The sequence below is a fragment of the Eumetopias jubatus genome, unplaced genomic scaffold, assembly GCF_037043125.1.
Source record: "Eumetopias jubatus isolate StellerSeaLion01/CBP00866 unplaced genomic scaffold, mEumJub1_p1.0 scaffold_12, whole genome shotgun sequence".
Lineage (NCBI taxonomy): Eukaryota > Metazoa > Chordata > Mammalia > Carnivora > Otariidae > Eumetopias > Eumetopias jubatus.
The window spans coordinates 95,369,320-95,441,408 of record NW_028274818.1 but is presented as its reverse complement, the minus strand read 5'-3'; the positions used below and the strand labels follow the sequence as shown (position 1 = coordinate 95,441,408).

The 72,089-nt window shown below is 38.7% G+C and overlaps 1 protein-coding gene and 1 pseudogene across 1 annotated transcript; one reads left to right on the top strand and one right to left on the bottom strand.

The window, feature by feature from the left end:
* Window positions 1-15,250: 15,250 nt before the first annotated feature.
* On the bottom strand, window positions 15,251-61,012 carry ZNF713 (zinc finger protein 713). Its single transcript, XM_028110268.2, has 4 exons — window positions 60,926-61,012; window positions 27,006-27,132; window positions 26,578-26,670; window positions 15,251-16,389 (listed from the first exon to the last, which is right to left on the bottom strand). Exons 1-4 carry the CDS (start codon window positions 61,010-61,012, stop codon window positions 15,323-15,325), a joined length of 1,374 nt encoding a protein of 457 aa, XP_027966069.1. The 3' UTR covers window positions 15,251-15,322.
* LOC114214536 (frataxin, mitochondrial pseudogene) lies at window positions 54,419-55,078 on the top strand (annotated as a pseudogene).
* Window positions 61,013-72,089: the final 11,077 nt, after the last annotated feature.

The window sequence follows — 72,089 nt, the reverse complement described above, 5'->3', positions numbered from 1 at the left end:
CTAATAAGGGGTTGTATGTGAAATTATGAAATACTGTGAAAGTAGGAGATTTTGATAGAATAAACAGTATATTCAAATATACCATTAAGGTCAGTTTAGGGATCAGCAAACTATAGCCTATAAGCTATATCTGGCCTACTGAATGCTTTAAAAAAATTAATTCCAGTATAATTGGTGTACAGTGTTATATTAGTTTCAGGTTTACAATATAGACCAAACAATTCTATACATTACTCAGTACTCTTAATCCCCATCACCTACTTCCTCCATCTCCCCACACACCTCCCCTCTGGCAAACACCGATTTGTTCTCTATATTTAAGATATCTACTGGATGTTTTTGAAAATAAAGTTTTACAGGAATACAAGCCTGCCCATTCATGAATGTATTTTCTATGGCTGCTTTAGTGCTACTGTGGGAGAGTTGAGTGATTGCAACAGAGAACTGTATGTCCCACAGAGCCTAAAATATTTATCATCTGCCCCTTTAGAGAAGGGGTTGCTGACATCTGGCTTACATCATCAAATTGTCTACTCACTTAATGACCACAGGCATTATGATGACAGCAAAACTTTAAAAAGATGCTGTTGTATTTGGTAGAATGAAGTTGTCTATGAATGCATGATTCTCCAAATAGCAGTGACTTAAAGGAGACAGAACTTTGTTTCTCTCATGTAAATTTACACAGTGCAAAGCTGGAATGGCAACCTTATGATCATCAGGAATTCTGTCTCCTTCTATATTGTTGATTTTCCATCCTCAATATATTGTTTCTACAGCATAAGCCAAGATGCACCTAACACATCTATATTCTAGTCAGTAGGAAGAGGGAAAGGGAAAAAGAGCATACTTTCCTTTAAGGACTCTTCTAGGAAATTAGTCACACTTCTACTTATACCTCGTTGGCCAAAACTCAGTCATGTGGCCACACGTAGCCACAAGGGTGGCTGAGAAATGTATTCTGAGAGGCTAAGTGCACAATTAAAAATCAGGGATTCTATTATTTTGGAAGGAAAGGAAAACAGATCTTAGGGAATGGACTAGTAATGTCTGCCACAGCTGTGAACCAGGCTGACTTTTGTCCTTTTAGTTACTCAAGGATCCAAGAGAGGACACTATATCTCAAATAAAGTTGTAATAATATTAACATACTTACACCTGTTGAACAAATGATTGTGTACCATAGGAATGCATCTGTGGTTCTGTTTCAGGAGTCCCACTGGGAACATAGCCAAGGATTTGAATCTACAGTGATTTCAGGGAGGCAGAATACATAGGACTTCATAACTGATTGTATGTGAGGTGGAGGGTGAGAGAAATCTAGGGTAACTCTCAGGTGTCTGCCTTCAGTGAGTTGGTGGACACTTGGGTATACTGGCATTTGAGAGATGAGAGAATGAGGAGGCTGTTCAGTGTGATTTACTTGTAAGGTTTTAAAAGTTCTTAAGGTTTATCACCCCTAGGTAATGCTCAATTTCTCTACCTTTTAGTCCAACTGAATATTTTAAACTTCATTTTACACATGGCTGTGTGGACCTCAGAGACAAATTGTTCTTGCCTTGAACTCCTTCCACATCACTCAGCCATCTCTCATCTCTTGGCAATTTCAACATGTGTGGCTCTGATAAAATACCAAAACATTTCCATTTCTGGACTTTCTAGGTTTCATCTTATTGAGATGGCATCATGCTCTAAATTATAGCATTGTAATTATGTAAAATGTAAATGTGTAGCTGCATATAATTGTGTAAGATGAAGTCTCACATTATTGTGATGTACAGGAAGAGAAGGGTGGTAGTCAGGGTGTCAGGGATCTTTTTAGCTGATTGGGCAATCATGTTATATTAAAAATATCATTATCATGAGGTGTATTCTTATGGGGTTTTGCTCTAACTTATAAATTATCAGTTTGATAAAATGATCAAGTTCTTCCTACATTAGATTACCATCTTTTTCATCTCCTAATTCTTTTTTATAAAGTTAAAGTTTGGGCCTTTTTTAAGGTTCAATGAATGTTGCTTTTTAAAATCAATTTTTTATTAAAAAATTCAAACCCACAGAAAAATTGTAACAGTACAATGAGCAACCGTACACCCTTCACTCAAATCCATGAACATTTCACTCAACTATTCATCAATTGTTAACATTTTGCATGCTTTTTTCTCTTGCTATTATATATTATACATAAACACACACAATCACTTGATATATATTTCTATATATACAGATATATACATGTGTGTGTGATATGTATATTTTGGAAACCATTTGAGAGTTTCTTGCAGACATCATTACACTTCAACCATAAATACTCCATTTTTCATGTGTCTGCATCCTCATATATCACCCAGTGAAATTGTAAAATTTCACATTGATATAATATTATGAGTCCATAGCCACAATTTCTTAATCATCCCAATAATGCTCTTTATAGATTTTATAAAAATTGATCCAGGATTTAACCAAGGATCATGCATTGAATTTAGTTGTTGTGTTTCTTTACTTTCCTTTAAGTCTTCTTTTTCTTTCATGACATTGATATTTAAAAAGAGTGTAAGCCAACTATTTTGCCAAATAATTTTCAGTTTGACTTTGCTTGATAGTTTCCTGATGTGTGAATTCAGGCTAATATTATTTGCAGGAACATTACATATGATGTGTCCTTCTCAGAACATTATTATCACGAGTCACATGATTTCAGTGTGTCCCGTTTTTTTTTGTACTTTAAAATTTTAATTAATTAATTAGAGTATAGTGACATACATTGTTACATTAGTTTCAGGTATAAAACACAATGATTCAGCAACTCCATACCTTATGCTGTGCTCACCACAAGTGTAGCTACCATCTGTCACCCTCCAACACTGTTACAGTACCATTGACTCTTTTCTGTATGCTGTACCATTTATTCATGTGACTTAGTCATTCCACAACTGGAAGCCAGTACCGCCCACTCCCCTTCACCCATTTGCCCATCCTTCCACCGTCGTCCCCTCTGGCAACCATCAGTTTGTTCTCTGTATTTCTAGGTCTGATTTCTGCTTTTTGTTTGCTTATTCATTTTTTTTTTTAGATTCCATTATAAGTGAAACCGGTTTTGATATTAATCTTTAGTTGAGGTAATATCTGCCAGATCTCTCCATTGTAATTAGCTTTGTAATTAATAATTAGTGATTAATATTAATACTTAATAATATTAATAATTAAAAGTAATAATTAGTCATTGCTGGGGAGATGCTTTTGAGATTGTGTTAATATACTGTTCTCCAAACAAATTTTCAGCCAACAGTTTTAGCATTCCTTCATGGTTCTTTTTTTTTTTTTTTAAGATTTTTATTTATTTCTTTGACAGAGAAAGACACAGTGAGAGAGGGAACACAAGCAGGTGGAGTGGGAGAGGGAGAAGCAGGCTTTTTTAAAAAAGATTTTATTTATTTATTTGACAGAGAGAGAGACAGCGAGAGAGGGAACACAAGCAGGGGGAGTGGGAGACGGAGAAGCAGGCTTCCTGCGGAGGAGGGAGCCCGATGTGGGGCTCAATCCAGGACCCTGGGATCATGACCTGAGCTGAAGGCAGATGCTTAATGACTGAGCCACCCATGTGCCCCTCATTCATGGTTCTTAATTATTACCATGGTGGTTATGAAATAGTAATTTTTCTATTTCTATTACATCTACTACATTTTTTAGTTAGCATGATTTTGTAAAAAAGAGCTTTCCCTTTTCCCCACATCACATTTAAACATTATTTTTTAATTGAGATGTAATCCACATACAGTGAGATGCATATATAGCTTAAGTGTTCAATCAGTTTTGATGAATACACGCACACAACTCAGACCACTATGAAGACAGAACATTTCCATAAGTTCCCTCATGCTCCTTCCTAGTCAAGCCATCTCCTCCAGAAGCAACCACTGATCTAATTTCTATCACTATACATTAACACTGCTTATTCTAGATCTTCATATAAATGGAATCATATGGTATCTTTTATTTTATTATTATTTTTTTAATTTAATTTAATTTTATTATGTTATGTTAATCACCATACAATACATCATTAGTTTTTGATGTGGTGATCCACGATCTGTTGTTTTTGTATAACACCCAGTGCTCCATGCAGTACGTGCCCTCCTTAATACCCATCACCGGGCTAACTCATCCCCCCTCCCCTCTCCCCTCTAAAACCCTGTTTGTTTCTCAGAGTCCATAGTCTCTCATGGTTCATCTCTCCCACCGAATTCCCCCCCTTCATTTTTCCCTTCTTTCTCCTATGTTCCACAAATAAGTGAAACTATATGATAATTGACTTTCTCTGCTTGACTTATTTCACTTAGCATAATCTCCTCCAGTCCCATCCATGTTGATGTAAAAGTTGGGTATTCGTCCCTTCTGATGGCTGAGTAATATTCCATTGTATATATGGACCACATCTTCTTTATCCATTCATCTGTTGAAGGGCGTCTCAGCTCTTTCCACAGTTTGGCTATTGCAGACATTGCTGCTATGAACATTGGGGGGCATATGGCCCTTCTTTTCACTACATCTGTGTCTTTGGGGTAAATACCCAGGAGTGCAATTGCTGGGTCATAGGGTAGCTCTATTTTTAATTTTTTGAGGCACCTCCACACTGTTTTCCAAAGTGGCTGTACCAACTTGCATTCCCACCAACAGTGTAAGAGGGTTCCCCTTTCTCCACAACCTCTCCAACATTTGTTGTTTCTTTCCCTGTCCATTTTTGCCATTCTAACTGGTGTAAGGTGATATCTCAATGTGGTTTTGATTTGAATTTCCCTGATGGCTAATGATGAACATTTTTTCATGTATCTGTTAGTCATTTGTATGTCTTCTTCGGAGAAGTGTCTGTTCATGTCTTCTGCCCATTTTTTGACTTGATTATTTGTTTTTTGGGTGTTGAGTTTGAGAAGTTCTTTATAGATCTTGGATACCAGCCCTTTATCTGTAGTACCATTTGCAAATATCTTCTCGATTCCGTGGGTTGCCTCTTTGTTTTGTTGATTGTTTCCTTTGCTGTGCAGAAGTTTTTATCTTGATGAAGTCCCAGAAGTTCATTTTTGCTTTAGTTTCACTAGTCTTTGGGGACATGTCTTGAAAGAAGTTGCTGTGCCGATGTTGAAGAGGTTACTGCCTATGTTCTCCTCTAGGATTTTGATGGATTCCTGTCTCACATTGGGGTCTTTCATCCATTTAGAGTTTATCTTTGTTTATGGTGTTAGAGAATGGTCTAGTTTCATTCTTCTGCATGTGGCTGTCCAATTTTTCCAGCACCATTTATTGAAGATGGTCTTTTTCCACTGCATATTTTTTCCTGCTTTGTCGAAGATTATTTGACCATAGAGTTGAGGGTCCATTTCTGGGCTCTCTATTCTGTTCCAGTGGTCTATATGTCTGTTTTTGTGCCAGTACCATGCTGTCTTGGTGATCACAGCTTTGTAATACAGCTTGAAATTGGGCAACTGATGCCCCCAGCTTTGTTTTTCTTTTTCAACATTTCCTTGGCGATTCGGGGTCTTTTCTGATTCCATACAAATTTGAGGATTGTTTGTTCCAGCACTTTGAAAAATGTCATTGGAATTTTGATCGGGATGGCATTGAAGGTATAGATTGCTCTGGGTAGCATAGACATTTCAACAATGTTTATTCTTCCGATCCATGAGCATGGAATGTTTTCCCATCTTTTTGTGTCTTCTTCAATTTCTTTCATGAGTGTTCTGTAGTTCCTAGAGTACAGATCCTTTACCTCTTTGGTTAGGTTTATTCCGAGGTATCTTATGGTTTTTGGTGCTATTGTAAATGGAATCGTTTCTCTAATTTCTCTTTCTACAGTTGCATTGTTAGTGTATAAGATAGTAACTGATTTCTGTGCATTGATTTTGTATCCTGCCACATTACTGAATTGCCGTATGAGTTCTAGTAATTTGGGGGTGGAGTCTTTTGTGTTTTCCACATAAAGTATCATGTCATCTGCGAAAAGAGAGAGTTTGACTTCTTCCTTGCCAATTTGAATACCTTTGATTTCTTTTTGTTGTCTAATTGCTGTCGCTAGGACTTCTAGTACTATGTTGAACAATAGTGGCAAGAGTGGGCATCCTTGATGTGTTCCTGATCTTAAGGGAAAGTCTCTCAGCTTTTCCCCATTGAGGATGATATTCGCTGTGGGTTTTTCATAGATGGATTTTATGAACTTGAGGAATGTTCCCTCTATCCCTATACTCTGAGAGTTTTAATCAGGAAAGGATGTTGTATTTTGTCAAATGCTTTTTCTGCATCAATTGGGAGGACCATATGGTTCTTTCTCTCCTATTAATGTGTTCTATCACATTGATTGATTTGCGAATGTTGAACCACCCTTGCATCCTGGGGATAAATCCCACTTGGTCGTGGTGGATGATCCTTTTAATGTATTGTTGGATCCTATTAGCGGGATTTTTTTGAGGACGTTGGAACCCATATTCACCAGGGATATTGGTTTGAAATTATCCTTTTTGATAGGGTCTTTGCCTGGTTTGGGGATTAAGGTAGTGCTGGCCTCACAGAATGAGTCTGGATGCTACCCTTCTGTTTCTATTTTTTGAAACAGCTTCAGGAGATTAGGTATTATTTCTTCTTTGAATGTTTGGTAGAATTCCCCGGGAAACCATCAGGCCCTGGACTCTTGTTTTTTGGGATGTTTTTGATCACTGCTTCAATCTTGTTACTGGTTATTGGCCTATTCAGGTTGTCAATTTCTTCCTGTTTCAGTCTTGGCAGTTTATAGGTTTCCAGGAAGGCCTCCATTTCTTCCAGGTTGCTTAATTTATTGGCATATAGTTGTTGATAATAATTTCTAATAATTGTTTCTATTTTTTTGGTGTTAGTCGTGATCTCTCCCCTTTCATTCATAATTTTACTAATTTGGGTCCTTTCTCTTTTCTTTTGGATAAGTCTGGCCAGCGGTTTATCAATCTTATTAATTCTTTGAAAGAACCAGCTTCTAGTTTCCTTCTAGTTTCGTTCATCTGATCTACTGTGTTTCTGGTTTCTAATTCATTGATCTCTGCTCTAATCTTAATTATTTCTCTTCTAATGCATGGTTTAGGCCTTATTTGTTGTTCTTTCTCCAGATCTTTAAGGTGTAAAGTTAATTTGTGTATTCGGGATTTTTCTATTTTTTTGAGTGAGGCTTAGATGGCTATGTATTTCCCCCTTAGGACCACCTTTGCAGTATCCCATAGGTTTTGGACTGATGTGTTTTCGTTCTCATTGGTTTCCATCAATTGTTGAAGTTCTTCTTTGATTTCCTGGTTGACCCAAACATTCTTGAGCAGAGTAGTCTTTAGCTTCCAAGTGTTTGAACTTCTGCCAAATTTTTTCTTGTGATTGAGTTCCAGTTTCAAAGCATTGTGGCCTGAGAATATGCAGGGAATAATCTCAATCTTTTGGTATCAGTTGAGACCGGATTTGTGACCCAGTATGTGGTCTATTCTGGAAAAAGTTCCCTGTGTGCTCAAGAAGAATGAGTATTCTGTTGTTTTAGGATGGAATGTTCTGTATATATCTTTGAGGTCCATCTGTTCCAGTGTGTCACTTAAAGCTCTTGTTTCATTGTTGATTTTCTGCTTAGATGATCTGTCTGTTGCTGAGAGTGGAGAATTGAGGTCTCCTACAATTAATGTATTGTTATCAATATGCCTCTTTATTTTGGTTAACAGTTGGCTTATATAGGTGGCTGCTTCCATGTTGGCAGCATAGATATTTACAATTGCTAGATCTTCTTGTTGGATAGACCCTTTAAGAATGATATAGTGTCCTTCTGTGTCTCTAACTATTGTCTTTAGTTTAAAATCTAATTTGTCTGATGTAAGAATTGCTACCCCAGCTTTCTTTCAAGGTCCGTTGGCGTGGAAGATGGATCTCTATCCCTTCACTTTCAGTCTGGATGTATCTTTAGGTTCAAAATGAGTCTCTTGTAGACAGCATATGGATGGGTCCTGTCTTTTTATCCAATCTGCAACCCTGTGCCGTTTTATGGGAGCATTTAGGCCATTCACGTTGAGAGTGATTATTGAAAGATATGAATTTTTTGTCATCATGTTGCCTGTAAAGTCCTTGTTTCTATAGATTGTCTCTGTAAATTTCTGTTGTATGTCACTCTTGGGGTCTTTCTCCTTTTATAGAGCCCCCCTTTATATTTCTTGCAGGGCCGGCTTAGTGGTCACATATTCTTTCAGTTTCTGCCAGTCTTGGAAGCTCTGCATCTCTCCATCCATTCTAAATGACAGCCTTGCTGGATAAGGTATTCTTGGCTGCATGTTATTCTCATTTAGTACCCTGAATATGTCTTGCCAGCCCTTTCTGGCTTGTCAGGTCTCTGTGGATAGGTCTGACGTTATTCTGATGTTCCTCCCTCTGTACCTAAGGAATCTCTTCCCCCAACTGCCCTTAAGATGTTTTTCTCGGTTCTAAGGTTTGCGAGTTTTACTATTACATGCCAGGGTGTTGGCCTGTTTTCCTTGATCTTGGGAGGGGTCCTCTCTGCCTCTAGGACACGAATGTTTGTTTCATTCCCCAGGTTAGGAAAGTTTTCAGCTATGATTTGCTCAAATATATCTTCTGGTCCTCTCTCTCCACCCCCTCAGGGATTCCAATAATTCTGACATTGGAACGCTTCATGGTGTCACTTATTTCTCTGATTCTATTTTCATGGATTCTGAGTTGTTTTTCCCTGGCCCCCTCTTTTTCCTTTTTATCTATTAAATTGTCTTCCAGGTCACTAATTCCTTCCTCTGCCTCACTTACCCTAGCTGTTAGATTATCTAGATTAGATTGGATCTCATCCATAGCATTTTTAAGTTCTGCCTATTGAGCTTTCATCTCTGTCCTTAGAGACTCTATGGTGCCATTAATTGATTTCTCCATTCTAGCTTTTGTCTTCACAACTGCTATCCTGAATTCCATTTCCGACATCTTGGTTATATCTGCAACCATGTGTAAATCTGTGGCAGAAGTCACAGTCTCTGAGTCTTTCCTATTTTGGGGGTTCCTCCTCCTAGTCATTCTGTTGAGGGGTGGTTGAGGGAATGTACAGAGTCCAAATTATTGACCACCATCCAAGCAAGATGCACCTGTTTTATAGGGACCTTAGGGTTGTTGGCCTCTTGTTCTCCCAGCCCATCTGCTGGGGGAGGCGCCTGCTGTGCTGTTACGCAGGCAACCCTGTTTGGGCAGAGTTGCCCGGCCCCCTGGGGCGGGAGATGGGCTCAGTGAAAACCAGTTTTTTGGGGCTTTTGTTCTCTGGCAGTTTCCCTGGTGGCTTTCCACCTCTCTTCTGAGAGTCAGAGCAGAAGAGATTGTTTCCAACCCTCTGCCTCAGAGCAGAGAGATTGCAGTGTGTTCTTCAGTGAGCTCTCCAGGCCACACTATCTCCGTTTCTGTCTGTGCTGCTATAGACTGCAGCATCCTAGTTTGTGCATCCCTCAGCAGGACTCCCAGTCCTCGCCTCCAGATCGGGGCACGTGGGCACGTCTCTGCCCTTTGTGCTTCTAAAATCGCCAGCTGCCCCCAGTTCCCATGCACGGCCTGGCTGCTCCAGGTTTCAGTCCAAGTGAGTGCCCTGCAGTCCTTTCCCCGCTGCTTCCGGTCTTCCAGTCTGTGTCCCAACCCAGCACAGGAGGTTATCACTCGCCAGGGTGTAGGATTCCCACAGCTCCCTCTGCCTTCCATTTATCTTCCAATATCTGCCTGAGGAATCACAGCTCCCTGCTTCATATTTCAAAACCAACCGCCTATGATATTCTGTTTGTAGAGATCCAGATATATCTTCTTACATCTCAGGCTGATTTCTTGGGTGTTCAGAGTGGTCTGGTAGATATCTAGCTCAATTCAGGAGACCAGTTGGAATAGGGTCCCCTACTCCACCATCTTTTCCACCCATTGGACTAGTAGATTTTTAAATTTACTGTTATATTCCTGCCATTCATTTTGAAGTCCAAATTTTTCCAAAATTAGCCAGGGGGAAACTTGTTAAGCTGATGCCTGTGTCTTTCTGACTTCACTCCATCAATTTTTGTGAATTTCTTCCTTTCTGTCGAAAAAGTGCGATTTAGGCTTACCTGTACTTTTCCTGTCTCAGTTATTGGATATGCAAATTCTCCAAGAATTTTCAGTGGGGAATGGTATTTAGAAATCAAGATTTAGGTCCTAGGTGAGGCCTTCGCTACAGGAATTTTTTTGCTTCCAGGATATTTTAGAGGATGTAGCTAACTACATATTCAAATACACGTACAGAAGTCTGTGTGCATGCAAACAGGCACACAACACAAACCTCCAAAAACCAATGAGATGCTTCTTTCCCTCCTATTCTTTGTATCTCCTTTACCCCACAGTGAAAACCCTGGTCCTCACTCCAGCAACATCAATGATTGACTTGCCAAGTGCTGCAATACACACTAGATACTTTTGGAATTGTAGTAATAATATCACCACTAACAACAAAATTGCTAAGTATAGCTTGAGATTGCTTTTTGAATTTTTTTTTGTCCTTAGTGCCTACAATGACAGCACTGTGTTAAAAATTTATTGGGATGATTTTTTTTTTCTGTATCGTTATTATCAATATTCTATACAATTAGGTATACAATTTTGTATTCAATGATAGGGAGAAACCTATCATTTTTTATTTAATCTTAGTTTTTCAATTTGCAAGTCATTAAAATGGTTCAAAACTCAGTAGTATAAAAAGATATATTCAGAGAAGTTTCATTCCTTTCCTATCCCTTTAACCCTGTTCTTGTTCCCATAGGTGACCTATTTATTAGTTTCTGGTAAGTCCTTCTTGTATTTATTTTTGCAAAGATAATCAAATACATGTGCATTCTTTTTCTTTCTTACAAAAAGTAACATTCTATATATGTTTTTTTCACACTTGTTTTATTTAACATATTCAAAAAGAATCATTTACTCCAGATTAGCTTGTTCTTTTTCAGATGCATAGAACTTTACCGTGTGGATGTACCATAGTTTGTTGAGCAATATTTCTTGTGTAAACATTTAGTCTTTTTCTCCAGTATTTCAATAAGTAACTTTGTGCATATGTAATTTATTATTATTAGTGGTGTATCTTCAGTGTAAATTTCTAGAATGGGTTTGCTGAGCCAAAGGATAATTGCATGTTAGGTTTTGCTCTATACTGCCAAATTCCCTTCCACAGGGGCTGTGCCATTTTGCATTTCTACCAGTAATGTATAAGAGAATTTATTTAAAAGCTTTAAATAATGCTAGTCAATAAAATTCCTATACCAAAATGACAGGGCAATGGGACAAATGGTTTTGGGAAAGTTCAAAATTTCAAATCTATACAAAAAGGTCTTAAAATTCTCCATGACATAATAAGCAATATTTTGTAATGAAAGGAGACCAGAGAAAAGTTATTTGGTCTGTGCAACTAAGTTTTATGGATGACCTAAGAATCAGCCAGTTGCTAATCTGTAAATTGCAACTTAATTTGTCTGAAGGTATTATTCTTATTTTGGGTTAGATAAGATTACTAGAACCCAAGGAAGGTATACAAATAGTATCTGGAAGGAACAACCTAAACCTAGGAACAAAAGAAAAACTGAAACCCTGGGAAAGTGTTCAAATAAGGATAAGAAAAAAAAATTAAATCCATGTAGGTAACATTTTCATGGTTTTGGTATAATTAATATTCTGAGTACATTTTACATGTGTGTGTGTGTTTTTTTTAAAGATTTTATTTATTTGAGAGAGAGAATGAGAGAACATGAGCAGGAGGAGGGACATGAAGGAGAAGCCTCCCTGCTGAGTGGGGAGCCCAATGTGGGGCTCTATCCCACCACTCCAGGATTATGACCTGAGCTGAAGGCAGAGGCTTAACCAACTGAGCCACCCAGGTGCCCCCTTTTTACCTGTTTCATTTCTTTTCTTTCTTTCCTTCCTTCCTTTTTTTTTTTTTAAGGATTCTATTCATTTATTTGACAGAGAGAGACACAGGTAGAGAGGGAACACAAGCAGCGGGAGTGGGAGAGGGAGAATCAGGCTTCCTGCTGAGCAGGTAGCCCCATGTGGGGCTCGAACCAAGGACCCTGGTATCATGACCCCAGCCAAAGGCAGATGCCTAATGACTGAGCCACATAGGCGCCACTTTTTACCTGTTTCTTAAGGTATTTATTTATTTATTATTTATTTATTTATTTTTTTAAAGATTTTATTTATTTATTTATTTGACAGAGAGAGACACAGTGGGAGAGGGAACACAAGCGGGTTGGGGGGGGGGAGTGTGAGAAGGAGAAGCAGGCTTCCCGCTGAGCAGGGAGCCCTATGCGGGGCTCGATCCCAGGACCCTGGGATCATGACCTGAGCCGAAGGCAGACGCTTAATGACTGAGCCACCCAGGTGCCCCTTCTTAAGGTATTTAGAACATTTAATACAATCTTAAATTTTAGGCTTGTGATTTTAATGAAATGTTTAGATGTGTTTAAATCTGAAATCAGTGCTTAAAAGAGTGGGGTTATCTAATTTTAGAAATTCCTAAGTTTTTATTTATTAGTTTTACAGCTGTGAATAATTAGAGGAATATTGACTGCTTAAAGAATGTGTTTCTTAAACTAATAAACATTAATCAAAATACAAATAGTAACAAATATATTTCTCCAAGCCCACTAGGCCTTTGGACATAAGAGAATCTATCAACATGACGATCCTTTAACGCTCTGAAGTTTGAAAAAGTCACACAGATTTTGTTGAGCAGCAACCTTTTGCTTTATTAACTTTATATATTCAACAAATATTTTCAATGTGTTATAAAATGCTATTCCAGGTACTGTTTTTATCCACTGAATCAGTAGATGATCCATGTTCTAGTGACATTTCTAGTGAGAAATCCTGAATTAATAATTTATTATTATGTATAAACTTAAATATCTCTTTTCATAAAATAAGGCCAATGACACCTGTTTGGATGGGCCAAATGAACTAATATATGTGAAGGGGTAATGCCTTGCCCTCCTACACGGAAGTAAGTCATAAGTAATGGGTTTTTGAATGAGTACTATTCCTCTGGTTTCTCTACTCCAAGAACAAGTATTTTGATGTAATCAATATACTTAGGGTTCACTCCTTAACTTGCAACATTTTGAAGAGAACAAAGGACATGAAAAGAAATTGATCCCAGAATGATATAGTTTACTGAACAACTAAGATAAACATTATAATTTATGACCCTAAAGAATATTTAATAAGTTTCTAATTTTATAAGTCCTATTTATTATGACGAACTGGTGAAAATCTTTGGCCAACTGTGGTCTGGTTCAGTCCAGACTCTTCTTTTCTAGGATTATCCAACTTCTGCTGAAACTCTCCCGAAAATCCCATTGTTTTCATTTTTCACCTGTGTCAATACACTGCCTTGTATTGGAGACCTTAACACTCTTTGTGATATGTCTCTCCCCCCCCCCCCCGGGTTGCAAAATTAAACTTTGATCAAAGCCTTTACAAATTGTAATTAACCATTACTTCTTTTAATACATGCCTCTAATTGTCTGAGATTTCACCTTAGCTCACTATCTTTCTGAAATCTGAGTGCCCTCCTTATGGCAAATGAATATTAAATGTAGCTTATTTTGGTGAAGAGATATTTTCAGAACGGATCTGCCCTGAAAATGGATCCCTACTACACAGACACAAAATACTATTAAAAATCCTTCTTGACTATAGTAACTCAGGATTTTATGAACTATTTCACATCCACTGATGTATGGGGCATAAATGTACTTTGAAAAGTTTAATGTCTGTGAAGAAATGAGTTCATTTCATTACTTTCTTCGTTTTTAGTGTTTTGGTTTCTTAAATGCCTTCAAATCATTTCAGCTTTGACCCAAGAACTTTATAAAATCTAGTTTTCCGGAGGGAAAAAGTTAGAAAAGTCTTTGAGCTGGGAGCTATGTTAGAAGAAAAAAGGTGAGGAAGCCAGGGGAAATGCAATCCTACCTTAGCCTCATGGCTTCTTCAAGCCATGCCTGAGGAGAGAGAAAAACAGAAAACCAAGAAACTGAAGCAGCCCCAAACGTGCAGCTGTTTGTGGCTTTTGACAGTTTACATTTATAATGCTTTGTAACATCAAAATGTGATTATCTGTTAAACAGGGCAGTAGTCACAAAAATAAAATTTAACCACCTTAAATTCTTTTTGGAAACAGGTGTTACATAAATATATTTCAATAAATAAAATGAATTATTAAGCCAATTAGTAATACTTCCTTAGTTGTTTATATAAGCCAGTTAGACTCTTCACTGGTTCTTATCCTCATCATGGAACCACAGCTCAACATCTGGTACAGTCTCCTACTTCTTGTCTCTCACAGTTGTTCAGGGATGTGTAGGGACTCTCAGCCCCTGGTCATTATAGAAAAACAAAGCAACGCAAAACAACAACAAGAAACTCCTCTCTCTTCAAACCCACAAATATAGCAGGAATACCCAATTTAGTGAAAACAATCTGTTTGCTACAAGGAAATTTAAAACTAGAACAACAGAATAGAAAAGTAGACTTCTCTGAATCACTTTTTAAAGTTAATCACTATGACCCTTAGTCTCCTCCAAGACTCTTCTTAAAGTGATCCTAGGACTTGTTTGATGAAAATGCAAAAGTTGCTAAAAAACAAACAAACAAATAAACACTGTCATATAGCTGTCACATTGTTTCTCAAATAAAGGTACAGAAGATTTAGGTGGTACATCAAACGGATATTTTTAATTTGGAAGTTATATATATTTTGATAAATATCTATTTTAGGACAAATATAATTGACATATAAAACTCATAATTTCCACAAATACTATTTCCTAGGACAAGGTTAAAAATTCTGAGTCCCTTTAAAGAAAAATATTAAATAAACACTGAATATGATAAAAACTGTAAAGGAAACACACAAATGATGAAGTTTGAGAAATATTGCTTTTATGTTTATTTCAAGTTTATGTGACTAGTTACACTACATCATTGCCTTAATCAATGCTTACATAATTTAAAAAGTTTATATCATAAAAGTTACAGATTATTGCCTACAAGATGTCTGATCATTGAAAAAAGTTTTATATCAGATTTGGAACATGACTCTTAATATAATCTTATTTATAAAATAAATTATTTTCACTATTTATAACCTCCTGGGAATATGCTACAATTTAAGACCTAGATTTATGTAGTTTCTATGCATTAAAAGTTTATTTATAAGCTTTCTCTCCTCTATGAATAATTTGATATTGAATGGGATGAAGAGATCTGACCAAAAATTTTCCCAGATTTATATATTCATATGATTCCCACCCCCATGAGTTACATGCTGCTGGGTAAGTGAAGGATTGGGACTTAAGGTTTTCTCACATTTATTATATTCACATAATTTCTCCCGAGTATGGATTTTCCTATGTTGGTTAAGGTGTGCACTCTGGCTAAAGGCTTTCTCACATTCATTACATTTATAGGGTTTCTCTCCTGTATGAGTTCTCTCATGCTGATTAAGATGTGTCCTCTGGCTGAAGGCTTTCCCACAAAAACTACATTCATAAGGTTTCTCTCCGGTATGAAGTCTATGATGTTCAGTAAGGGATGTGATACGGCTAAAGGCCTTACCACACTGATTACATTTATAGGGCTTCTCTCCAGTATGAATTCTCAGATGTTGAGTAAAGGATGAATGTTGACGGAAGGCTTTCCCACATTCATTGCATATAAAAGGTTTTTCTCCTGTGTGAATTCTCTGATGTTGAATAAGATGTATCCTCTGGCTGAATCTTTTCCCGCATTCATCACACTTATAGGGCTTCTCTCCTGTAAGGACTATCTGAGGTTGAGTAAGAGATGAATTGTGGCTGAAAACTTTTTCACATTCACTGGGTTTCTCGTCAGTATGAATATGATTAGTAAGAAGAATATGTTGATTGAAGATTTTTCCACACTCATTATATTCATAAGGATTACTTCTTACATAGTTTCCCTGATAGTAAATCAAGTTTGAATTATGTTTGATGCTATTTCCTTGTGTGTCAGAATTAAGGGGTATTTTAATTGAAGGAATTCTCTGATGCATAATAAGGTTTGAGTTCATGTTATAGTTTTCTCCAAATCTATTACAGTCATGGCTTCTCTCCTGTGTGATCTTTTTGTGGGTGAAAGATATTTGTGCTAAATGTCTCTGCTGGTTTTCTTGGTTAAACTCTAACTGGTAATCAAAATCCCAGAGTCCTCCCAAGATGGAGTACCAGAAACTATCTCCTGTTAGTCTCTCCATTATCATGTCATGATTTTGATTTTCATCAGAAATATTCTGGTTTGGAGTTGATTTTTTGATTTCAGGTCTACTCTCCCCATCTAAAAGAAATTCAGAACATACAAATATTTTGCCATCTTCTCTGTTTTGAAAAAGGAAATTGTTGCGCAATGAATTACAAAGTGAAACTGACAGTAATGTGGACAAGGCATATGTGGCATAAGTTTTAAAATATGGCCATGTAACAAGGGAGACTACAAAAGGATGACAGAAAGCAGTGAGCAATGGGAAATTTTAAAATCTGTATGGTAATCATAAGAGATCATCCAGGAGTACCCACGGCTGAAAGGAAATGGAAAGGAGAATAAGAAATATCAGAGAAAGGTCTGTGCATAGAGGTGGGAGATATTAGAGGAAAGACTATATTTGAAGAAGACAGGTCCAAGTACACCACCATATAAATCTCATCTGTGGATTATTCTATTGTAGTGCCAGCTACTTGTTTATTTAAAAAGTATTTCTCCTTATTTTTAATCTTTTGTTTAAAATGATAAAATGAATACTTGCTTATAATAACACATTCAAATAATATGGAAATGCATAAAGGAAGAATTTCACCCTTTAGAGGTCGTTATTGTTAATAGTTTGGAGCTTGTCTTGTCAATTTTTTTCCGTGTTCATATAAATATAAATGTAAATCATATTTTGAACAAGCATGAATTGTGATAAAAACAAAATTTCATTTCAGTCTCCTACCACTTCTTTAAACTTAATTTAATGGGGGGCATTCTTATTCTGCTTCTGGGAGATTTGGGCAGGTTCCATGGTTCCCCCTAATTCTTAGATAACAGATACTCCTACTGTTACATTAAGTTACAAACACAGTCTCTATTCAGTAATTAAAATGTTTAGTCACTTGTTTAATAATCAGAACTCCAAAATCAATCCCTTTTCCTTCCCCTGGGCATCATATTCTTCCTTTCTCCCCACCACCTGCCTCTTTCCCCACCCTACTCTCTTCCTGCTAGTTTTTTCCCCTGGCTACTCTCTCACTTCTTTTCCCACTTTAACTATTTCCCTGGCCACCTCTTTCTTCACTCACTAAATGTTGTTTAGTTCCCTTTTTGGGGGGGGCGGGGAGAGAAGCAGAGGGAGAGAGAGAATCTTAAGCAGACTCCACACCCAGCACAGAGCTGATGTTGGGCTCAATCTCATGACCCTGATATCATGACCTGAGCCAAAATCAATAGTCAGACACTTAACCAACCGAATCACCCAGGTACCCCTGTTTAGTTCCCTTCTAACAAGAGTTTGATGGTAGAAGCTGTGTGGAGGGAGGGATTAAGAGGCCAAATTTTGTATGACTGGGTAGCTTCCCATTCTCACCTTGGCAGAAGATTAAATAGGACCCACTTTGAGAACTCTTATGTCTCTTGGGAGGTTTTAGCTGGACCTCTCTTTCTCCTCAATTCCATGATCTGGATAGACAAATCTCTATTTTGGATAGTCCTTTGGGACCATCCCTACAGCAATGAATCCTATTGGACAAGACTGAAGATTTGGAGTTGTTGGATGACTCATAAACACTCACGACACCTACAGCAATGAATCCTATTGGACAAGACTGAAGATTTGAAGATGTTGGATGACTCATAAACACTCACGACACCTTGTCTTGACAAACTTGGGTAGTGCAGACAGATCCTAACTCACCAGTTTCTCTTGGCTCACCTATAAAAGCCATTTCAGGGGCGCCTGGGTGGCTCAGTCATTAAGCGTCTGCCTTTGGCTCAGGTCATGATCCCAGGGTCCTGGGATCGAGCTCCGCATCAGGATCCCTGCTCAGCGGGAAGCCTGCTTCTCCCTCCCCCACTCCCTCTGCTTGTATTCCCTCTCTCTGTCAAATAAATGAATAAAATCTTAAAAAAAAATAAAAGCCATTTCATCAGTCAGCTGTTCTTGGGCCTTGGACTGCTTTAGCTTTCTCAAATGTAAGTTATGCACTAGTCTTGGTCTTTCAACCATAAGGAATGCATATAAAAACTGAAAGAGTGTTTCCCTTGAAGCTGGAACATATGATTATCATCCTAATTAGGACACTTGACAGTAAAAGGGAGCACCATTAATAATTATGCCAAGAATCGTCCTGGAAAAATAAAATGGAATTACACCATCATACTGTTTTGTTTTGTTTTTTGTTTTTTAAGAGAGAGAGAGAGTAGGGGAGGAGCAGAGAGAATCTTAAAACACTCAGTGTGGAGCCTCATGTGGGGCTTGGTCTCACAACCCTGAAATCATGACCTGAGCCAGAATCAAGTGTCTGGAACTTAACTGACTGAGCCACCCAGGTGCCCCTGTATATTTCTTTTTTTCATTACTGCATAACTTGAACACATTTCCATGTCAACAAATACATTTCCATAATTTTTAAAGGTTGTAAAATATCCAATTTTATGGATATATCAAAGTATTTTTAATCAATTCACATTGAGGTTGCATTGGACTTAGTGTTATCGCAAACCGCATAGCAAGAATAGTTGGCCGAACATGAAATAGAAATTGTAGAAAGAAAAAAAAGAAAATTGTGAAAAACAGATCAATATGCTTAAAGATACACAAAAAGATACTCAAACAGAACTTACTCTGGTCTAAAATTGTATGTGGAAAAAATAGTGATTTAAAAGACTTGTTTTAAACCAATTGACCATTTCAACCAAATTATCAACTGGATCACTTTATTTTCAGCCAAAATGCTTTTGTCTGCCTAGGGACTTTGGCCCTAAAATGTTTAGCATAATTGGCTGGAGTTTGAAGACACAACTCCTTCTGCCTAGGAGTAGAATTCAGGGCCTTCATTCCCTATGACCTAGCTTCCAAAACTTTTGTTTATTCCTGGAAACATGGCAGCTTGATCAACATACTCATGGCCACTTTGTTGACTGCCTTCTTTCCATGTCTTGCCTCTGAGTGAAAAGGGAAAAGTGTTGCTGGTTGGCAGACTTGTTATCTACTGATACCAGGAGGAGTGACAATGCATGGACTATACAGGCACTGTTCCCCCACTCTGGATACCGTCAAGGCAAATCAGATCTTCAGTCACAGGGCTACCTATTTACATCCCAGTGGGATGCCAGGGTATAGAGTCTAGACGCCAAGCTGAGAGAGTGATTATCTTGGGCTATTTGTGAAGAACATTTGTGAGGAACAAATTCTGATCCATTTGCTTTAGCTCCTTACCTAACCTAAGCCTCCATGTTAGCAGACATGACTGCAACTTACCTTAAAAGGAGGGTGGGCATTGATGAGGATGAACACTTTTATCAAGCTATGTATATGAGATCATGTAGAGGTGCTATTCACTCATCCACTGTCTACTTTCTTCATGGTTTGGCCTTACCTGGCTAGAAACCCAACCATTCACTGAAGCTCCCAAGTCCTATTTTATACTTCTGCTGAATCAATTCCCTATCACATCTTATATTGCCTACCCCTCTGTTGTCTGAGATTATAGAAAAAGTGCTGCTTGGGAAGAAAGTGTTTTCAGATATGGAAGCAGAAGAGCTTCCTGTGCCTACACTGAGAATGACATGAATTCTATTTTGTGCCCAAGTTCTAAATGAAGTGCAATATCTTGGTCACGGCTACAGACTAAGACCCTTTAGCTTATTGCAGTTCATCAGGCTTTCATTATTCTTGCAGGAGCCTAAGGGCTCTACATCAAGAAAAATAGGGGATTTGCATAGACTAGTCTCAGTGTGGTTACTATTTGTCCCCACTGACTCCATATTCCCTGGATCAACTCTTGGGGTTATAAGCCTTTAATAAAATTAGATTTCTAGGGTACCTAGACCTCTGACATCCTTTGTATCTAGGGAGGGATATCTTCTAGATAGAATCTTAGTATGAGCATATTGTGATGCCACTGGGCAACCACAACATCTTGAAGGGCCTTCTGCACTACTGCATACCTCACCTAGTAGACAACTTAGCCTCATCCAATGCCTTTTGAAAGAAATTATTTAGAAGTAGGAAGAAAGGAAACAAGAAAGGAAAGAGGAAGGGAGAGAAGGAGGGAGAAAAGGAAAGAATTAGGGAGAAAAGGAGGGAGGAAAACATTTTAAAAAGTTTATCCTTTTTTTAAAGATTGTATGTATGTATGTATTTATGAGAGAGAGAGAGCACGAGCAGGGAGGAGAGGGAGAAGCAGGCTCCCCACGAGCAGGGAGCTTGATACAGGCTCAATCCCAGGATGCCAGGATCATGACCTAAGCCGAAGGCAGACCCTTAACCAACTGAGCCACCCAGGTGCCCCGTTTATCCTTTCTATGTGTAAAGCCCTATAGTATTTCTAGTTCTCTTTTCTTAATTAAAAAAGAAAAGTGCCATGATTTATAGTGGGTTATAAAATTAATTTAGTGGGTAGAACAATGAATTAAAACTGAAACAAAATAGGCTAAAAAAGATTAGAAACTATCAGAGTTCATCAGACATAGCAGTAAGGATAAATGGTAAGATTTTGTCTCAATTTTATAGATTATACATATCTTATGGGTTGCAATAAAAATGAATTTCTTAATGAGAGTAGTGGTTATAAATAATTAAAAACTTTTGGCAGAGGTCAGTAATCTTTTTCTGTGAAGGGTCATATAGTAAATATTTAAGGTTTTGTGGGTCGTATGGGCTTTATTGTTTACTGAACTCTGCTGTCATAGTGTGAAAGCAGCCACACACAATATGAGTGACAAGAGTGAGTGTGGCTGGGTTCCCATAAAATTGTTTACAAAAACATGTGACTGTAGACAATGTTTTGTTCATCCAAAGAGTCTACAATGCCAAACAGGGTTATCTGGAGAGGGAACCCCTCCTTGATAATCTAAGACATTCTTATGTTGACCAGTGGTTCATCTTATACTAGCAATGTATGAGAGTACTTTCTTCCCTACAGACTTATCAACAGTGTGTGCAGACAAATTTTTGGACTTTTGCTAAACTGATGGGTGAGGAAAGGTCACCTGCATTTTCAATTTGTGTTTCTCTGATGAGTGAGGCTGAACATTTTTCCTTATGTTAAACATATTTGTATTCCTTTATCTAAGAACTGTTCAGATATATGTATACTTCTATTGGGCTGTTGGCCTCTGCTTTAGAGGAGCCTTTTATTAATGGGAGCTTAGCCCTTTTGATATGTTGCAAATATTTCCCTTTACTGCCACTTGCCTTTTACCCTGCTTATTATTCTACACCACGCAGAGCTTGGGGATTTGTGCCCCTTGAATATATAAATCTTTTCTTTTATGGCTTCTAGATTTTAAATCATAGTTGGAAATGATTTCCCTATTTCAATGTTATAAAAGATTTTTCCTGTGTTTTCTTCCAGGTCTCTTATGGTTTCATGTTTTACATTTAATGTCTCTGATTCCTTTGGAGTATCTTGGTTTAAGGGTAAGTTATGGACCCAATTTTATCTCTTTCCAGATGGCTACTCACTATTCACTAAAAGGTCTACCTTTTATAACTACACTTGTGGTGAGCATAGCATAAAGATGAATCACTATGTTGTGCACCTGAAACTAATGTAACATTGTGTGTCAATTATACTCAAATAAAAAAAAAAGTCTACTTCTTAAACGCCAGTTGTCTCAAAACCATTTTATTAAGATGTCCACCTTTTGTTCTGCATGGAGCACTGGGTGTTATGCACAAACAATGAATCATGGAACACTACATCCAAAATTAATGATGTAATGTATGGTGATTAACATAACAATAAAAATTTTAAAAAAATATGTCCATCTTTTCCCTCCTGATTTGAAATAATGCCTTTATCATATACTAAACTCCTGCATACATCTGGGTCTATTTCTGGATTTCCTTTTCTGTTCAGTTGGTCTGCCTTGTTCTAATAAAATTTTACTGTGTATTATGTAGTTTAAATAATCCCTTTTATTGTTTTTCCTTTCAGAGTTTTCCAGATTATTTTTGTTTTGGCTCTTTTCTTTTCTATTCTATTCTATTCTATTTTTTATATGTTCAATTAGCCAACATATAATCAATATGAACTTTAGAATGAGCTTATCTAGATTCCTCTAAAATCTTGAAGGCACTTTTTATGGGATTACATTACATGTTTATTAGGGACACTGACATCCTGGTATGTCCATTTATTCAAGTTTATTTTTTTGTCTGTCAGAGTGGTTTTTTTAAAATTTTTTTTAAATTAAAAAAATTTTAAACTTTTTTTTTAAAAGATTTTATTTATTTATTTGAGAGAGAGAGAGTGAGAGAGAGTTCATGAGAGGGGGTAAGGTCAGAGGGAGAAGCAGACTCCCCACTGAGCAGGGATCCCAATGTGGGACTCGATCCTGGGACTCCAGGATCATGACCCGAGCCGAAGGCAGTCACTCAACCAACTGAGCCACCCAGGTGCCCCTGTCAGAGTGTTTTAAAATTCCTCATGCAGGTGTTGCACATTTCTTGTTAAAAGTTTATTTCTAGTGCATTTAATTTTGCTCCCTAACTGTTTTGAATTTCTCTTCCATTTGAACCCTGTATCCTGATGGCAGGGCTTTATTTCAAGCAAGCATTGGAGTGTGTGTGAGTCATAAGGTGATTAATTTTGGCTGTGTGGAGATTGGGGGAAGGCAGGGAAGTGTTCTGCCTGGCTTGTTTCTAGGTGGGCCTTTGTAGCACTGGGGCTGCCTTCCTTCCCTGAGACCTGGTGACCCAGAAACGATAGACTTTGCTTCATGTACAGAATGCCCATTTTCCTGGAAAATGCCTGGATTTATTTTGCTTGGAGAGAAAGAGAGAGAGAGAGAACAAGTGGGGGGAGTGGGTGGGGGAGAAGCAAGCTCCCTGCTGAGCAGGGAGCTGATGCGGGGCTCAATCCCATCATGACGCAAGTCGAAGGTAGATGCTCAACCAACTGAGCTACCCAGGAGTCCCATCCACATTCTTTATAATGGTTATATAGTAATCTAATGTATGTGCATACCATAATTTATTTAACCTTTATTGGTCAACATTTAGGTAGTTTACAGTCTTGTTGTTTCCCCCAAAATGAATATCCGTTATATAAGTCAGTTGTCACATGTGACAGTTCAGGTGCGTTTTGATATATTATTTGATATATTGTTCCTGTTACTTATATTTATTTTGTGCGTAGGGATGACTAGAAACCAACCAGCACCATAAATGTCTTGATTGAGCAATAAAGGATTTTCTATCAAAAGCAAAAAAAATTTTTTTTTTCTAGGTGTTTTATTTTTTTAGTTACTATTAAATGGGCTCTTCTCTTCCATCTTGTTTTCTAACTGGTAGTTGTTTGTGCTTTTATCTTCACTCCACTTCAACAATTATTTACCTGATTAATACAATTATACTCTGAACTTAGATCCATATAAAGAATCTCAAACTCAGTGTCACACTCTTTTGCCCAGTTGAGTAGACTATGCCCTTATTCACATTCTACTTGCTTTCTGATCTCATCTAGAACTCCACTGCTTCGACTCTTCTATTGTTTTCTAGTTTCCAGTCCTCTTCAGGCCTTACTTCTTGTCATTTCTTGGAATCTATGTCAAATCACTTGACTTCGCAAACTCTCAGTTTTCCTCCTTTAGTTCCACCCATCTAACAGGGCCTCAGCCTGAGCTCTACAAAGCCTTTCTGGTGCCGAGTAGAACAGGAGAAATGGCATAGGCATAGACACTGGAAACCACAAATCCACAGGGCAAAATCTCATTTGGATCCTGCTTGGTAATCTCTTTGGTCAGCTACCATTGACCTTAGTAAACTAGAGCAAGTGCTCCTGAAATTCTGTACTTACTCCCACCATTCCTTTACATTCAACAGGAGACCTTGCCTTCAACCTTACCAAGAAAATAGAAAATAACCATGCGTGAACTCCCCCAAATCTGTCACGAACAAACTTACTTACATGCAAAATCACCCTAATCTCTTTCCTAATCCCACTTCCATCTCTTCTAGAACCTTGCTCCGTATTTTGTATCTATTTTCTGCTTACTCCCTCTTTTAACCCCTCCTCTTCAGTATTATAAACAAGCTAAAACCATTCCTGCTTAGAACAACCCTCTTTTGACACTACCTTCTATTCTCCCATATATCCTCTATTGTCCCCCTTTCTCATTCTAGCATCTTGTAAGAATACTGCGTACTTACCAGGTCTACCTTTTTACCTCCTGTTCACTCAACAATGTACTAACTGGTAACTACTAATCACTCCCCTGTTATTTCTCTTATTAATTAATATAATTACTAACCTCTTTGTTGCTAAATCCACTGGACATTTTCTAGATCTTACCTTAGTGAGGAAGATGTTTCTAGGTAAATAGGCATCAGGAGATGCCAGTAAGGCAAGCAGTACCCCAGAGGGCAAGCCAGAATTAGATGAGTCCATCAACTGAAATGTTTTACCACATCCTCATAAGAGGAACCAGTCACTGTGTTCCTGTGTCTTATAGGATAATGCAAAAATGCAAGCTGTCTCCTTGGAGGAGATGGCCAGGCTGCTTATTCCCGACAAGGAATGAGCAAGTCATTTGTTCGAGCTGACCTGTGAACCAAGAGCCTTAGGCATCCACAAAATAAGTTCTGGAAATTTTCTCAAGTTAGCGATTATTTTCTCTAGCTGGGGGTCTGTGGATAGAGACATAATGGGAGACAGCTTGGAGCCTACGAATGGATACGCCTGTGGGGAAAAAAATACATACCTAAGAGAAGTTCTTTGCTGTAAGTGCCTATGCTGGCAATTCACGTGGGAAGGGAGTTTTTCATTTTCTTCCTTTAGTTTTCTATTTCCCAGGTTTCAAAGTGTGGAGATTCATAGAAATAACATCACCTACTGTTGTTGGGGAAAGTGTTAGGGGTTCCTGAAAAAATGTTTTATTAGCTTCTATCCATGGGATGCCAGCACTGGTCAGACCAAAATTTAGGTTCATTGAGGCTGAAAGAGGAACAGGTTTCCTACTCAAGATGACCTGGAGCACTAGAAGCAAGAAGGACAGCCAAGTCAAAGCCACCTTGAAAAAGAAGCTGAAGTTTGAATGACAGAAAACCAAGTCCAAATGGGAAAAACAGGTGCCAGAGCAAAGAATCAGGTTGGAAACTAAATAGAGATGGGGTAGCTTAGCCAGGCTTAATAAACTAGAGTGTAAAATACCTAACTCAGTATCTGGCATACATTTAAAAGTCAACTACTTACTAATATAACCGGGCAGAACATTGTAGGTGGTATGCCAACAATAGGGAGCTAAGGTTTGGGGGTTTGTTTTGTTTTGTTTTTTTGGTTAAGAACTCTCATATTTAATGGGTGCTTTAAAGAGAGTGTAACGTAAACAGATCCAGGTTTTGAAATACTTAATTAAAATGATAGTGTGACATTCATAAACAAAAATATAATCTAAAAATCTGGGAAGAGAATATGGGTGAAATATTGAGGCTAAAAATATAGAAATGGGAAAATACCATAGAAGGGTTACTTAAAAGCAATGTACTACAGAGCAGAGCAACAAGCCTGTAGGAATGCATGCCTTTAGAAAAATAAAAAGGGAGAGAAAGCAATGAAGGGGCAGATAGAGATACTGGACACAGACTACAAGAGGTAAGAATTGTGTACATCACAAGCCAGAGTGGAAGAAAATTTCAAGAAAGTAAAGTCAACACAATCCAATGCAACAAGATTAGAGGAGACAATAACTGTTTCCTTTGTTTGTTTGTTTTAGCCACTGGATTTGAATGAAGGAAGTTAGTGGTAATCTCCAAGAGGACAATTTTAATAGTACAGATCGGATAGGGGTCATATCACAAAGGTAATCAAGAGAATTAAAATTGAGGCTATGGGTTTTAGGCAAGTTTAAAGAGTTTGATAATAAAAGGAAAAAATGAAAAGTAGGTAAAAAATGGCAGAAGATCTTTGATATGGAAAAGAAAGATTTAAAGAATACTGAGAGGATGTATTAATAAAAAACAGAAAGTGCTATGTGGAGATTTGCAACATCAAGGTATTTATGAACGTTAAAATTAATACCTTCACACTAACTTTTGTGTTGTGTGAGTTTTTTAATAATAAGTATATATTATCTGTTTAATTAGAAAAAAATAAGAGGGCCATTTCCACTTTGGAACAAAGTCAAATATAAACTGAATTTTTAAAAAGGCCTCAGTATTCTTTAAATCCCAGAGGTAGAGACTTGGAGCACAGTCAATTGAATATTTCAGAAGCAATTGCTTCTCTTCACTGAGCAGCAAATACCCAAATGCTTGCTCCTCACCTGTGTGAGTATCCAGTGGGCTCTCTCTTTCCATCACCCACTGCTCCTCTTGCTCCAAATGAGAGATCACCTCTGGCTTATAAAGTTGATGCCCTATTCATGGAAAAAATGTATGTCATAGAAGTTTGTATGAGGAACAAAAATTTCGCTCAGAACTCATTTCCAACCTTTTTGGTCTTTAGGGCCTCTGGATTTAGAAAGGGGAAACTTCAGAGGCAGCAAAATAAAGCTACCCATCTCAAACTCAATAAAGTCAAGACCTTTTACCTGAGGAGAAACAGCAGGAAACAAAGGTCCTCTGTCTCCAGCACTGATTAGCCTTCTGTCCTGGCCTGAACTACATTCACAAAAGATTTAGAAATTTTCACCACTTAAGGAAATAAACCCATTTAGAATAGTTTCTACTTTTACAGGGACAACATCCTTACCCAGTGCTACCAGATTCCTGTAGTTCTCCAGCATCACATCTCGGTAAAGGTTCTTCTGAGCAGGGTACAGCTGGTCCCACTCTTCTCTGGTGAAGTTCACTGCCACGTCCTGGAATGTCAGTGATTCCTGAAAATATTAAGTACATCCCTGCTTAGCCAGAAACCAGTTTTTACAGGGACCCATTGGGGAAGGGGCAAAGTGCAGCAGTGAAAAAGGTTAGAATGTCTGAGCCGTTGTGCTGTCTTCAGGGCTCTCTCTCAGTAATCTAGGTCAAAATTTTTGGAACAACAGTATCTATCATCTTTCAAGTCAGACATAAGAACATGCATGAAGTAATGCTTGCTTTTAAGGTTTTTAGTTTGTTGCAAGGGAAAGACTCTCATCATCTAAACAATTAAAAAATATGGGAAATTTATGCTGTAAGATTTCAGAAATAAGAGATTTCAGAATTGATTGAAATACTGTAAGGAGGTGTCAAGTTGGTGGATTTTGTGTATCCTTAACAGATTTTTAAACTCTGGACAGAACTGGAGAGAGGATAATCCAGTGGGTTAAAAAAAAAAAAAAAGCAACAAGGGCAAACAGTTTGTTCAGAGTAGGAGACACATGATGCATGTGGGGATCAGTAAAAGAGACTGCCTCATTACAGTTAGGAAATTCAAATAAAAAAGGGTCACCTCTAAATTTTCTCCACTGTCAATGTTTTTTTTATTACGTTATGTTAATCAAATAACAACTATGTTATGTTAATACATCATTAGTTTTTTTTTAATTGTTATGTTAATCACCATATATTACATCATTAGTTTTTGGTGCAGTGTTCCATGATTCATTGTTTGTGTATAACACCCAGTGCTCCATGCAGTACATGCCCTCCTTAATACCCATTACCAGGCTAACGCATCCCCCCACCCCCCTCCCCTCTAGAACCCTCAGTTTGTTTCTCAGAGTCCACAGTCTCTCATGGTTTGTCTCCCCATCCGATTTCCCCCCCTTCATTCTTCCCTTCCTGCTATCTTCTTCTTTTTTTTTAAACATATAATGTTATTATATGTTTGTTTTTGTTTTATTTGTTTCAGAGGTACAGTGTAGTTCAGAGGTGATTCAACAGTCTTAAACAATTCACAGCGCTCACCATAGTACATACTCTCCCCAGTGTCTATCACCCTGCCACCCCATCCCTCCCAAGCCCACCACTCCAGCAACCCTCAGTTTGTTTCCTGAGATTAAGAATTCCTCATATCAGTGAGGTCATATGATACATGTCTTTCTCTGATTGACTTATTTCGCTCAGCATAATACCCTCCAATTCCATCCACATCGTTGCAAATGGCAAGATTTCATTCCTTTTGATGGCTGCATAATATTCCACTGTGTGTGTGTGTGTGTGTGTGTGTGTGTGTGTGTGTGTCTATATATATATATATATATATATATATATATATATATATATATATATATACACCACATTTTCTTTATACATATATCTGTCGATGGACATCTTGGCTCTTTCCATAGTTTGGCTATAATGGAAATTGCTGCTATAAACATCAGGGTCCATGTACCCCTTCGGATCCCTACATTTGTATCTTTGGGGTTAATACCCAGTAGTGCAATTCCTGGATCGTAGGGTAGTTCTATTTTCAACTTTTTGAGGAACCTCCATACTGTTTACCAGAGTGGCTGCACCAGCTTGCATTCCCACCAACAAGTCGGAGGGTCCCCCTTTCTCCACATCCCCACCAACATCTGTCATTTTCTGACTTGTTAATTTTAGCCATTCTGACTGGTGTGAGGTGGTATCTCATGGAGGTTTTGATTTGGATTTCCCTGATGCTGAGCGATGTTGAGCACATTTTCATATGTCCATTGGCCATTTGGATGTCTTCTTTGGAAAAATGTCTGTTCATGTCTTCTGCCCATTTCTTGATTGGATCATTTGTTCTTTGGGTGTTGGGTTTAAGAAGTTCTTTATAGATTTTGGATACTAGCCCTTTATCTGATATGTCATTTGCAAATATTTTCTCCCATTATGTTGGTTGTCTTTTGGTTTTGTTGACTTTCTTTTGCTGTGCAAAAGCTTTTTATCTTGATGAAATCCCAATAGTTCATTTTTGCCCTTGCTTCCCTTGCCTTTGGCGACGTTTCTAGAAAGAAGTTGCTGTGGCTGAGGTCGAAGAGGTTGTGCCTGTGTTCTCCTTTAAGATTTTGATGGACTTCTGTCTCATATTTAGGTCTTTCAACCATTTTGAGTCTATTTTTGTGTGTGGTGTAAGGAAATGGTCCAGTTTCATTCTTCTGCATGTGGCTGTCCAATTTTCCCAACACCATTTGTTGAAGAGACTGTGTTTTTTCCACTGGACATTTTTTTCCTGCTTTGTTGAAGATTAGTTGACCATAGAGTTGAGGGTCCATTTCTGGGCTCTCTATTCTGTTCCACTGATCTATGTGTCTGTTTTTGTGCCAGTACCATACTGTCTTGACGATGACAGCTTTGTAATAGAGCTTGAAGTCCGGAACTGTGATGCCACCAGCTTTGCTGTTCTTTTTCAACATTCCTCTGGCTATTCAGGGTCTTTTCTGGTTCCATACAAATTTTAGGATTACTTGCTCCATTTCTTTGAAAAAACTTGATGGGATTTTGATAGGGATTGCACTGAATGGGTAGATTGCTCTACGTAGCATTGACATCTTCACAATATTTGTTCCTCCAATCCATGAGCATGGAACATTTTTCCATTTCTTTGTGTCTTCCTCAATTTCTATCATGAGTATTTTATAGTTTTCTGAGTACAGATTCTTTGCCTCTTTGGTTAGATTTATTCCTAGGTATCTTATGGTTTTGGGTGCAATTGTAAATGGGATCGACTCCTTAATTTCTCTCTCTTCTGTCTTGTTGTTGGTGTATAGGAATGCCACTGATTTCTGTGCATTGATTTTATATCCTGCCACTTGCCTGAATTCCTGTATGAGTTCTAGCAGTTTTGGGGTGGAGTCTTTTGGGTTTTCCACATAAAGTATCATATCATCTGCAAAGAGTGAGAGTTTGACTTCTTCTTTGCCGATTTGGATGCCTTTGATTTCTTTTTGTTGTCTGATTGCTGTGGCTAAGACTTCTAATACTATGTTGAAGAGCAGTGGTGAGAGTGGACATCCCTGCCGTGTTCCTGACCTTAGGGGGAAAGCTCTCAGTTTTTCCCCATTGAGAATGATATTCGCTGTGGGTTTTTCATAGATGGCTTTTATGATATTGAGGTAGGTACCCTCTATCCCTATACTCTGAAGAGTTTTGATCAAGAAAGGATGCTGTACTTTGTCAAATGCTTTTTCTGCATCTATTGAGAGGATTGTATGGTTCTTGTTCTTTCTTTTATTAATGTATTGTATCACATTGATTGATTTGAGGATGTTGAACCAACCTTGCAGCCCAGGGATAAATCCCACTTGGTCATGGGGAATAATCCTTTTAATGTACTGTTGGATCCTATTGGCTAGTATTTTGGTGAGAATTTTTGCATCCATGTTCATCAAGGATATTGGTCTGTAATTCTCCTTTCTGATAGGGTCTTTGTCTGGTTTTAGGATCAAGGTAATGGTGGCCTCATAAAATGAGTTTGGAAGTTTTCCTTCCATTTCTATTTTTTGGAAAAGTTTCAGAAGAATAGGTATTAATTCTTCTTTAAATGTTTGGTAGAATTCCCCTGGGAAGCCATTTGGCCTTGGGCTTTTGTTTGTTGGGAGATTTTTGATGAATGCTTCAATTTCCTTCGTGGTTATAGGTCTGTTCGGGTTTTCTATTTCTTCCTGGTTCAGTTTTGGCAGTCAGTACATCTCTAGGAATGCATCCATTTCTTCCAGATTATCTAATTTGCTGGCATATAGTTGCTCATAATATGTTCTTATAATTGTTTGTATTTCTTTGGTGTTGGTTGTGATCTCTCCTCTTTCATTCATGATTTTATTTATGTGGGTCATTTCTCTTTTCTTTTTGATAAGTCTGGCCAGGGGTTTAACAATCAGTTGTTAATTCTTTCAAAGAACAAGGTTCTAGTTTTGTTGATCTGATCTACTGTGTTTCTGGTTTCTAGTTCATTGATCTCTGCTCTGATCTTTATTATTTCTCTTCTGCTGGGTTTAGGCTTTATTTGCTGTTCTCTCTCCAGCTCCTTTAGGCGTAGGGTTAGGTTGTGTATTTGAGACCTTTCTTGTTTCTTGAGAAGGGCTTGTATTGCTATATACTTTCCTTTCAGGACAGCCTTTGTTGTATCCCAAAGATTTTGAACAGTTGTGTTTTCATTTTCATTTGTTTCCATGAATTTTTAAATTTTTTAAAAAATTTCCTGGTTGACCCATTCATTCTTTAGTAGGATGCTCTTTAGCTTCCATGTATTTGAGTTCTTTCCGACATTCCTCTTGTGATTGAGTTCTAGTTTCAAAGCATTGTCGTCTGAAAATATGCAGGGAATGAACTCAATCTTTTGGTACCGGTTGAGACCTGATTTGTGACCTAGGATGTGAACTATTCTGGAGAATGTTGTGTGGGCACTAGAGAAGAATCTGTATTCTATTGCTTTGGGATGGAATGTTCTGAATATATCTGTCAAGTCCATTTGGCCGAGTGTGTCATTTAAAGTCTTTATTTCCTTGTTGATCTTTTGCTTAGATGATCTGTCCATTTCAGTGAGGGGGGTGTTAAAGTCCCCCACTATTATTGTATTGTTGTCAATGTGTTTCTTCGCTTTTGTTATTAATTGGCTTATATAATTGGCTGCTCCCATGTTAGGGGCATAGATATTTACAATTGTTAGATTTTCTTGTTGGATAGACCCTTTAAGTATGATATAGTGTCCTTCCTCATCTCTTATTATAGTCTTTGGTTTAAAATCTAATTTGTCTGATATAAGGATTGCCACCCCAGGTTTCTTTTAGTGTCCATTAGCATGGTAAATGGATTTCCACCCCCTCACTTTCAATCTGGGGGTGTCTTTGGGTCTAAAATGAGTCTCTTGCAGATAGCATATCTATGGGTCTTGTTTTTTAATCCAATCTGATAGCCTGTGTCTTTTGATTGGGGCATTTAGTCCATTTACATTCAGGGTAACTATTGAAAGATATGAATTTAGTGCCATTGTATTGCCTGTAAGGTGACTGTTACTGTACATTGTCTGTGTTCCTTTCTGGTCTATGTTACTTTTAGGCTCTCTCTTTGCCTAGAGGACCCCTTTCAATATTTCTTGTAGGGCTGGTTTCGTGTTTGCAAAGTCCTTTAGTTTTTGTTTGTCCTGGAAGCTTTTTATCTCTCCTATTTTCAATGACAGCCTAGCTGGATATAGTATTCTTGGCTGCATATTTTTCTCACTTAGTGCTCTGAAGATATCATGCCAGTCCTTTCTGGCCTGCCAGGTCTCTGTGGATAGGTCTGTTGCCAGTCTAATGTTTGTACCATTGTAGTTTACATATCTCTTGTCCCGAGCTGCTTTCAGGATTTTCTCTTTGTCTCTGAGACTCATAAGTTTTACTATTAGATATCAGGGTATTGACCTATTTTTATTGATTTTGAGGGGGGTTCTCTGTACCTCCTGGATTTTGATGCCTGTTTCCTTCCCCAAATTCAGGAAGTTCTCTACTATAATTTGCTCCAATATACCTTCTGCCCCTCTCTCTCTTCTTCTTCTGGATCCCAATTATTCTAATATTGTTTGGTCTAATGGTATCACTTATCTCTTGAATTCTGCCCTTGTGATCCAGTAATTGTTTATCTCTTTTTCTCAGCTTCTTTATTTTCCATCATTTGGTCTTCTATATCACTAATTCTCTCTTCTGCCTCATTTATCCTAGCAGTTAGAGACTCCATTTTTTATTACACCTCATTAATAGCCTTTTTGATTTCGACTTGGTTAGATTTTAGTTTTTTTATTTCCCCAGAAAGGGTTTCTCTAATATCTCCCATGCTTTTCTGAAGCCCAGCTAGTATCTTTAAAATCATCATTCTGAACTCTCGTTCCGACATCTTACTAATGTCCGTATTGATTAGTTCCCTGGCAGTCAGTACTGCCTCTTGTTCTTTTTTTTTTTTTGAGGTGATTTTTTCCATCTTGTCATTTTGTCCAGAGGACAATAGATGAATGAGAGAACAAAATGCTAACAGGGTAACAACGTCCCCAGAAAAAATATATACTAAACAAATCAGTAGAGACCTGAAACTGGGGGAAAAGAAAGGGAAAGAAAGAAAAAATAAAAAAGAAAAAGATAAAGACAAACAAACAAAAAACCAAAAAGAAAACAGAATATGATCAAATATGATCAGGCTGATGCATAGATCAGTGCCACACTAGATTTGGGCATATTTTGGTCCGTTAGAGAAAGTGCCTCCCGAAATTTTAAAAGAACGAAAAGCATATATGTACAAAATATAAGGGTTAATACGATGAAGGGATGGAATATGACTGTAAAGATGAAAATTATACAAGATCTTATAAAAGGAATTGATAAGATAAGAAGTTGGTTGAAAAAAGAAAGAAGAGGATTTACAAAAAAGGCGGGGAGAGAATGTGATCAGGCCAGAGACTACGACAAAGCCATCACTAGAGATTTAGAGTATATTTTGGTCTATTAGAAGAAACTATATCCCAAAATTTTAAAGAGAGATCTTATATATATATGCCAAAAATAAGGTTAACTACTATGAAGGGATAGAATAGACTCTAAAAATGAAAAATAAAAAAGATTTTTAAAAAAGGTTTCAATAAGATGTTGGTTGAAAAAGGGAAAAAGAAAAATTAAAAAAAAGAAAGAAAAAGAAAGTTAAAAAAATAACTTTGAAAGACTAAAGAATCATGGGAAAAAAGCCATGAATTCTATGTGCTGTATTCCCCTAGTGCTGGAGTTCTGCTGTTCTCATTAATTGGTAAATCTGGTCTTGGCTGGCTGTTCGTGCTGATCTTCTGGGGGAGGGGCCTGTTGCCGTGGTTCCCAATTGTCTTTGCCGGAGGCGGAATTGCCCCGCCCTTGTCGGTCTGGGCTAAGTCATCTGCTTGGGTGTGCTCTCAGGAGCTTTTGTTCCCTGCAAGCTCTCAGTACAGCTTTGGAGGACAAGAGGGAAAATGGCGGCCTCCCAATCTCCACCCTGGAGGAGCTGAGAACTCGGGGACCCGCTCCTCAGTGCGCCCCCAGAGAAAAGCAGTCACTCCAGTCTCCCCGGTCTCTGGCCACACTCCGTGCTCACCCGGTCTGTGACCGAGCATTTCTATCTCTGGCCCCCGACCCCGTGTGGAGTCTCCAAACCCAGCAGATCCCTGCGGTGCGCTCCCGTGCCGCTCCTCCTGGGGGAGGAAGGGGAGTCTCCCCGGATATGCCGCTTGTTGGGTCCCTGCTGGAGGAGCAGTGGACCGACTGGGCCACGGATCACAGTTTATGGCAACCCCAAGCTGAGAGCCCGCGCCTCGGCTCTGTCTCTGCAGCCGGCTTCCCCGCTCGGATACCTGGGAGCTCTGCCGCACTCAGGCACCCCCGATCTTTCTGTGACCCCGAGGGTCCTGAGACCACACTGTCCCGCGAGGGTTTCACCCCCCGCTTAGCTACTGCAGCGACGTCCCTCCGCGGAGCCGACTTCTAAAAGTTCTGATTTTGTGCTTCACGGGCTCTATCACTTGCCAGAAGCGGCCCACGGAGGCCCCCTCCCCCACCGTCTATCCTCCTGAATATCACCTCGGATTCACTTCTCCACGTGTCCTACCTTCCAGAAAGTGGTCGCTTTTCTGTTCAGAGAGTTGCTGCTATTCCTTTCTTCGGTCTCCTGTTGAGTTCGTAGGTGTTCAGAATGGTTTGATCCCTATTCAGCGAATTCCTGGGACCAGAGGTAATTTAGGTCTCCTACTCCTCCGCCATCTTGCTCTGTCCTGTCCTCCACTGTCAATGCTTTTTAATAATCCTTTTGCTCTAAGATACACACACATATAAACACAGGCACATAGAACCAATATATACCTCCCCCTCTTCCCTTACTACCTAATCCCTCCAAAATACCACCCATTTCATGGGTGTAATACTCTTTAGAATGAGTGTAGTGTTACAAATACGTGCTTTCCCCCATAAGTTAACAGTCAATATTTAAGTATAGTACTAGCATTTTACTTAAATTAATTTTCATGCTTTGATAACATATCTTCCTAAAATATATTTCAATTAAGTGACATAGGCAATTTAGAGAGGAATCACCAAGGCTGGAAGAAATTAAATAATTTATCCAAGAACATACAGCTAATAAATAGCAGGAACTGGATTTCGTCTTTGATCTTATTCTAAAGCCTATGCTCTTACCATCATACCACAAAGATGTCTTTTCTGCATTTATGAATATTTTCCCTCTGTGCCTTTTATTTCTAATTTCCATTCTACTTTCCCCATGCTTCTTAAGGGTAGCACCAGGGTGAGGAAAACAAGGAATTAATAGTCTACATTCTTTAATATCTGCATTTGTAGTTCCTTTTTTGGCTATTTTAATTAGTACTTTCCTTCTATATCTTTTTTTTTAAAGATTTTATTTATTTATTTGACACAGAGAGAGAGAGAGATCACAAGAAGGCAGACAGGCAGGCAGAGGGAGAGAGAGAAGCAGGCTCCCTGCTGAGCATGGAGCCCAATGTGGGGCTTGATCCCAGGACACTGGGATCATGACCTGAGCCAAAGGCAGACACTCAACTGACTGAGCCACCCAGGAGCCCCTCCTTCTATATATTCTAATGATGATCTTCCACTTGGGTTGCCAGTTTCTTCTCTTTTTTTCTTCTTTTAAAAAATATCCTTATTTGAATTATATTTTTAATTAGAATATTAATTTATATTAATATAAAAACATACAAAAAAGTACTTATTGAAAAAAAAAAAGCTCTCTCCCAGGCTTCTTTCCTCTCCATCCAGCTCTTACTCCTAATCACTATTCATAGTTTTTAGTGTATTTCCCCAGAATTCTTTATGCAAACATGAATATGGATTCTCATTTCCTCCCACTTTTTTTTTTTTACTTCAAAGGTAATGTATTGTATACATTGTTTTTTAACTTAATAATTTAATGCTGGAAATCTTTCCATTTCAGACATATTAGGATATGGCTTCATTATTGTTTTTAAACTAAAAATATTCTGACATAATTTCAGACTCAAAGAAAAGTTGCAAGAATAAAAAAATTCCTCCCTCTTCTCTCCCTTTTTCTTTCTATAATTTTTCTAGACTGTTTAAATGTAAGTTGCAGATATCATGTCCCTTTGCCTCTAAAAAATTCAGTGTTTATTCTCTAAAAACAAGGAATTCTTTTTTTTTCATTTGATAGTTGCTTTATTGCAGTAGTCCGAAACCGAACCCATCATATCTCCAAGGTATGCCTATATTTTAAAAACAAGGAATTCTCTTACGTAACAATAGCACAGTGATCAAAATCAGGAAATTAACATTGATACAGTACTGTTGTCTAAACCATATACTTATTCAGATTCCACTAAATGTCCTTTATAACAAAAGAAAATTCAAGACCATGCACTGCATTTGTTTTCTATCTTTTGTCTCCTTTAATCTGTAACAGTTACTGAGCCTTTCTTTACATTTTATAACAGATATTTGGAAAAGGACAGGCTTGTTATTTTGAGAATAAACCTCAGTTTGGGCTTCTCTAATGTCTCCTCATGAGTAGATTCACACCATACACTTTCGGCAGGGATAGCACAGAAAGGATACTCGATTCTTCTCAGTGAATCATCAAGAGGCACATTATTGACTAGTTCCATTCCTGACAATGTTAACTTTGGTAATGTCGTTAAAGTGGTTATCTACCAGTAATATCCGCTGCAAAATTACTATTTCATCCTGTAATTAATAAGTATCTTGTGGGGGAGATACTTTGAGACGTGTAAATATTTAGTTCTTCCTCAAACTTTTATCCAGTAGTTTTAGCACTGATACTTCTTGCCTGAATCAATTATAATTATGATATTTGCTAAATGGTGCTTTTCTAAATCTATCATTCTTTGTATAAGTTGGCTTTCTACTGTGATGAAGAGGCTTCCCTTCTTATTCATTAATTAATTTATATTGGGTGGACTTATTCACTTATTATATTCAATGAGTTATAATCATTTGTTATCACTACTTATTTTAATGCTCAGATTGTCCTAGATTAAGCCAGTAGGAACCCTTCAAACTGGCTTCCACGTCTTTTTGACATATCCCTATCATTTTTTGAGCATTTTACTTTTGGGTACAGAAAAACATTCTTTCAAGGTACATTTTGTGCTTTTTTGCCTCACAGCTGGAATTAGCCATTTCTCCAAGGATCCCTGGTTCCTTCTAATGGTCAAATACTGAATGGCTCTGCTTCTAACTAGAGGATCTGCAGGGTTGCAGTGTCTCATGCTCTGTTCTGTTGGTCAAATACTGAGTGTTATGTCTAGTTCCTTTTAATGGAGAATGGCATTTAAAAACTAAGTTATGGGTACTAGGTATGTTCAATGCTATTGGGATATTATTGCTCCTAGGCCCCTCAGTGGTTGTATCTGGGAAACAGAGATATGTATGTAATGACGTATGTATACATGAACACACACACACGTCACCACAATCATTTCTACACATAGCTATATGGATTAAGACCCATGAGTTCACACTGATACCTCTAATTCTAATCCAACGTGGCAGAGTTCACTCTATCCTTTTCTCTTTTCATGCCAACTCATGCCTCGCACAAAAGAAGCCTACCAGTTCAGTGTTCACAGTTGCTTTGCTTTTAGCCTCTGGGGTAAGAGTCCCAACTATTTAGGCTTAAAGGTTAACTCCTTTTCCTGTTTCCTTCAGTGTGGCCATGTCGGTAATTTGAAATACAGTTTGGTTCATTTGTTTTTGCTTGCATTCAATTTTAGGCCCTCCTCCCATTCTCCCTCCTTTTCCTCAACAACCAACAACCCCCCCCCAACCTTTTCATCTATCTTTTTTTTCACCCCTTCTCATTCAAGCCCTGTTGGCAACCAATCTCAGACTGAATTTCAACCTTCTGGTGTTCCTTTTTGCTCAAATGAGCAAATACATGTGAATATATATATATATATATATATATATATATATATATATATATATATGTTTTTATTTCTTCTTTCTTACGCAAAAAATAGTGTACTATACTTTTGCATTTTCGCTTTTTTCACTGAATAGTTACACATCTATTAAACATTTTAGCTGTTTTCTACTCTTGCTATTATAAATAATGTTACAATGAATTATCTTGTATGTATATTATTTTGCAACTGTGAACAAGTCTATCTGAAGAATCAATTTCCCAAAGATATCTAGTAAAAGAATATATGAATCTGGAATTCTGATATATATTGTCAAACTGATCTCTATTTATAAGGGTTCTATTAATTTACATCTTATAACAATCTATTGTTATAGGATCTAAACTACCCCAAAATTTAGTAGCTCAAAACAACAACCACCATTTATTTTGCTCACAAAATCCAGAACACAGGCAGGACTCAGTGGGGCTAGCTTATCTTTGTCCCATTTGGTTTCAGCTGGGGTGGCTTAACTTTGGGCCATAAGACTCAATTTTAAGATGGCTTGCTCATAAGGCTGACAAGTTGGTGCTGGCTGTCAGATGGGTGCACAGTCAGGGGCCTCAGTCTCTTTTTTATGGGCCTTTGAACAGCCTGCTTTGGCTTCTTCATGACATGGTAGTTGGATCCTGAGTATCAAATTCACAAGAGAATCACCTTTTATGATCCACCCTCAGTGGTCACGTCACTTACTTCTCCTATAGTCACAAGCCTGCCCAGATCCAAGGGGGAGACAGTCCCTCACCTCTTGATGAAGTTTTTAAGTTACATTATAAGAGGCGCCTGTGGGATGGGAGAAATTATGCCATTTTTGGAAAATACTCTCTGCCACAGTCTACCTTCCAGAATATAAAAACTCAGGGGTGCCTGGGTCGCTCAATCAGTTACTCTTGATCTCAGCTCAGTTGTTGATCTCGGGGTTGTGAGTTCAAGCCCTGCACTGGGCTCCACTCTGGATATGAGCTTACTTAAAAAAAAAAAAATCACATCCTTCCCACATACAAAAAGCACCCATCTTCTTCCCCAAGACCCCCTAGTTTCATTCCATATCCTGGCTTGAAGTCCAGGATTTTGTCATCTAAATTAGATCCACATACAGATCAGGATCTTAGAGTGTAGATCCTCAGGTATGGTTCCTTGAATGCTTTCTCTCTATATCATGACCTGTTAACTAAAGAAGTAGTTATTTGGCCCCATCCTCAAATCCCCCCTCCCCCCATTTACAATGGTGGGAAAGGCACAGAAATAACCACTGGAGACACCCCCACTCAAGGAAACAGCAGTTCATCGAAATTCTAAAATGCAGCTAAACTGTGCACATGTTGAGAGGTGTGAATGAGAAAGTTTTATTTCCAAACCCAGTAACTCCTAGTTTCTTTATATTTAACAGTTCTTTTTTTAGATTATGCTTTTTCTTTTACATTTTGCTTTAGGTATCTGGAACCCTAAAACAGTTGGGGCTTTCAATTTTCTACTTGATAATCACCTTAGATACATCATTGAGCTCGGAAGTATATTTTCTATTTTCCTTGTTATAAAGGTGATAATGTTGCTCAATATTTCTTCTTTGAAGGTCTCCTTTCCCCCAGCTCAGAACAACACTTTCTTTACTAGCTTTTAAGCTCTGACAAAGGTCCTTTAGGCTTCCACTAACTCTCCTTGAAGCCCTTTATGATTTCGCTGTCTTTTCCTTTCTATCCTCTGTCCATTGCTCAATTAACTCTGTTAAAAAGCCAATGCCATATGTTCTAGGTCTCTGTTTTGACAGTACCCCACTTCCAGGTACCAAAATCTGTAACAGATAGATAATTTATCTATCAGTGGGGTGTGTAATAAACCACCCTAACATGTAGGGGATTAAAACAGCAATTATCATTTGTTTTGCTTACAAATCTGCAATTTGGGCAAGACTCAGCTGTGAACATTAGTTCCTCTCCAGGTGGGCTTCTTCATGGGATGCCTGGCTTTCTTTAGACAAGGTAGCTGGACTTAGAGCAAGCATCTGAGGAGGATGAGGTGAAAGTCTTACTGCTTTTTGACTTGCCTTGGAAGTCATATAGCTTCACTTCCACTGGTCACAGGCTTGCCCAGATTCAATGAGGGAATATAGACCTAAATATCTCTTGATGCAATGTGTATCAAAGTCACATTGTAAAGAAAGTGTTTCCGATGGGAAATGGTGTTTTGGCCATTTTTCTGAAAATGCAACTTGTCACACACTCATACCAGCAGTATAAGAGAGTGCCTGTTTCCTCAAAAGCTTTGTGAAGAGACTATGTTACCAAGCTTGTGGATTAGTGATAAAATATCAAGCTTTCTCTAGTTTTAATTTAAATTTCTTCTTGTTATGAGTATAGGTGAACATATTGTGTTTGAGATCTGAATTTTCTTTTCTGTGAATTGTCTTTTTATGTTGTCAACTTTTTAATTGGACTCCTTTCCTCATTGATTTAGAGGAGTGTTTTGTATATTTCAAAGATTAGCCCACAGTTAATTTGAGTGGCAAAATATTTTTCTTCATTTGACAATGTCTTTTTACTTTGCTTATAGTTTCTTTTGTCATGCAGATTTTTTGGATATTTTTAAGGAGTTGAACCCATCAATCTTTTCTTTTATGGCTTCTGGATTCCCAGTAATTATAAAGTCTTTCCTCAGTGAAAGTTATAAGGAAATTCTCCCATTTCTTATTGAAGTATAATTGAGGTAGATTATGTTAGTTTCAGGTGTACAACATAATGATTCCACATTTGTATACATTGAAAAATGATAACCATATTAAGTCTATTACCATCTGTCACCATACAAAGTGACCACACTTTTTCTCTGATGAAAACTTTTAAGATTTACTTTCTTAGCAACTTTCAAATCTGCCATACAATATTATTGATTATAGTCCCCCTTCTATACCTTACATCCCCATGTTTTGATTTAATTAATTAATTTGCTGTTTCTTTTATTTAAATTTTAGGTAGTTAACATAGAGTGCAATACTGGTTTCTGGAATAGAATTCAGTGATTCCTCACTTTACATACATTACTAGTGCTCAACATAAAGTGTCCTCCTTAATACCTGTCTCCCACTTAGCCCATCTTCCACCGACCTCCCCCCATCAACCCTAGTTTGTTCTCTACCCTAAGAGTCTCTTATGGCTTGTTTCCCTCTCTTTTTCTTTCCCCCTTTCCCATATGTTCATCTGTTTCCTTTCTTGAATGCCACATATGAGTGAGATCATATAGTATTTGTCTTTCTCTGACTGACTTATTTCACTTAGCATAATATACTCTAGCTCCATCCACATCATTGCAAGTGCTAAGATTTCATTCTTTTTTTTTTTTTAAGATTTTATTTATTTATTAGAGAGAGAGTGAGCACAAGCAGAGGGAGTGGCTGGCAGAGGGAGAAGCAGGCTCACGGCTGGGCAAGCCTGATGTGGGACTTGATCCCAGGACGCTGGGATCATGACCTGAGCTGAAGGCAGACACTTAACTGAGCCACACAGGCATCCCAAGATTTCATTCTTTTTGATGGTTGAGTCATATTCCATTATATATATATATATATATATATATATATATATATATATATATATATATATACACCACATCTTCTTAATTCATTCATCAGTGGATATTGGGGGGTCTCACCATAGTTTGGCTATTGTTGATAATGCTGCTATAAACATTGGGGTGCATGTGTCCCTCCAAATCTGTATTTTTGTATCCTTTGGGTAAATACCTAGTAGTGCAATTGCTGGAGTGTAGGGTAGTTCTATTTTTAACATTTTGAGGAACCTCCATACTGTTATCCAGAGTGGCTGCACTAGTTTACATTCTGACCAACAGTACCAAGAGGGTTCCCCTTTCTCCCCATTCTCACCAGCATCTGTTGTTTCCTGGGTTGTTAATCTTACCCATCCTGACAGGTGTGAGGTGGAATCTCATAACGGTTTTGATTTGTATTTCCCTGATGAGGAGTGATGTTGAGCATATTTTCATGTGTGTTAGCCATCGGGATGTCTTTTTTGGAAAAGTGTCTATTCGTATCTTCTGCCCGTTTCTTAACTGGGTTATTTGTTTTGTTTGGGTGTTGAGTTTAAGTTCTTTATAGATTTTGGATACTAACCCTTTACCAGATATGTCGTTTGCAAATACCTTCTCCCATTCTGTAGGGTGTCTTTTAGTTTTGTTTCCTTCACTGTGTAGAAGCTTTTTATCTCGATGAAGTCTCAATAGCCTTTTATTTTTTTTATTTTTTATTTTTTTTTTTTTTTTGCGTTTCCCTTTCCTTGTAGTGATGTCGAGTAAGAAGTTGCTATAGCTGAGGTCAAAGAGGTTGCTGCCTGTGTTTTCCTCTAGGATTTTGATGGTTTCCTGTAACACAATTCGGTCTTTCATCCATTTTGAATTTATTTTAGTGTATGGTATAAGAAGGTGTTTTGGTTTCATTCTTCTGCATGTGGCTGTCCAGTTTTCCTAACACCATTTGTTGAAGAAACTGTCTTTTTTCCATTGGATATTCTTTCCTGTTTTGTCAAAGATTAGCTGGCCATACAGTTGCGGGTCCACTTCTGGGTTCTCTATTCTGTTCCACTGATCTATGTGTCTGTTTTTGTGCCAAAACCATGCTGTCTTGGTGATCACAGCTTTGTAATATAGCCTGAAGTCAGGCGTTGTGATGCCCCCCACTTTGGTTTTCTTTTTCAATTTGACTATTTAGGATCTTTTCTGGTCCCAGACAAATTTAAGATTGTTTGTTCCAGCTCTGTGAAAAATGTTGATGGTATTTTGATAGGGATTGCATTGAATGTGTAGATAGCTTTGGATAGCATAGACTTTTTTTTCACTTTTTTTATTATGTTCAATTAGCCAACATATAGTACATCATTAGCTTTTGAGATATAGTGTTCACCGATTCATTAGTTGCACATAACACCCAGTGCTCATCACTCCATATGCCCTCCTTAATACCCATCACCCGGTTACCCCATCCCCTCCAACCCCTCCCTTTTGTAACCCTCAGTTTGGTTCCTGGAGTCCAGAGTCTCCCATGGTTTGTCTCCGTCTCTGATTTCTTCCCATTCAGTTTTCCCTCCCTTCCCCTTTGGTCCTTCCCACTATTTCTTATGTTCCACATATGAGTGAAATCATATGATAATTGTCTTTCTCTGTTTGACATATTTCACTTAGCACAATCCCCTCTAGTTCCATCCATTTCGATGCAAATGATGGGTATTCATCCTTTCTGATGGCTGAGTAATAGTCCATTGCCTATATGAACCACATTTCTTTTAGCATAGACATTTTAACAATATTTGTTCTTCCAATCCATAGCATGGAATGTTTTTCAATTTCTTTGTGTCTTCCTCAATTTCATTCATAAGTGTTCCACAGTTTTCAGAGTACAGACCTTTTACCTCTTTAGTTAGGTTTATTCCTAGGTATCTTACGGTTTTTGGTTCAATTGTAAATGGGATCAATTGCTTGATTTCTCTTTCTGCAGCTTCATTGTTGGTGTATAGAAATGCAACTGACTTCTGTGCATTGATTTTATATCCTGCCACTTTACTGAATTCTTGTATCAGTTCTAGGACTTTTTTGGTGGAGCCTTTTGGGTTTTCTACATAGAGGATCATGTTGTCTGCAAAAAGTGAAAGTTTGGCTTCTTCTTGGCTGATTTGGATGCCTTTCATTTCTTTTTGTTGTCTTATTGCTGAGGTTAGGACTTGCAGTACTATTATGAACAACAGTGGTGAGAGTGGACATTTCTGTCGTATTGCTGACCTTAGGGGAAAAGCTCTCAATTTTTCCCCATTGAGGATGGTATTTGCTGTGGGTCTTTTGTATATGGCTTTTATGATGTTGAGGTATGTTCCTTCTACCCCTACTTTCTTGAGGGTTTTTTATCAAGAAAGAATGCTGTACTTTGTCAAATGCTTTTTCTGCATTTACTGAGGGGATCATATGATTCTTATCCTTTCTTTAATTAATGTGGTGTATCAAATTGATTGATTTGCAGATGCTGAAACATCCCTGAAGCCCAGGGATAAATCCCACTTGCTGTGGTGAATAATTCTTTTAATGTATTGTTGGATTCTATTGCTAGTATCTTGTTGAGAATTTTTGATTCCATGCTCATCAGGGATATTGGTCTGTAATTCTCTTTTTATTGAGGTCTTTATCTGGTTTTGGAATCAAGGTAATGCTGGACTCAGAATGAGCGTGGAAGTTTTCCTTCCATTTGTATTTTGTGGAACAGGTTCAGAGAATAGGTATTAATTATTCTTTAACTGTTTGGTAGAATTCCCCTGGGAAGCCATCTGGTCCTGAACTCTTGTTTGTTGGGCGATTTTTTAAAAAAAAGTATTGTTATGTTAATCACCATACATTGCATCATTAGTTTTTCATGTAGTGTTCCATGATTCATTGTTTGTGCATAACACCCAGTGCTCCATGCAGAACATACCCTCCCAATCCCCATCATGAGGCTAACCCATCCTCCCACCCCCCTCCCCTCTAGAACCCTCAGTTGGTTTTTCAGAGTCCATTGTCTCTCATGGTTCGTCTCCCCCTCCAATTTCCCCCCCTTCATTCTTCCCTTCCTGCTATCTTCTTATTTTTTCTTTTTTCTTAACATATATTGTATTATTTGTTTCAGAGGTACAGATCTGTGATTCAACAGTCTTGCACAATTCACAGCGTTCACCATAGCACATACCCTCCCCAATGTCTATCACCCAGCCACCCCAACCTCCCCCCTCCAACTCCAGCAACCCTCAGTTTGTTTCCTGAGATTAAGAATTCCCCATATCAGCGAGGTCATATGATACATGTCTTTCTCTGATTGACTTACTTCATTCAGCATAACACCCTCCAGTTCCATCCACGTCGTTGCAAATGGCAAGATCTCATTCCTTTTGATGGCTACATAATATTCCATTCTATATATATATACCACATCTTCTTTATCCATTCATCTGTCAATGGACATCTTGGCTCTTTCCAGAGTTGGGCTATTGTGGACATCGCTACTATAAGCATCGGGGTGCACGTACCCCTTCGGATTCCTACATTTGTATCTTTGGGGTAAATACCCAGTAGTGCAATTGTTGGATCATATGGCAGCTCTCTTTTCAACTTTTTGAGGAACCTCCATACTGTTTTCCAGAGTGGTTGCACCAGCTTGCATTCCCACCAACAGTGTAGGAGGGTTCTCCTTCCTCTGCATCCCTGCCAACATCTGTCGTTTCCTGACCTGTTAATTTTAGCCATTCTGACTGGTGTGAGGTGGTATCTCATTTTTTGATTTGGATTTTGGTTTTGATTTGGATTTCCCTGATGCCGAGCGATGTTGAGCACTTTTTCATGTGTCTGTTGGCCATTTGGATGTCTTCTTTGGAAAAATGTCTGTTCATGTCTTCTGCCCACTTCTTGATTGGATTATTTGTTCTTTGGGTGTTGAGTTTGATAAGTTCTTTATAGATTTTGGATACTAGCCCTTTATCTGATGTGTCATTTGCAAATATCTTCTCCCATTCTGTCGGTTGTCTTTTGGTTTTGTGGACTGTTTCTTTTGCTGTGCAAAAGCTTTTTATCTTGATGAAGTCCCAGTAGTTCATTTTTGCCCTTGCTTCCCTTGCCTTTGGCGATGTTTTTGAAAGAAGTTGCTGTGGCTAAGGTCGAAGAGGTTGCTGCCTGTGTTCTCCTTTAGGATTTTGATGGACTCCTGTCTCACATTTAGGTCTTTCAACCATTTGGAGTCTATTGTGTGTGGTGTAAGGAAATGGTCCAGTTTCCTTCTCCTGCATGTGGCTGTCTAATTTTCCCAGCACCATTTGTTGAAGAGACTGTCTTTTTTCCATTGGACATTCCTTCCTGCTTTGTCAAAGATTAGTTGACCATAGAGTTGAGGGTCCATTTCTGGGCTCTCTATTCTGTTCCATTGATCTATGTGTCTGTTTTTGTGCCAGTACCACACTGTCTTGATGATGACAGCTTTGTAATAGAGCTGGAAGTCTGGAATTGTGATGCCGCCAGCTTTGCTTTTCTTTTTCAACATTCCTCTGGCTATTCGATGTCTCTTCTGGTTCCATACAAATTTGGGGATTATTTGTTCCATTTCATTGAAAAAAGTGCATGGTATTTTGATGGGGATTGCACTGAATGGGTAGATTGCTCTAGGTAGCATTGACATCTTCACAATATTTGTTCTTCCAATCCATGAGCATGGAACGTTTTTCCATTTCTTTGTGTCTTCCTCAATTTCGTTCATGAGTATTTTATAGTTTCCTGAGTACAGGTCCTTTGCCTCTTTGGTTAGATTTATTCCTAGGTATCTTATGGTTTTGGGTGCAATTGTAAATGGGATCGACTCCTTAACTTGTCTTTCTTCTGTCTTGTTGTTGGTGTATAGGAAAGCCACTGATTTCTGTGCATTGATTTTATATCCTGCCACTTGCCTGAATTCCTGTATGAGTTCTAGCAGTTTTGGGGTGGAGTCTTTTGGGTTTTCCCACAGAAAGTATCATATCATCTGCAAAGAGTGAGAGTTTGACTTCCTCTTTGCCGATTTGGATGCCTTTGATTTCTTTTTGTTGTCTGATTGCTGTGGCTAAGACTTCTAATACTGTGTTGAAGAGCAGTGGTGTAGTGGACATCCCTGCCGTGTTCCTGACCTTAGGGGGAAAGCTCTCAGTTTTTTCCCCATTGAGAATGATATTCGCTGTAGGTTTTTCATAGATGGCTTTTATGATATTGAGGTATGTACCCTCTATCCCTATACTCTGAAGAGTTTTGATCAAGAAAGGATGCTGTACTTTGTCAAATACTTTTTCTGCATCTATTGAGAGAATCATAAGATTCTTGTTCTTTCTTTTGTTAATGTATTGTATCACGTCGATTGATTTGCGGGTGTTGAACCAACCTTGCAGCCCAGGGATAAATCCCACTTGGTCATGGGGAATAATCCTTTTAATGTACTGTTGGATCCTATTGGCTAGTATTTTGGTGAGAATTTTTGCATCCATGTTCATCAAGGATATTAGTCTGTAATTCTCTTTTTTGATGGGGTCTTTGTCTGGTTTGGGAATCAAGGTAATGTTGGCCTCATAAAACGAGTTTGGAAGTTGTTCTTCCATTTCTATTTTTTGGAACAGTTTCAGAATAGGTATTAATTCTTCTTAAATGTTTGGTAGAATTCCCCTGGGAAGCCATCTGGTCCTGGGCTTTTGTTTGTTGGGAGATTTTTGATGACTGATTCAATTTCCTTAGTGGTTATAGGTCTGTTTAGGTTTTCTGTTTCTTCCTTGTTCAGTTTTGGTAGTTGATACATCTCTAGGAATGCATCCATTTCTTCCAGGTTATCTAATTTGCTGGCATATAGTTGCTCATAGTATGTTCTTATAATTGTTTGTATTTCTTTAGTGTTGGTTGTGATCTCTCTTCTTTCATTCATGATTTTGTCGATTTGGGTCATTTCTCTTTTCTTTTTGATAAGTCTGGCCAGTGGTTTATCAATCTTGTTAATTCTTTCAAAGAACTAGCTCCTAGTTTCATTGATCTGTTCTACTGTTCTTTTGGTTACTATTTCATGGATTTCTGCTCTGATGTTTATGATTTCTCTTCTCCTGCTGCGTTTAGGCTTTATTTGCTGTTTTTTCTCTAGCTCTTTTAGGTGTAGGGTTAGGTTGTGTATTTGAGACCTTTCTTGTTTCTTTAGAAAGGCTTGTATTGCTATATACTTTCCTCTTAGGACTGCCTTTGCTGCAACCCAAACATTTTGAACAGTTGTGTTTTCATTTTCATTTGTTTCCATGATTTTTAAAAGTTCTTCCTTAATTTCCTGGTTGACTCATCATTCTTTAGTAGGATGCTCTTTAGCCTCCATGTATTTTAGTTCTTTCTGACTTTCCTCTTGTGAATGAGTTCTAGTTTCAAAGCACTGTCATCTGAAAATACGCAGGGAATAATCCCAATCTTTTGGTATGGGTTGAGACTTGATTTGTGACTTAGGATGTGAACTATTCTGGAGAATGTTGTGTGGGCACTAGAGAAGAATGTGTACTCCGTTGCTTTGGGATGGAATGATCTGAATATGTCTGTGAAGTCCATTTGGTCCAGTGTGTCATTTAAAGTCTTTATTTCCTTGTTGATCTTTTGCTTAGATGATCTGTCCATTTCAGTGAGGGGGGTGTTAAAGTCCCCCACTATTATTGTATTGTTGTCAATGTGTTTCTTTGCTTTTGTTATTAATTGCCTTATATAATTGGCTGCTCCCTTGTTCGGGGCATAGATATTTACAATTGCTAGATCTTCTTGTTGGATAGGCCCTTTAAGTAGGATATAGTGTCATTCCTCATCTCTTATTACAGTCCTTGGTTTAAAATCTAATTTGTCTGATATAAGGATTGCCACCCCAGCTTTCTTTTGGTGTCCATTAGCATGGTAAATGGTTTTCCACCCCCCCACTTTCAATCTGGGGGTGTCTTTGGGTCTAAAATGAGTCTCTTGCAGATAGCGTATCTATGGGTCTTGTTTTTTAATCCAATCTGATAGCCTTTGTGTTTTGATTGGGGCATTTAGCCCATTTACATTCAGGGTAACTATTGAAAGATATGAATTTAGTGCCATTGTATTGCCTGTAAGGTGACTGTTACTGTACATTGTCTGTACATAAGGTGACTGTACTGTACATTCCTTTCTGGTCTATGCTGCTTTTAGGCTCTCTCTTTGCTTAGAGGACCCCTTTCAATATTTCTTGTAGGGCTGGTTTCGTGTTTGCAAATTCCTTGTTTTTGTTTGTCCTGGAAGCTTTTTATCTCTCCTTCTATTTTCAATGACAGCCTAGCTGGATATAGTATTCTTGGCTACATATTTTTCTCGTTTAGTGCTCTCAATATATCATGCCAGTCCTTTCTGGCCTGCCAGATCTCTGTGGATAGGTCTGTTGCCAATCTAATGTTTCTACCATTGTAGGTTACATATCTCTTCTCCCACGCTGCTTTCAAGATTTTCTCTTTGTCTCTGAGACTCATAAGTTTTACTATTAGATGTTGGGGTGTTGACCTATTTTTATTGATTTTGAGGGTGGTTCTCTGTGCCTCCTGGATTTTGATGCCTGTTTCCTTCCCCAAATTAGGGAAGTTCTCTGCTATAATTTGCTCCAATATACTTTCTGCCCCTCTCTCTCTTCTTCTGGATCCCAATTATTCTAATGTTTGGTCTAATGGTATCACTTATCACTTGAATTCTGCCCTTGTGATCCAGTAGTTGTTTATCTCTTTTTCTCAGCTTCTTTATTTTCCATCATTTGGTCTTCTATATCACTGATTCTCTCTTCTGCCTCGTTTATCCTAGCAGTTAGTGCCCCCATTTTGATTGCACCTCATTAATAGCCTTTTTGATTTCAACCTGGTTAGATTTTAGTTCTTTATTTCCCCAGAAAGGGTTTCTCTAATATCTTCCATGCTTTTCTCAAGCCCAGCTAGTATCTTTAAAATCATCATTCTGAACTCTAGTTCCAACATCTTACTAATGTCCGTGTTGATTAGGTCCCTGGCAGTCAGTACTGCCTCTTGTTCTTTTTTTTGGGGTGATTTTTTCCATCTTGTCATTTTGTCCAGAGGAGAATAGATGAATGAGAGAACAAAATGCTAACAGGGTAAAAATGTCCCCAGAAAATATACTCTAAACAAATCAGAAAAGACCTGAAACCAGAGGAAAGGAAAGGGAAAGAAAGAAAAAAGAAAAAGAAAATAAAGATAAAAAGAAAAACAGAATAAAACAAACAAAAAAAACAGAACAAAAAAATAGAATATGATCAAATATGATCAGGCTGGTGCATATATCAGTGCCACACACTAGATTTTGGGTGTATTTTGCTCTGTTAGAAGAAAGTGCCTCCCAAAATTTTAAAGAAAGAAAAACTTATATATGTACAAAAATAAGGGTTATGATGAAGGGATGGAATATGAGTGTAAAGATGAAAATTATAAAAAATTTTATAAAAGGAATTGGTAAGAAGTTGTTTGGAAAAAGAGAGAAGAGGATTTAAAAAAAAAAAGGGAGAGAATGTGATCAGACAGGAGACGAGCACAAAGCCATACACTAGAGATTTAGGGTATATTTTGACCTGTTAGAAGAACCTGTATCTCAAAACTTTAAAGAAAGAACAACATATATATATATGCCAAAAATAAGCGTAACTACTATGAAGGGATACAGTATGACTCTAAAGGGTACCTGGGTGGCTCAGTCGGTTAAGCGACTGCCTTCGGCTCGGGTCATGATCCTGGAGTCCCGGGATCGAGTCCCGCATCGGTCTCCCCGCTCAGCGGGGAGTCTGCTTCTCCCTCCAACCCTCCCCCCTCTCATGTGCTCTCTCTCTCTCTCATTCTCGCTCTCTCAAATAAATAAAAAATCTTAAAAAAAACCAATATGACTCAAAAATGAAAAATAAAAATGTATTTTAAAAAAGGGATAAGATGTTGGTTAAGGGAAAAGGAAAAATAAAAAAACAGTTAAAAAATTAACTTTTAAATACTAAAGAATCATGGGAAAAAAGCCATGGATTCTATGTGCAGTATTCCTCTAGCTCTGGAGTTCTGCCGTTCTCATTGATCGGTAAACTTGGTCTTGGCTGGCTGTTCTTGCTGATCTTCTGGGGGAGGGTCCTGTTGCCGTGGTTTACACATGCCTTTGCCGGAGGCGGAATTGCCCCGCCCTTGCCTCCTCCGGGCTAGGTAATCTGCTCGGGTTTGCTCTCCGGAGCTTTTGTTCCCTGCAAGTTTTCCATACAGCTTTGGAGGACGACAGTGAAAATGATGGCCTCCCAATCTCCGCCCCGGAGGAGCTAAGAACTTGGGGCCCTGCTCCTCAGTGTGCCCCCAGAGAAAAGCAGTCAATCACTCCCATCTCCCTGGTCTCCGGCCGCACTCCGTGCTCACCTGGCCTGTGACTGAGCGTTTCTATCGCTGGCACCCGACCCCGTGTGGAGTCTCCAAACCCAGCAGATCCCTGCGGTGCGTTCCCGCGCCGTCTCCTCGGATCTGCTACTTGTTGGGTCCCAGCTGGAGGAGCAGTGGCTCAACTGGGCCACAGATCACGGTTTATGGCAACCGTGAGCTGAGAGCCCTTGCCTCGGCTCTGTCTGTGAAACCAGCTTCCCCGCTCCAATACCTGGGAGCTCTGCCGCACTCAGGCACCCCCAGTCTTTCTGTGACCCCGAGGGTCCTGATCCCGCGAGGGTTCCACCCCCCGCTTATCCACTGGAGCGACGTCCCTCAGCGGAGCCGACTTCTAAAAGTTCCGATTTTGTGCTCTGCGGCTCTAGCACTTGCCAGAAGCGGCCGACGGAGGCCCCCTCCCCCGCCGTCTATCCTCCCGAATATCACCTCGGATTCACTTCTCTGCAAGTCCTACCTTCCAGAAAGTGGTCGCTTTTCTGTTCAGAATGGTTTGATCCCTATCCAGCTGAATTCCTGAGACCAGACAAATCCAGGTCTCCTGCTCCTCTGCCATCTTGCTCCCGTTGGGAGATTTTTGATTACTGCTTCAATTTCCTTGCTGGTTATGGGTCTGTTCAGGTTTTCTATATCTTCTTGTCTCACTGGTAGATTATATGTTTCTAGGAATTCATCCGTTTCTTTCCGATTGCCCCATTTGTTGGCATATAATTTTTCATATTCTCTTACAATTGTTTATATTTCTGCCCTGTTGGCTATGATCTTTCTTCTCTCATTTGTGATTTTATTTATTTGGGTCCTTCTCTTTTCTTTTTGATAAGTGTGGCCAGGGGTTTATCAATATTGTTAATTCTTTGAAAGAATCAGCTCCTAGTTTCATTGATCTGTTCTACTTTCTTTTTTTATTTCTATATTATTTATTTCTGATCTAATCTTAATTACTTCCCTTCTTCTGCTGGACTTAGCCTTTATTTACTATATTTTCTCCAGCTCCTTTAAGTGTAAGGTTAGGTTGTGTATTTGAGACTTTTCTTGTTTTTTGAGAAGGGCCTGGATTGCTATATACTTCCCTCTCAGGAGTGCCTTTGCTACATTCCAAAGGTTTTGGATTGTTGTGTCATTTTCATTTGTTTCCATGTATTTTTAAAAATTTCTCCTTTAATTTCTTGGTTAACCCATTCATTCTTAGGTAGGATGTTCTTTGACCTCCATGTATTTGTGGTCTTTCCTTTTTTTTTTTTTTTTTTTTTTTTGTGGTTGACTTCAAGTTTCATAGCATTGTGGTCTGAAAATATGGCTGGTATGATCTCAACCTTTTTGTATGGGTTGAGGCCTGATTTGTGACCCAGTATGTGATCTATTCTGGAGAATGTTCCATATGCACTCAAAAAGAATGTATATTCTGCTGCTTTAGGATGAAATGCTCTGAATATGTCTGCTAAGTCCATCTGGTCCAGTGTGTTATTCAAAGCCCTTGTTTCTTTGCTGATCTTCTGCTTAGATGATCTGTCCATTGCTGTGATGGGGGTGTTAAAGTCCCCTATTATTGTATTATTATCAATGAGTTTGAGCTTGTTATTAATTGATTTATATATTTGGCTGCTTCCAAGTTGAGTGCATAAATATTTACAATGGTTAGATCTTGTTGGATGTACCCCTTTGTTATGATATAGTGCCCTTCTGCATCTCTTATTACAGTCTTTGGTTTAAAATCTAGTTTGTCTGATACAAGGATTACTACTCCAGGTTTCTTTTGATGTACATTAGAGTGACAGATGGTTCTCCTTTCACTTTCAATGTGGAGGTGACTTTGGGTCTAAAATGAGTCTCCTGTAAGCAACATAGTGATGGGTCTTTTTTTTTTTTTATCCTTTTTGAATCCCTTTGTCTTTTGATTGGAGCATTTAGTCCATTTATATTCAGAGTAATTATTGATAAATATGAATTTATTGCCACTGTATTACCTTTAAAAGTCACTGTTCTTGTAGATTTCTCTTTCCTTCTAGTCTTTGTCACTTTTGGTCTCTCGTGCTCAAAAGGTCCCCTTTAGTATTTCTTGGAGAGCTGGCTTAGTGTTCTTGAATAACTTTAGTTTTTGCTTGTCTTGGAAACTCTTTATCTCTCCTTCTATTCTGAATAGATTAACCTTACTGGATAAAGTATTCTTGGCTGTATATTTTTCCCATTTAGCATGTTCAATATATCATGCTACTCCATTCTGGACTGCCAAGTTTCTGTGGACAGGTCTGCTGTTAACCTCATGTGGCTACCCATGTAGGTTAAGGACCTTTTGTCTCCAGCTGTTTTGGAATTCTCATTATCTTTGTATTTTGCAAGTTTCACCATGATATGTCTTGGTGTGGACCTGTTTTTGTTGATTTTTGAGGGGAGTTCTCTGTGCCTCTTGGACTTGAATACCTGTTTCCTTCCCCAGATTAGGGAAGTCCTCAGATTAGGGAAGTATATTTTGTTCAAATAAACCTTCTGCCCCCTTTTCTTATACAGATATTATTGTGCTTTGTGGAATTACTGTGTTCCCTAAGTCTACTTTAGTGATCTAATAGTTTTCTTTCCCTCTTTTTTTCAGCATCAATATTTTCCATAATTTTATCTTCTATATCACCTATTGATCTTCTTCTTCCATCCTCATTGTGATTACATCCAGTCAGTTTTGCATGTCAGTTATAGCATTTCTTATTTTGGCCTGACTAGTTTTTAGGTCTTTTATCTCTTCTGCCAGGGTTTCTCTGGTGTCTTCTATGCTTCTTTCAAGCCCAGCTAGCATTCTTGACTGTTACTCTAAATTCTTGTTCATCTATATTGCTTATTTCTGTTTTGAGCAAATCCCTGGCTGTGATTTCTTCTTGATCTTTGTTTCGGGGAGAATTCCTCCATCTTGTTCTTATGTCTAGGTTTCTGTCTTTTGTGTGTTATGAAAGCTTGTTATGTTTCCTGCTCCTGAGAGTAATACTGTATTAAGAAGGGGTCATACACTGTCCACAACCTGGTGCTTCAGGAAGTGTTTCTGGTGTATGCTGTGTGCACTCTGATGTTGTGTTTTGGCTGCTCTTTCCCTCGGGTGAGTCCTCTACACAGTTCCTCCTTGCTTGCAGTAGGGTGTGGTGTGATTTGATTTATTTGTTAAGATAAGCCTGGTTAAAAAAAAGACCTCATCCAAGAAAGGAGAAAAGGAAAAGGAACATAAAAGGAAACAAACAAAAAAACCCCTATAAGCCTGGAGAAGAGGTGACCTGAGCGAGGAGCCGAACTGCAATGCCTGCCAGCCATAGCCACCAGGTGTCCCCGCCGTGTCCCCAGAGTGGGAGGGTGGAGCGGCCTCAGACTGGGAGCAGCATGTGGATGCTGGGGTGCCACGTGGCTGCCAGCCTCCGGCCCCGCTCGGCGCCCCTGGGCTCAGTCCCTGCGGGCATCGGCCCAGGGACCCACGAGGAACGCTCCGCTCTACGGCCCCCGGGGCCTGCACATCGGGAACGGAGCTACCCGTGTACCCAGCCACACTAGTCAACCTCCACCGCCTCAATCAGATCATGGATGTCAAAAAGCACATTGTTTGATATGAGGACAGCAGGAACTTTGGGCGACCCTGGCTCTCTGGATGAGACCACCTATGAAAGACTGGCGAAGAAGACACTGGACTCCTTAGCAGAGTTTTTCAAAGACCTCGCAGACAAACCTTACACATTCGAAGACTATGATGTCTCCTTTGGGAGTGGTGTTTTAACAGTTAAACTGGGTGGAGATCTAGGAACCTACCTGATCAACAAGCAGACCCCAAACAAGCAGATCTGGTTATCTTCACCCTTCAGTGGGCCCAAGCACTATGACTGGACGGGGAAGAGCTGGGTGTACGCACACGACGGCGTGTCCTTCCACGAGCTGCTGGCCACGGAGCTGACTAAAGCCTTGAAAACCAAACTGGACTTATCTTCTCTGGCCTAATCTGGAAAAGGCGCTTGATGCCCAGCCCAATCCCAAAGACATGAACAGCTCTGAAGCCCAGACCCCGGCTCCGTCCTGCAGCTGAGTGTCAGGTCTGTTCCATTCCCGCTTTTGAGGACAGTTGCATGGTGTGTAAGGAAGGGCTCTGTGAAAACAGCATGTTGCCCCCACCCTCCCCCAAGTTCGGATTTGTAATTTCCATAGTGCTTTTGGATTTATTGTCTGATTTCCTCCCTTACAGGAGATCCCTTCTCTTTTCTAATGTCCCTATACTCATACATTTATATATACCTTACAACAAAGAAAAATAAGAAGGAAAAATTCAGGAGAAGAAATGACTTGATTTCACTCTTCGTCCTTTGAAGGACTTAACTGCATAAAACCACATGAAGAGGGCTGGCCGACCTCCCCTTTCTGTCCCCAAACGAGACTCATTAAATAATGAGTTGCCTATAAACAAACAAAAAAAACAACTATAAGCCTGATGAAGACAACAATCTAAAACTATAAGTCTAATCCCAAACAAAAAATAAAGAAGATAAAAAATAAAATAAATACTAACTAAAAAAATTAAAATAAATTAAAAAAAAAAAAGAAAGCAAGCCTGGTCCTATTTCCACCAGAACTGATGCTGATGCTTTGGAGCACTGTATGATCATCAGACCTGGTACATTCAGGGGTGCCTGTGTTGGTCAGGGGAGCCTGTGTTGGTCTTCCGAGGGAGAGGCCGGCTGTGCTGGCTCACAGACCTGCCCTTGGAAAGATGCCCCTGCACGGAGCAGGGGGTGGGGTTTGGTGTAAGGGACTCCAGCCTCCACTGGAGGTGCTGTGTTTCTCTCTGAAGTCTGACAGTGCTGGTCGGCAAGGAGGGTGAAAGATGGTGCCTCCCTCTCTGTCTGGGGAGGGGAACTTGGGGCTGCTGCTGTCAGGAGGCCCTCACAGAAAAGGGAACAAGCTCCTGTGTTCTAGGCTTTGGTCAGATTACTGCCCTCAACTTGTCTGTGCCCAGCTGTTGGCATGCCAGGTGTCACAATTCTCCTGTTTTATCTCTGGCTGGTCGTTGGGATTCAAAACTTCAAATCTTAAAGGGCCTGACAAGGCTCTGACCTGCTCCTCTCCCTGGAGGAGAGCCTCACGGTGCACCTGGCACTGTTCTGTCCCAGAGAAGCAGTCACATGATGTGTGCACAGTGGCTGGAGTCTATTGTGATGCACAGTGAAAAGCTATGACCAGGTCTGTCCGTGCCTCTTTGTCCCTGCTGCTGAACAGCTGCTCACTGGCTCCCTGTGCGCCCTTTGTCCTTAGAGAGGCAAAATACCCTCTTCCAAATGTACTCCAGGAAGGGGAGTGATCTCTTCCAGTGCGACCCAGGGGATCCCCTCACCTGGGATTGTACGAACCCTACATGCTGCTCTCTCTCCCACTTTCTCCCTCTTCCTGACTTTGCTCCACAAAAAGGGTTCCCTCACCTTCGTGGCATCACAGCTTTTCTCTCCCTCAGTTCATGGCTCTGAACCTTGCACCTCCCATGTTTGCTCCCCCCAATTGTGCAGACTGTTTTCTTAATCCTCAGACTGATTTCCTAGTTGTTCAAAATGATTTGATCTAGCTGTGTTCCAGGGATGAGGCAAGCCCCCTACTACTCCACCATCTTGACTTCTCTCAGATTGCATTCCTTTTTATGGCCAAATAGTATTCCATTGTTACACACACACACACACACACACACACACACACACACACACACACACACACTGCCTCTTCTTTATCCATTCATCCACTGAGGGACATTTAGCTTGATTCCATATCTTGGCTATTATAAACAATGCTATAAAGAACCTAGGGGGGCATATATCTTTTTGAATTTGTGTTTTTGTTTTCTTCGTATAGATACCCAGAAGTGGAATTGCTGGATTGTATGATAGTTATATTTTTAACTTTTTGAGCAACCTCCATACTGTTTTCCACAGTGGCTGCACTAATGTAGTCTCACCAACAACTCTACAGCCTTGCCAACATTTGTTAATTTTTGTCTTTTTGATAATAGTCATTCTGACAGGTGTGAGGTAATATCTCACTGTGGTTTTGGCTTGCATTTCCCTAATGATTAGTGATGTCGAGCATCTTTTCATTGGTCCGTATGTCTTCTTTGGAAAAAATGTCTATTCAGATCCTCTGCTCATTTTTTAAATTGGATTTTTTTTTTTTTTTTTTTTTGTTACTGACCTATATGAGTTCTCTCTATGTTCTGGGTATTAACCCCTTATCTGATATGTGATTGCAGGTACCTTTTCCCACTCAGTAGGTTCCTGTTTTATTTTGTAGATGGTTTCTTTCCCTGTGCAGAAGCCTTTTGGTTTGGTGGAGTCCCATTTGTTTATTTTTGCTTTTGTAGCCATTGCTTCTGGAGTCAGATCCCCAAAAATATCACTTAGACCGATGCCAAGGAGCTTACCACCTTTGTTTTCTTCTAGGAGTTTTATGGTGTCTGGTCTTACATCTTCCATTTTTTTCTTATAATTTTTTTTATAGATTTTATTTATTTATTTGAGAGAGAAAGAGAGAGAGAGAAAGCCAGCATGAGCAGTGGTGGGGCAGAGGAAAAGGGAGAAGCAGACTCTTCCTGCTAAGCAGGAAGCCTGACGTGGGGGTTTATCCCAGGACTCTGGGATCATGACCTGAGGCAAAGGCTGACGCTTAACCCACTAAGCGGCCCAGGCACCCCTCTTATAAAATTTTTATGGCTTAATTTTTCACATTTAAATCTTTGATCCATTTGAGGACTATCCTAATGTAAAGTATGAGGTATGGATTCAACGTTACCTTTTTCCAGATGGCTCCCCAGAAATGTCAACATCAATTATTGAATAAACTATCTTTTCACCACTGGTTTGAGATGCAATCTTTATAATATGCCAATTCCTATTTGTTCAAGAAATATTTAGTACTTCCTACGTGACAATCATGGTGCTTGAGATATACCGGGGGGGGGGGGGAGACTAAAATTTCCCACCCTTATGAAACTTACTTACATTCTAGCAGGGGAAAGTAGACAAAAAACATGGTAACTGGGTAAATTATACATTATGTTAGAAGATAAAAGAAGAGTAGAGTAAGAGGGTCTGACAATGTGAGGGGTGAGGCAGTTGCAACTTTACAAAGGATGGTCAGGAAAGATGTCACCGGAGAGGTGATATTTGAAAAAAGACTTGCAAAGTTAGCAGTACAAAGGCCCTAAGGCAACAGTGTGTGTGGCATGTTTAAGGAAGAAAAATGTGACCACTGTGGCTAGAGTGGAATGAGCAAGAGGTAGAAAAGTAAATGATGAAGTTAGAGGGGAAACAGGCCCAGATTCCATAGGGCTGTTTGGGCCATCATGAAGACTTTGGCTTTCACTCTGAGTGAAGTGGGAACCATGCATTCTGAGCAGAGCAGTGACATGATCTGATTTACCATTACCCTGCCACTTCCTGGGCTACATCCTTTTGAAATCACCTTTTTTCTTCCTTTGCCTTTACCACTCTTGCTAATCTCTGCTGTTTCCCAAAGCAAAGCCCTCAAATCCACCTATTTTTCTCCACCTTCCGGTTTTAAGCTATTACTTTCTATCATATACAATATGGCAGTAGCTTCCTAAGTGGATTTCTCCTCCTTCCATTCTTGCTGCTCACAAATTCACTTGTCATATACCACACACCTGGGTGATTTTTTTTTTTAAGATTTTATTTATTTATTTGAGAGAGAGAGCAGGAGGAAGAGGGAGAGAGAATCTGAAGCAGACTACTTGCTGAGCACAGAGCCCAATGAGGGGCTTGATCACACGACCTCAAGATCACGACCTGAGCCGAAACCCAGAGTCGGACACTTAACCAACTGACTCACCTAGGCACCCCACACCTGGGTGATTTTTAAAGTAGAATTCAGTTAATTATTATTTTACTATCCTGCTTAACTTCCTTCCAAGGCTTTCTACTACATTTAGAATAAAATCCAAGCTTTTCTTCATGGTCACAAGGGCCTGTATACTTAGGCCATGCATACTTCCCCAAGCTTATCTCAAGTCATTTTCTCCCTCCCTCCATTCCAACAATGGTGGTCTTTTAACTTCTTAAATATACCCATAGTTTTTACACATAATGTTTACCACATGCCTAAAATACTTTTATTCCCCACTTAGTTTTTATAACTCTTATATATCCTTCACATCTCACCTTAAATTTCACTTCCCTAAAGAAGTGAAATTTCTTCCCTGATTCCCTAATGCACATTCACAGCACCTTATTCTTATTTTGTATAATAAACATCTTAATTTGCAATTTTTACTATATTTGTTGAGTGACTGTTTCTGTTGCACTATAAGCAACTTGGATTTAGGAATACCTATTTTGCTTACTGACGTATATCTGATGCCAAGAACAATTTCTGGCACATTGTAGCTGCTCAAAAAATACTTGTTGAATGAACCATCTTCTTTCTTAACATAATAAGTCGTTCTGGAGAATTAAACTCCTTTGGCTAGAATGCCAAGAAGCAGATATAGCACTTTAGTTTTTGATGTCTTTCTAGTCCTGTCTGTGGGGAGGCTTATAATTAAGAGTAAACTGAATAAATCTGTTCCCTGCAACCCAAAGATCCCAAGCAGTAACATTCCAAATAAATGCTCAGCTCGAGCTGACAGTCTCCTTATTGTCCCTGCTTTTGCATAAATTTTATTTCCTGTCTGCAATGGCCCTGTCTTCTTTAATCTTCAAATCTAACCAGTATCAGCACAAATTCAAACTCCACCTTCCTTATGAAGTCTACCCTCATCCTTCTAGTCTCAGTAAAATTTCTCCTTTCTCTGAGTACCTCTTGTATTTGTTGTATTTTGTATTCTTAGTAGCAATCCAACATTACACTTTTTTAAATGTGTGGTTTAGGTGTGTAAAAATCTCCTCTGATGAGTTTATTGGCTACCTACAGATAATGTTTATCTCATATAATTTGGAACAAGAGAAGTCCTCCTATTTGAAGCAATTGATACTAGTATCTGGTGTGTTAAGCTAAAAAGCTAGTTAAAGTTGAGATCCACAGAAGATATCTTAAACATTTTAATTTGAAATATATAATTGTATATTCATGTGCTCATCTTCTGATGTGAAACGAAACGTTTTCTGAGAGTGATTTTAATGATCACGTGTCCATACCCATAATGCATCAGTTTCTGTTTCATTAAAATGCAACAAACAAGGGACACTTGGGAACTAATATAGGTGTAGAATACTCTAAGATTTTTATGATTTTCCTTCAGTGTGTTACAGTTTGCTAACACATAATTTGATAGCAATTTTTTAAAAAGTGACTGGCATTTATAAGGTCTTTCCAAAGCTTTCAACTAGTTTTCACAGAAAAAACTCCTTGTCATAGTTCTACCTCATCAGTTTACATAATACTTAATCAAATTATAGAACAGTAACAATAGGCTTAAACAGGTTTTGCAAGAAGTACAACAGATTCTTGATAAATATTAACTCCTGGCAGATGTCCTCAGGCATATTTAATAATGCCATTAGCTCCAAGCAGTCATTGTGACCTGGGCATCACTGATTGTTTACAGAGAGAACAGCAAGTGTGTTAAAGTCTGGTGAGTTGTTTAAGTGATGGGTGATTAAAAGATAGTCTATAGTTTCTTTTGTTTCTTATACAATATCTAGCCCAGACATGAGCCCATGATCTGCTAAAAATGCTGGAAGGAGAGAAGAGCTATACAGGGTATATAAGGTGAATGGGAAACATCCTATAGAAATTATCTGTCCCAAGAGTCTCAAGGGCTCTGGATTCACTTCTGAGAATTGAAAAATAGAAGTACCCATATTCTTAGAACTATAACAGCATTTCAGAGGAGAGTAAAACTGAACTTACCTGAGACCTGACTATCTGTGATCCATCACTCATTTCTTTCTCCTCCATGTTCCCCCCTTGGGAAAGTATAGCATTGTGAGAGGGCATAACTGGGAAAAAGAAAAAAGAAGCATCTGGTAAATACATGGTAATAATGCTGAAACTAACTCTTGGAATTTTTGCTTCCTGTTAGAATGGCAGATAGTTTAGAGAGAAGCCCTTTAGGACATAAGCTTAAAGGCTGGATAATTTATTGAGGAATTCAATGTCAGATTTTCTCTTTCTCTTATTGTGGCATATAGGAAGCTCAAGAAAGCTCAGTGGTTTTTAGCCCTGACTACACAACCTGGGGATTTTTTTTTTTTTTAAGATTTTATTTATTTATTTGACAGAGAGAGACACAGTGAGAGAAGGAACACAAGCAAGGGGAGTGAGAGAGGGAGAGGCAGGCCTCCCGCTGTGCAGGGAGTCCGATGCGGGGCTCGATCCCAGGACCCTGGGATCATGACCTGACCCGAAGGCAGATGCCTAACGACTGAACCACCCAGGTGCCCCAACCTGGGGAATTTTTTTTTAAAATGCCAATGCTCAGCCCCTATTCCCAGAGATTTTTTTTTTTAATTTTTATTTAAATTCTACTTAGTTAACATATAGTGGGATATTGGTTTCAGGAGGGGAACTCAATGATTCATGACTTACATACAACACCCAGTGCTCATCATAACAAGTGCCCTCCTTAATACCCATCACCCATCTAGCCCAGAGATTTGAATAAATCCAGTATTATACAAATTGGTCTGGGGTGGGCCTGGGAAACAGCATTTTAAATTCTAAAGTCTCCAAGTGATTCTAAGTAGGAAATGAGAACCACTGAGATGAACTGATACAGAAAACATGTTGAGAGACTAATCTTATTCTTTAAGAGGATAAATTCATCCCCAAACTCAAACTCCAGAGATCTTTCCTTTACTCTTTTTAAGATGATCTAATACACAATGGAGATTTCACTCTTCTCATTTTTCAGAATGTTTACCTTCTTTTTTGAGTACCTGGATTCAGTCCTCCATCAGGATTACTACACCTCTTTGCAGTTCTTAAGTTGTAATATCATCAAAGCTTTGCTCTCTTCTAGAGGGACATCAGTAGATACACTATTACTAACAGCTTCAGTGTCCTTGTCAGTCCCTGAAAGCTGATTTTCCAGTGCCTTATGGAGAATAGTCACTCTCAGGTATTAAAGGTGCCTCATCTCTGATGAGAGCCTCAGGAGCCAATGGCAATCCACAAGAATGATTTCTGCTTCTCAGGTGCAGCCACTCTCAGAATCTTGCTTTGTTCATGCAGAGTTGAGATGTGGCGGTTCCTGAAGGTGGCTATTACTTTTTTTCCCCTAAAGGCATCAATCCTTCATGTACAGACTTCACTATGATATTCGAATCTCTCTCCTGGCAGGGATCTTGTAAGATACAATATCAGATTGAGCACCTGTGATGAGATGCACCAGTCAACAAAAGAAATCCAGCAGCCTCAGTCACCTCGGGACCTAGAGAGTCTGTAAAGAAACATATAAGCTACCCATTCATGAAGACGGGGCATGCTACCGTATAGAATTCTTTAAAAACAGTCAGAAAGCATTTTTAAAGAATTTCTCAGATTCACACATTACAAAAAGCAGAGATGTACAGATCCATCAGCCACAATAAACTTTAGCCTCAGTTCTTACCCACCTTCTGAGAAAAAAAAAAAAAACGTGGTCCTTCCTTAGTGAAAGATTTTCAGAAAGACTTTCACCAAAATTAACGAGAGTAAAATGTATTGAACTGCTAATAAACATGGGAGAACACATTCTTTTTCTGTTCACAAAGCTTGGTCTGAAAAATTTCTCTCCAAAGTTAGTAATGGCACTGAATAATGAAGTCATTCCTGAGAAGGAATTTTTTTAAAAAGAGAAAATCACAGTTCCAGTGGAATTGTCCTATTAGATGAGGAAGCCATTCACTGCTCAAGATATGGCATGAATCCAAAATTTTACAACCAGTTGACTAAGAAACAGACCTTTCAGGAGTAATTTGGAAGCACTTTAAGAAGCAGGTCCTATTTCACCAAGCAAAGGTCTAAAAAGGTCCTACTCTCTAAAGAGCCAGACAGAATCTATGTGAATGCTCTGACGTTTCAAACCCAATCACCTCAAAACCACCTATTCACAACCAAAAAAACCCTGCATTTATCAAGTTAGGCAGAACAGGGTTTCTCCTACATATGTGTGAACCCAAGGAGATGAGGACTGTGTCAAATATATATTCTATGCAAATTTTGTTATTTGAGAATTTTTTATGGCATCTGATGGGACTAGGGTTCCAAAGAACACACCTTTGTAAACAATGATTTAGTTCTGTTTTTTGGTTTAGTGAAGGATTCTAAAACTGAAGATCTCCTGGTTCACAGCCCTAGGTTCCTTCTAGTATACTCTGAAGTTCTTCTTAGTACTTGTTCTCTACCATTTTTTTTTTAAAGATTTTATTTATTTATTTGAGGGACAGTGAGAGAGCACAAGCAGGGGGAGCGACAGAGTCAGAGGGAGAAGACTCCCCGCTGAGCAGGGAGCCTGATACGGATCTCTAGGTGACCCTGACATTTTGACCTGAGCTGAAGGCAGACGCTTAACCGGCTGAGCCACTCAGGCACCCCTCTACCATTTTTTTTTTATCTGATCTCCTTTCTTCTCATAATTTCCCTTTTAATTCCTGTATTGGAAAGGTACATACACAAAACCGCCCAAAACCAACCAGTCCCCACCCCCAAACTGTGTGTAATTTTTCATACAATACACATATAGACTTTTCCAGAGAAGCCTGTAGGATTACCACAGGCTTTTTCAAATAAGTAACCATGATGGCTTGGAAAGTAACAAATTCCCTTGACTGCCTAAGGAATACTAGAATTATAATCAATTCAGATGAAAAATGACTTTGGACTTAACACCCTTCCCTCCAAGACAAACCATGAGAGATGATGGACTCTGAAAAACAAACTGAGGGTTCTAGAGGGGAGGCGGGTGGGGGGATGGGTTAGCCTGGTGATGGGTATTAAAGAGGGCACATTCTGCATGGAGCACTGGGTGTTATGCACAAACAATGAATCATGGAACACTACATCAAGAACTAATGATGTAATGTATGGTGATTAACATAACAATAAAAAACCCCAACACCCTTCCCTCCAAGCTCTTCCAAAAATCAGTGAACTTTATTGACCATGTAGAAAACTTCTGTAGTAGTTCTCAATCGGGGCCATGCATTAAACTCAGCCCAGATTTTAAATTATACATCTGTAAATGTATACATGTCCAGGCTCCACCCAAGAGCTACTAAACCAGAATCTGTTGAGATGAAGTCTGGCATCTACACATTTTTTTAAGTACCTCACAAGTGATTCTGATGCAAGCAGGAATTCAGAGCAACTATCAGGGCCTCTCATCTCCTTAACTTCCTCAATGCCAATGATTTTCACCTTCATTCTATTTCAGTCACCTACTTCCAGTACCACAGCACTTTTGAAGTCTTTCTTACCTTATAAAACACTAGACTATGAATCAGGAGACCTTAGGTTCTGGACTGGATGGATGGGTAAGGAAATGAAGACAGGAATGGCTTAATATAATGGAAAAATAGAAAAAAGAGCAGTGTTTGTCATAGCGTGGTCTGAAGATCACTTGAATCATGCCATTTGCTGAAAAGGAGATTCACTGGTCCTATCCCAGACATAATGAAATAGCATCTCTGGGGGGTATTCTTGGCCCAGAGACTTGCTTTAAGAAGTATTTCTTCCCTGGAATCAGACCTTTCTCTCTAGACTGACTACAGGCCCGAATCTAGCATATATCTTCTCATTCCTCTATCTTCAACTTTATCTGTCACTTTTATGGACTCCTTCCTGTCATAATTTAAAACCTTTTACTATATCTCCCACCATTAAAAACTTTCACTGGCTATGTGCCCATTTGTAACTACCATCCATTCTTTTTTCAAGGCTACAACTCTTCAAAGGATTGTCAATACTTGTCTCTACTTCCTCATTACCTATTTATTTTTCGATTATCTATGACCTTTCCTCTGTTCTACCGTCAGCACACCACTGAAACTGCTCTGGGTAGGAATACCAAAAACCCTGATGTTGTTCAAGCAATGGAGTTCGTTACTTCTTCTTCTTCTTCTTTTTTTTTTTAAAGATTTTATTTATTTATTTATTTATTTATTTATTTATTTATTTATTTATTTATTTGAGAGAGAGAGAATGAGAGATAGCACAAGAGGGAAGAGGGTCAGAAGGAGAAGCAGACTCCCCGCTGAGCAGGGAGCCCGATACGGGACTCGGTCCTGGGACTCCAGGATCATGACCTGAGCGGAAGGCAGTCACTTAACCAACTGAGCCACCCAGGCGCCCTGGAGTTCGTTACTTCTTGAGCTCTGATGGGTATCTGGCACTGTGGACGACTGTGTTTTGCTTTATGTCCACCGTCTTTCTCAGTGAGGTATGCACTCGTCCCTTTTCCTCTGCTTATCACTTACATATTGTTGTTCCTTAGGATTTTCCAGTATCTATTTTTGTTCCCTCCACAAGTGAAGTAAAGGCATCTTTACTTGTAAAATATACAAACCTGATCACATCAGTCCTTCACTCTGAAATTCTTTAGTGGCTCTCTACAGTTCTTAGGCTGGAGTACAAGGCCATAAAAAATCCTATGACCGCTTCCTGACTTCTCAAGACACTCTCCTGCTTGTTTTTAAGGCTTCATTTACACTGTTCTGCTTTTAAGTCCTTAAGTGTGCCATGTGCGGTATATCTCCCCTGCCCCTCCTCTCCAGATGATACCTACTCTTCCTTCAGGTCTCAGCTTAAATCAAGGAAGATTTTGATATCACAGACCAAGTGAGGTCCCTCGTTGACATCTTCCTGTTTTTGCTAGCACTTTTTATCATTGTAATTATTTGTATAGTCATTATTTTTATTTATACCTCACCATTGTGTGATGTTAACCTCCATGAAGGCAGGAAGCTGTTCTGTTTTATTTACTATTCTACTTTTAATGCTCTCAGTATGTGGCTCATAGTAGGTACTCAATAATATTTGCTAAGTAAGTAAGTGAAAGGGTTCTGCTGTTTACTCTTCTATTTTTTCATTTTTTAACTTTTTATTTTGAACCAATTTTAGACTTATAGTAAAGTTGCAAAAGCAGTACACAATTCCCACGTACATTCCACCCCACTTGTCCTAATGTTAATGTTTTATAAGACCAGGGTACAATAATCAAAACCAGGAACTTAAATTGGTATAATACTATTAATTCAAACTATTCAAAATTTACCAGTTTCTCCACGAATATTTTTTCCCTGATCCAGGATCTCACATGGCATTTAGTTACTTTTTCCCGCCTTGGTCTTCTCCAATCTATAAGTTCCTCAGCCTTTCTGTCTTTCATGAGCTTACTACTTTTGAAGACTACTGATATTTTGCAGGGTCCCTTAATTTGGGTTTGTCTGTTTTCTCATGATTGGAAAGAAGTTAAGTATTTTTGGGAATATCACAGAAGTGATTTTGTATCTTTCTTAGTGCATCATATTCATGGGTTTAGGATGCTGCTATGCCTCATTAATGATAATTTTAACCTTTATCACTGGGTTAAGGTGGTGTTTACCCCATTTCTCCATTGTAAAGCTACCACCTTTCTCTTTGTAGCTAATAAATATCTTGGGGAGATACTATACAAATATCTGGATTCTTCTCAAACCCACTAATTTTAATTTTTTTAGCTTAAGTTTTATTTATTTAAAATTTTTTAAATTAACATATAGTGCAATATTGGTTTCTGGAGTAGATTTCAATGATTCATCACTTACGTACAACACACGATGCTCACAACAAGTGCCCTCTTTAATACCCATCATCCACCTAGCCCATCCCCCACCCACATCCTTCCATCAACCCTCAGTTTGTTCTCTATCTGTAAGGGCTCAGTCGTTAAGCGTCTGCCTTCGGCTCAGGTCATGATCCCAGGGTCCTGGGATTGAGTCCCACATCGGACTCCCTGCTCAGCGGGAAGCCTGCTTCTCCCTCTCCCACTCCCCCTGCTTGTGTTCCCTCTCTCGCTCTCTGTCAAATAAATAAATAAAATATTAAAAAAAAAAGTCACTTAGGGCTTGCTTCACTCTCTCCTTTTTTTCTTTTCCCCCTTCCCATATGTTCATCTGTTTTCTTTCTTAAATCCCACATATAAGTGAGATCATAGGTCAAAACCACTAATTTTAGCATCCATCAGTGTACCTTGTCTGCAACAATTAGTAATATGGTGTTTGCCGAATGGTGATTTCTCTATTTCTCTTTCCCACTAATTTATTAATGGAATTTTTCTGTAAGGAAAAGCTGCTCCTTATCTCTTATCATTTATTTACTAGTTTATTTATATCTCTATAAACTCATGAATATTTATTTTTTTATAAACTCCAATATTATCATTATTTATTTTATTGTACAAATTGTTTCAGTTTTGGCTAGTAGAAGGCTCCTGTGTTATTTTGACCAACCTCTATCCTATTTTGAGCACTTCCTGGCACCATAAGATGTTTCAGGCTCTTGTATTATCCCTGCCCAGCCCTGGAAATCAACTACTTGTCCAAACAGCCAGAGTTCCTTTTATTGGAGAAATGCTTAGTTAGAAACAAAGATCTGAGTGCTAGTTGTGCTCACTGCTACTGGGGTATCATTGCTTCTAGGCCCTCTAGCAGAGATAGAGATATATATGTATGCGTATTAATCAGACACATACATACTTCTATTGTGTTCATCTATGTTATTAAATGCCATGAGTTCATACTGACACCTCTGATTCCAATCCAAAACCTCAGGGCTCATTTTAGACTTCTTCCTCTCGTCATTGGTAACTTCTTTCTTCAACAGTAAAAAATTGTTGACTCTTAGTATCCACAATATGTTTACTTATTTGTTCAATTTTAGTATATACATAGTTTCAGAATTAACTCATATCCCTGTGAGAAACACATTCATTAACTTGATTACAGCATTTATGTAGAGTTCTCTTTGTCTTTAGTTAAACAGTATCCAACCAAGAGAGTGTTTCCTGAAGTTATTTGGGTGAATTATTTTCTTTGCCACTTCCTTCAGTGTGGTTGTCATTCACTTGTAATACAGTTATATCCATTTGTTAGTATTTGTATTTATTCTCTTCTATTTACTCTCAGGTGGTTTCCTTCAGCTTTATCCACTGCCATGGTTTCAGTGAACATCTCTTCTGAGCTACATAACCACATACATACCCAACGACCTTAGTGGACATCTCCAGGCAGATGTCTCTCAGATTTCTCAAACCTAACATGTCCAAAACTCATTTTCTCTTAAGCCTCCTGTCATATATTTGTAACAGAGTGAAGTATGTATGAATACCAACTCTACTGCCAAACTGATTGGGTTTGATTCCCAGCTCCACAACTTACTAGCTGTGTGAGTTTGGTTGTGTAAGTTAGTCAACCTTTCTATGCTTCACTTTCTTCATCTGCAAAACTAATAATAATAGTACTTACCTCATGGGTTTGTTGTGAGGATTAAGTGAGTGAATATTCTGAAAACATTTAGAACATAATAGCACATGGTAGCCATATTTACATGTTACATATTATTTTTACTCTCCTATTAAATTCCCTATCTCAATGAATAGCACCAGCAAGCCTGAAACCTGAATACCGTTCCTGACCTCTCTTTCTTTCCCTTAGTGTCTCTCTTCAATTAAAGTCAAATCCTGGTAAATTTATCCCCTTTAAATATGTAGTGAATGCTCCATCTTCAAATCTACTACCTTGATTCAAGCCACTATCATCTCTCACTTTGGCTACTGCCACACTCATCGAACTAGTCCTTGACTTTAGTCCAATATTTTCTTCATACTGTAGCCAGACTGATCTTTCTCCACACTCCTTCTCTACCTTGGAAATACCTTCATTTTATTTTCTGACAAATATTAAAACAAAGTTTTTTTGTAGATATAGAAAAGCAGAAAAAAAATCATACCATCACCCAGAGATAACCAGTTACTTTTCTGTGCAAATATACACACATATTATAATATTATATATATATATATCATTATTATATATATAATTTTCTTTTTTGAAATGTGGATTTTAATTAACAATATTGTGTATATCACTTCAGGACAGAAGACAAAACTCTAAATATCATTAAAAAATTAGGGTCATACAGTCTCTTCAACAAATGGTGTTGGGAAAACTGGACAGCTATGTGCAAGAGAATGAAACTGGACCACTTTCTTATGCCATATACAAATTTAAATTCAAAATGGATTAAAGACCTAAATGTGAGACCTGAAACCACAAAAAATTCTATTAGACCGCACAGGCAGTAATGTCTCTGATATTGACTATAGCAACATTTTTCTAGATATGTCTCCTGAGGCAAGGAAAATAAAAGCAAAAATAAACTATTGGGACTTCATCAAAATAAAAAGCTTCTGCACATCAAAAGAAACAATCAACAAAAGTAAAAGTAACCTACTGAATGGGAGAAGATGTTTGCAAATGACATATCTGATGAAGGGCTAGTATCCAAAATATACAAAGAATTTATACAACTTAACAGTCAAAAAACAAATAATCCAATTAAAAACTGGCAGAAGAAATGAGCAGGGGTGCCTGGGTGGCTCAGTCAGTTAAGTGTCTGACTCTCAATTTCAGTTCAGGTCTTGATCTCAGGGTTGTGAACTGGGCTCCACACCAGGAATATTTAAAATAATAAGTAAATAAACAAGTAAATAAATAAATAAGAAATGAACAGACATTTCTCCAAAGAAGACATCCAGATGGCCAATGGACACATTAAAAAAATGCTCAATATCACTCATCATGAGAGAAATGCAAATCAAAAGTACAATGAGATATCACACCTGTCAGAATGGCTAAAATGAACAACACAAGAAACAACAGGTGTTGGTGAGGCTGTGGAGAAAAGGGAACCCTGTTGTACTGTTGGGGGGAATGCAAACTGGTGCAGCCACTGTGGAAAACAGTATGGAGGTTTCTCAAAAAGTTAAAAGTGGAACTGCCCTACAATCCAGCAATGACACTAAGTGGGTATTTACCCCAGAGTACAAAAACACTAATTCAAAGGGATACATGCACCTCTATGTTTACTGCAGCACTGTTTACAATAGCCAATTTATGAAAGCAGCCCATGTCTATCAATAGATGAATGGATAAAAAAGATGTGGCCTCACACCTGTCAGCATGGCTAAAATTAACAACAAAAGAGGGCGCCTGGGTGGCTCACGTGGTTAAGCAACTGCCTTTGGCTCAGGTCATGATCCCAGAGTCCCGGGATTGAGTCCTGCATCGAGTCCTGCATCAGGTTCCCTGCTCAGCGGGGAGTCTGCTTCTCCCTCTGAACCTCCCCCCTCTCATGTGCTCTCTCTCTCTCTCTCTCTCTCAAATAAATAAATAAAATCTTTAAAAAAAATAAATAAAATTAACAACACAAGAAACAAGAGGTGTTGGTGAGGATGTGGACAACAGGGAGCCCTCTTGCACTGTTGGTGGGAATGCAAACCAGTGCAGTCATTCTGGAGAACAGTGTGGAGGTTCCTCAAAAAGTTAAAAATAGAACTACCCTACCACCCAGCAATTGCACTATGAGGTATTTACTCCAAGGTTACAAAAATACAGATTTGAAGGGGTACATTGCACCCCAATGTTTATAGCAGCATTATCAACAACAGCCAAACTATGGAGAGAACCCAAATATCAATCAACTGATGAATGGATAAAGAAGATGTGGTATATGTATACAATGGAATATGACTCAGCCATCAAAAAGAATGAAACCCTGCCATTTGCAACAACATGGATGGAGCTAGAGTGTATTATGCTAAGTGAAATAAGTCAGTCAGAGAAGGACAAGTACCATATAATCTCACTCATATGTGGAATTTAAGAAAGAAAACAGATGAACATATGGGAAGGGGGAAAATAAAAAGAGAGAGGGAAACAAGACATAAGTGACTCTTAAAGACAGAGAACAAACTGAGGGTTGATGGAGGGATGTGGGTGGGGGATGGGAGATGGGTATTAAAGAGGGCACTTGTTGTGAGGAGCACTGTGTGTTGTATGTAAGTGATGAATCACTGAAATCTGCTCCAGAAACCAATATTGCACTATATGCTAACAAAATTTAAATTAAAAAAACGGTCACTTTCCACAGAGAAAAAACAAAACAAAAACAAACTGTAAAAAAAAAACAACACGTGGCACACACACACACACACACACACACACACACACACAGGATATTACTCAGCCATCAAAAAGAATGGAATCTTGCTATTTGCAACAGCATGGATGGAGCTACAGAATATCATGCTAACTGAAATAAGTTTGTCAGAGAAAGACACATGTCATATGATTTTATTCATATGTGGAATTTAAGAAACAAAACAAATGAGCAAAGGAAAAAAAAAGAGAGAGAAAGACAAACCAAGAAATAGACTCTTAAATATAGAGAACAAGGGACGCCTGGGTGGCTCAGTCGATTAAGCGGCTGCCTTCGGCCCGGGTCATGATCCTAGGGTCCTGGGATCGAGTCCCGCATCGGGCTCCTTGCTCAGCAGGGAGCCTGCTTCTCCCTCTCTCTCCCTCTGCTTGTGCTCTCTCTGTCAAACAAATAAAATCTTTAAAAAAATATATAGATAGATAGCTAGAGAACAAACTGATAGTTACCACAGGGGAGGTGGGTAGGGGTAAGGTGGATGGGGGGGATAGGTGAAATAGGTGATGGGGATTAAAGAGTACACTTATCATGGTGAGCACTGAGTAATATACAGAATTGCTAGATCACTTATTGTACACCTGAAGTTAATGTAACACTGTATGTTAAGTATACTGGAATTAAAAACTAATAATAAACACAAATATATATTTATATACATATAAATATATAAACAAATAAATAAAAAAAATTAGTGTCCTAGTATAATCAATTGCATGCAATAGTCAAAATTTATTTAACAACTTCATTATTAATAAACTTTTTCAGGATCTTTCTTTCTTTCTTTCTTTCTTTTTGCTGTTATAGACAACAGCAAACAATGTACAGTTTTGGCATAATT

Excerpts from the sequence above, each read along its gene's own strand:
- ZNF713 (XM_028110268.2), bottom strand. The coding sequence starts at position 61,012 with ATGCCCTCTCACAATGCTATACTTTCCCAAGGGGGGAACATGGAGGAG. Across the intron at positions 27,133-60,925 it reads CACAGATAGTCAGGTCTCAG|GAATCACTGACATTCCAGGA; the intron begins GTAAGTTCAGTT and ends TAATATTTTCAG. Across the intron at positions 26,671-27,005 it reads CAGGAATCTGGTAGCACTGG|GGCATCAACTTTATAAGCCA; the intron begins GTAAGGATGTTG and ends TTCCATGAATAG.